The sequence below is a fragment of the Clinocottus analis genome, unplaced genomic scaffold (assembly GCF_023055335.1).
Source record: "Clinocottus analis isolate CAN_PGR_092001 unplaced genomic scaffold, fCliAna1.0.p SCAF_4, whole genome shotgun sequence".
In the NCBI taxonomy this organism is placed as follows: Eukaryota; Metazoa; Chordata; class Actinopteri; order Perciformes; family Cottidae; genus Clinocottus; species Clinocottus analis.
In genome coordinates, this window is record NW_027176153.1 from 3,724,947 (window position 1) to 3,788,371 (window position 63,425).

Here is a 63,425-nt window from a genome sequence, read left to right on the forward strand (position 1 = left end):
CGACTTCCTGTGAAACAGGAAGTAGCTCGTATGTCAAACTGTCCTCAAAGCGTCCTGCAGGGTTCAACCCGTCAGAGGACTCAAACCGGCGGACGCCTCATCCTCACACCAGGACACTCAGAAAACACGCCGGCCTCTTTGTCTCTTTGAACCAATGAGCAGTGAGGACTCAGCGAGGCCGGTGATGTCACACACCTGTCGTGGTCATGTGACCGAACGCCTTTCACGAGGTTTCTTAAAGAAGCAGAATGTCGCAGTGAAAACATTTTAATGACATATAAAGTAATATGATGTCTAATGTATGCAAATGAGAAAAGCTTTATTATTGAAACAATAATTTATATTATTTCACCTTCAGTTTCTGTTGATTATTTGTATCAGTAGTATTATTATCAATTGTATTAATAATAAGTATTAGTATCATCATAATTATCATGAACATGTATATTATCATAATTTATATTTATACTAGTAGTATTATTATTCAGTATGTTTCATTTATTATTCGTATTATCATATATATTATTTATTCTTTGTATTGTTATCAATATGTATTATTATTATTAGTAGTATGTATTATTATTGTTGTAGTATTGTTATTTATTATTTCCTTTTATTATTATTTGTATTATTATTATGTGTGCATCTATACTAACAATATACTTTATATGAATATTTTACCATTTTGCAGAACAGAGATGTTCTTTTGACAGAGAGCGAGCAGAACGTGGAGCTTCGTCCCTGAAGAAGACCGAGACGTGAAAGCTCCGGAAGAATTTTAAAAAAAGTGACCTTGAAGTCCAAAGATTGATTTTTCAGATCGAACACGGAATTTAACATTAAAATGCTTCTTCTGAAACCAATGTCACGTGACGGGTGAAACACTTTGAAGCGTTTCCTGCCTTCGTCCTCGCGGACGTGGACAAAATGTGAAGAACACTTATGAAATGAATGAATCGTGAAAGTTGAGCAGAAACAAAGTGCTTCTTACTTCTATGTCTCTCCTCGTACATCTCCGCTGCGTTTCTCTCTCAGCTGCTCCGAACGCCGACGGGCATCTTCATTTGTTCACTCTCTGATCACTCCGCTCACTCTCTGGTCACTCCGACCACTTTCATCCTCATCAGATGATTCTTCTGATTCACAAACACAGCGTTTCAGCTGCGATCATGTGAAATTACAATTAATCCACTTCTTCTTCTTCTTCTTCTTCTTCTGCTTCTTCTTCTTCTTCTTCTTCTTCTTCTTCTTCTCCTTCTTCTTCTCCTTCTTCTTCTTATCAATTCATCGATTTATCGATTTACATCCAAAAGAAAAAACGAGAGGAGAGAAAATAAATCCAGAGAAATCTGAGGAGAAAAATCCTGCTTCTTTTTTCAGCTTCGCTTCACTAATCTGACTCTGACTCTCTCTTCATCTATCTGTTCATCTCTCTCTCTCCCCCACATCCCCCTCATCCCTCTCTCTCTCTCTCTCTCTCTCTCTCTCTCTCTCTCTCTCTCTCTCTCTCTCTCTCTCTCTCTCTCTCTCTCTCTCTCTCTCTCTCTCTCTCTCTCTTCCTCCCAGTTGGGGATTAAACAGAGAAAGCTCAGCGTGTTAAAGGGGAGGGCAGCTGGAACATTAAAGGCACACAGAATAAAAATCAGGTTTTATTATTAAAACAAGCTTCAAATAAACAATGATGATGATGATGATGATGATGATGATGATAAAATTCTCGGTATCTAAATATAAATATACTGCTGTATATACATTTAGCTACTGCGTAAGACCTCCCGGTGGTGAACCTCACGCTCTCCTCGTCATTTACTACTGAGGAGCTTTGCACCGCCTCAACAACCTCCATCAGGGACGCAGTGGAGTCTTCATGAGTCTTCATGAGTCTTCACCAGTCTTTGGGAGTCTTCATGAGTCTTCATGAGTCTTCACCAGTCTTTGGGAGTCTTTATGAGTCTTCATGAGTCTTCACCAGTCTTTGGGAGTCTTCATGAGTCTTTGTGGGTCTTCCGGACAAGAGTCTTTATGGGTTTTTGTGAGTCTTTGTGAGTCTTCGTGGGTCTTTGGGAGTCTCTGTAAGTCTTTATGGGTCTTCAGGATTCTCCGTGGGTCTTCATGGGTCTTCATGGGTCATATTGAAGAGTCTTGTTAAGTCTTCATGAGTCTTCAGGAATCTTCAGGAGTCTTTAGAAATCTTCACAAGTCTTCAGGGCTCTTTGGAAGTCTTCAGGAGTCTTTCTGAGTCTTTCTGAGTCTTCCGTATTAGTCTTTGTGAGTCTCTGCCTCCTCTACAGACCTGGTGTTCGTTTGGGATCAGGAGCAATTTTTGTTTATTACAATGATTGTTTTTCGAAATGTCAGTAAATCCAACCTTAAAAGTAGCCACGTCTCTCTCTCTCTCTCTCTCTCTCTCTCTCTCTCTCTCTCTCTCTCTCTCTCTCTCTCTCTCTCTCTCTCTCTCTCTCTCTGTCTCTCTCTCTCTCTCTTTCATAAATAGTTGTTTACCTTTAGATGAATGAAAGAAATAAGACAGGAAATGAAGACCTTCCTAGATGAAGGAATAAGAATCTTTATGTCTTTATGAATCGAGTATTTGAGCATGTGGTTAAAAACATGAGTCTCTATTTGTTGGAGATTTCATCCTTTTATTGTCAGTTTGAGTTGTTTGTTCGTTTGTTGTCTTATTGACTTTGTCCTGTTGTTGATCCTTTAAGATGTCCTCAGATAAACCCTCCTCGTCAGCGCTGATGGAAAACCTGATTCCTCATGGACGTTTACAGTGACCTGAATTTGAATAAGGTAATATAATAAGTGTTGACTAGCGCTGGCTAGCGCTGGCTAGCGCTGGCTAGCGCTGGCTAGCGCTGGCTAGCGCTGGATAGTGCTGGCTAGCGCTGGCTAGCGCTGACTAGCGCTGGCTAGCGCTGGCTAGCGCTGGATAGTGCTGGCTAGTGCTGGATAACGTTAGTCACATGCCTCAGTGATGGCATAACATTTCATAGTTTCCTCGAGGAAGAGGAAACAAGGAGGAGGTGGAGGAGGAGAGATGAAGGTGAAGGAGGTGAAACATTTCAGTCCTTGACTTTGTGTTTAAATTGAACCTGAAGATTTTCATCAACCAGTAGATTAAACTATAAAACACATAATACACGTGTGTGTGTGTGTGTGTGTGTGTGTGTGTGTGTGTGTGTGTGTGTGTGTGTGTGTGTGTGTGTGTGTGTGTGTGACTTAAGTGAAGGTCATCATCAGAGTCTTTGATCTTTGTACCTTCCGGCAGGAGGAGGAAGAGGAGGAGGAGGAGGAAGAAGAGGAGGAGCAAGAGGAAATGTTTGCTGTTGATTATTAAAATTATTGATTTTGATGAAACTGTTATGAATGAATAACATGTGTCATTTGTTATTAATAAAAGAAAAAAGAATAAAAGCCATGTTTTTATTTCTTTCATATAGTTTACATATTTTAATATTAATTATTATCTTCTTTATTGAAGCAGCCTTTATGAGGTACTAATGTATTTCATCAGGTATGTGTGTGTGTGTGTGTGTGTCTCTGGACGTGTGCGATGTGTATGTGATGTGTATGTTCGTGTGTGTGCCAGTGTGTGTGTGTGTGTGTGCGTGTGTGTGTGTGTGTGTGTGTGTGTGTGTGCGTGTGTGCGTGTGTGCGTGCGTGTGTGCGTGTGTGTGTGTGTGTGCGTGTGTGCGTGTGTGTGTGTGTGTGTGTGTGTGTGTGTGTGTGTGTGTGTGTGTGTGTGTGTGTAAGCTTCTATATTAATCCGTTCATAATCCCGCTGGACTCTCAGAGAGGATTTACTTCTTTCTCTATTTTCTATCCGTCGTTTGTTGTTTCTGTCAAAATAAAATACAAAATAAAATTAAAAAAAGTTACAAAATAAAATATAAAAGTTGACTGTTTTCTGTCAAAAACCCTCTTTCTAGATAATAACAACATTATTATTATTATTGTTTTTTACATTTTAAATAAAAGATAAATAAATCAGCACATTCCCAAGTTAATTATATGAGAAAGCCAGCGGTTTAAAATTATTCATGAACAATACTATTTTTAAGATACTTTTGTTTTACCTCGTTCTGCTTCTTTCTACTTTTCACTGGATGACATTTATTCTAGATATAAAATATGTGATCAGTTTATGAAATATAATCCATTGATACAGATTTAAATTATTGTAATTTATTTTAACAAAATAAATAAAAAATATTGAAATTATTGCTTACACAAATAATGTATAATATATCAATAATAATGTCAAAAATCACAAACAGCAGCAGTATAATGAATATATAGATATGTATAGATTATATGTACATGTATATAGGAGATATGCATATATATATATAGACACACACACACACACACACACACACACACACACACATATATAGTTAAAAGTTATATACCTGTATATAAGTTATAAGGATAATAATTTGTGGTGGATTTGAACTGTTTTGTAAATCACATCTGTATAAAATAATTTGATAGTAATATTTTTGGCTGAATCATAAATCATCTTTCTGTCTTTGTGTCTGAATCTTTTTTTATAAATCTCCCATAATCCTCTCTGGATGATGTCATCATTCAGACTGTAAACAGACCTCTGCTGCCTCCTGCTGGAGGAAAGAGTCAAGAAGGAGAGAACAGGAGAAAAGAGAGAAGAAAAGAAGAGAGGAGGAGAAAAGGAAGAGGAAAGAGAGAGGAGAAGATGAAGAGAGAGCAGAAAAAGAGGGAGGGAAAAAGAGCGAGGAGAGAGGAGGAGGAGACAGAGGAGGAGAGAAGACATGAGAAGACAGAGGAGAGAGGAGGAGATAGAGGAGAGAAGACATGAGAAGACAAAGGAGAGAGGAGGAGACAGAGGAGAGAGGAGGAGACAGAGGAGGAGAGAAGGAGACAGAGGAGGAGACAGAGGAGGAGAGAAGGAGACAGAGGAGGAGAGAAGGAGACAGAGGAGGAGAGAAGGAGACAGAGAAGGAGAGAAGGAGACAGAGCAGGAGGGAAGACATTAGAAGACAGACAGGTGAGAGAGGACGAGAGGACGAGGTCTCAACCTGAGTAGTTAAGTTGTCTAACCCTAACTGAGTAGTTTAGTTTTCATAAATAATTTAGTTGTAAAATCCTAACTAAGGAGTTTGTTTATTTAAAGAAATGTTCAACTTGTTTATCTCCCTAGATATTTTTCTCCAATTGCAAATGGTTTGCATCCCCATATACAGAATATCTCCTCTAGCACGAGGGCCATGTGAATCATTTCAAAAGGTATAAGATACAGAAAACACTGGTGAGCCTACGGAGGTCCATAAAGCTGTTAATGGAGCCCGGAAAGCATTCACAGCGCCTCCCGAAGCACACAGCCAAGACAACAAAGGAGTGTTTCAGGACAACTCTGTGAATGTCCTTGAGCGGCCCAGACAGAGCCCGACTTCAACCCCATTGAATATCTCCTGAGAAAGCTGAAAATGTCTGTGCGCCGACGCTCTCCACCCGAGCTGATGGAACTTGAGAGGTTTTGCAAAGAAGAAAGGGAGAAACTGCCAAGAAGTAGGTTTGCCAAGCTTATAGCCTCATATTTAACAAGACTGTTGGCTGTAATTGCTGCCAAAGGTGCTTTAACAAAGTATTGAGCAAAGGCTGTGAATACTTATGTACATGCATTTTTTTTTATTTTTAATAGATTTGCAAATATTTGCAAAAAAAACTTTTTGCGCTTTATCTCTATGGGGTGTTGTGTGTAGAATGTTGTGGAAAAACATTAAATTAATCAATTTTGGAATGAGGCTGAAACAACAAAATGTGTAAAAAGTGAAGCGCTGTGAATACTTTGCGGATAAACAGTATATGAGTTAGTGGATCTAATAGTCGATGATAGAACACAGGAAACAAGAAAAAAAAGAGAAAAGAAATTCCAGGATATATTTTGTCTTTTTACTTATGCATATCTTTGCTTTTTTCTACTGTAAGATGTGTTAACAGTATCTCTGCAAAGATTGACTTTGATTAAGTGAAGATACATATTTTTAGTAGTTCATTAAGTGCACATTTCGTGAACTATAGGTTTAGGTCCGCTAAAAGGCAAAATGCCCTAACTTTCTTCCGGGATCTTGAACGCCTCTGGTTCATCAAACGCACCAATACATACCAGGCAAGTATCGTTTCATATGTCAGTTTTTTAGCTGGAATGTGGTTGATATCCTGCTGAGGCTTTGTCTGACGGTGGTTTTGGCGAAATTGGCGGCTTCCGTAGGTCGTACGCTTTCCAGAAAGGTGCTACAATCATGTGTGGCATCAAGCTAAAGATATGAACATGTATATTTTCATAACTTGAGGAGCTCTCTTGAGTCACTTTTGAGTCCTCTGGAGTCTTATTTATGGTTTATGTAAATATGTTTGGTTGAATTGTGTTGTAAATGGACTTACATGCTGTTGTAAACTCTAAGTTTTCTTTTGCTGTCACATCAGTGGCTCTGGTATCGCTTCATGGTGTACGAGGACATGGAGAGGGAGGAAGACCTCCGGATGAAGAATTCAGCCCCTATTTTTGGGGACGCTGGGGTTATTAAGGATGATCGATCCTGGATCTTTCGTCTTCGATTCGGTTCAATTTAAACTGCTACGTCTCCAATAATATGTATATATATATATATATATATATATATATATATATATATATATATATATATATATATATATATATATATATATATATATTACATATACATACTGAATATAATACATAGTATAATATATCAGATACAATATAAATACCTGTTAATAGAGGAAGGAAGATTCTGATGATGAGCAAACGTGAAACATTGATGACGATGGTCTCACGATACGCTGCTGTCGACACACACACACACACACACACACACACACACACACACACACACACACACACACACGCACGCACACACACACACGCACACGCACGAACACTCACGCTGATGTCAGCCTATTACCCTGAATACCCTCCTCATCACACAGACTCCTCCCTCAGAAGGAGGAGCTCTCTCTCTCACTTCCTTCCTTTTTTCTTCCTTTTTCCTTCCTGGTGCCCCGCCCCCCTCCACACAATCTCGCGCACACACATACACACACACACACACACACGCACACACACGCACACAACACACAGACACACACACTTCCTTTATCATCACTCTTTCTTCCTTATTGCTGCTGAGAGATTGAAAGAGAGAGAGAGAGAGAGAGAGAGAGAGAGAGAGAGAGAGAGAGAGAGAGAGAGAGACACTAGCTTCCTCTGTGTAGTAAAGCTCCATTAAGCTGCTGCACAGCTACCTGCAGGCATCACACGCACACGCACCGTACAGTACACACACACGCGTAGTGTGTGTGTGTGTGTGTGTGTGTATGTGTGTGTGCGTGTGTGTGTGTGTCAGTGTGTCTGTGTGTGTATATGTGTGATCTTCAACCTTTAAGCACTTTGCATTTTTACCTGCAGTGGACATCACGCACTGTCACACGTGCACGCGCTCGCCGCGCACGCTCACGCACGCACGCACGCACGCACGCAGCAGCAGCATCGAGGGAGCGATCAATACACTAAAAGCCCGGAGAGGATTTCCACCGGAGCGGAGAGGAGACGCGTCGCGCGGGAGAACCGGAGGACGACGGCGGGAACAATGAAGGTAACGTAGCGCCGGGTCCCGGTCCCGGTTGGTTTTCCCCGTTTCTGTGCACGAGGCACCGGGCGCGTTCCCGGTCGCGTTGACCGAGAAAACCCGGAGTGCTTGTGCTCCTGCAGGGACAAACGGCGCTGTCAGCACATTCACAGCCGTGACCGGCACTCGCTGCTGGCCACAGGAGCAGCGGGCTGCCGGTCTCCATCACCACCACCACCACCACCACCACCACCACCACGGCGTGTGCGTGCGTGCGTGCGCACCTGAAGGTCTCATCTGTCACCGTGTAAAACCACAACTGTAAACTACCAGCTGCTGTGGGATCCGTATGAGTGCACGGAGGTGACACCGTGTGTGTGTGTGTGTGTGTGTGTGGCCGCGCGTGTGTGTGTGTGTGTGTGGCCGCGCGTGCGTGCTTGAGTGCGTGTGTTTACATGCTGATCTGCGCTATAGGAGCCGCTCTTTGTCTGCTCTGACCGGTTATCATGAGGAGGAGGTGCGTGTTTCTCCTCCTGAGGAGCAGGCTGTGCACGAGGAGGTGCTATCAGAGTGATGAGGAGAGATGCTGCTGGACAGGAGGAGGTGCTGCTTCATGGAGGAGAGGAGAAGGTGCATTAACAGTGTTTCATACATGTGTGTTAGGAGGTAGAGAGCAGGAGGTATTCATGTATTGTACTATGTGTAGTACAGTATATAACATCTCATTGGATCAGTTGTATCATAACATAATATAAAGATGTAATAAACAGTTTACAAGCCGGACATGTTCAGTGTTTATTAATGTGTTTTAACACATTGTATGTTATTACAACTGTGTGTTCATAGAGGCAGTGTCACTACACACATGAATATCATTATATGGTGTTATGAGGAGGTGAACTATCAGGATGAGGTAAACTATCAGAGGAGGAGGTGAACTATCAGAGGAGGAGGTGAACTAATAGAGGAGGTGAACTATCAGAGGAGGAGGTGAACTATCAGAGGAGGAGGTGAACTATCAGAGGAGGAGGTGAACTATCAGAGGAGGTGAACTATCAGAGGAGGTGAACTATCAGAGGAGGAGGTGAACTATCAGAGGAGGAGGTGAACTATCAGAGAAGGTGAACTATCAGAGGAGGTGAACTATCAGAGAAGGTGAACTATCAGAGGAGGTGAACTATCAGAGGAGGTGAACTATCAGGAGGAGGTGAACTATCAGAGGAGGTGAACTATCAGAGAAGGTGAACTATCAGAGGAGGTGAACTATCAGAGGAGGTGAACTATCAGAGGAGGTGAACTATCAGAGGAGGTGAACTATCAGGAGGAGGTGAACTATCAGAGGAGGTAAACTATCAGGAGGAGGTGAACTATCAGAGGAGGTGAACTATCAGGAGGAGGTGAACTATCAGAGGAGGTGAACTATCAGAGGAGGTGAACTATCACAATGCACCTGGATCATGTCTTCCAAACTTTAAACTGAATGTATGTTCGACATCTAATGTGTGAGGAGATGTTGATGAACAGGAGGAAGAGGAGGAAAAAGAGGAGGACTAAAAGACCATCAGGAGGAAGAGAAGGAGCATAAGGAAAAGGAGGAAGGAGAGGAGCATGAGGAGGAGGAGCAGCTGGTTCCAGCATGAGTTGTCTTGTGATGCAGTAAAAGCACACAGTTTAAACCTAATGACATCACTGATGACATCATCACTAACTTTCTGTTTGAATGCAAAAACTTTAGATGATGATATAAAATTTGAGGACTTGAAGAAAGAAAAGAATGAGTCCACAAGACAAAGAATCAGCTCTCAGTCTTCCGGGTTTAGGTCTCATCTGGACCACAGCGATATAGAGTGACACCAGACCAGGTTAGGATCAGGTCTTAAAGGAACAATGAGCAGCGTTTGTTTGTAAATGTTCTCACTTGGCTCCGCCTCCACAGACTCACTTGGCTCCGCCTCCACAGACTCCCTTGGCTCCGCCTCCACAGACTCCCTTGGCTCCCCTTCCACACACTTAATTCATTACTACTTTTTTTTCTCGAGGTTAACCAAAACAAAAGAAACATTGGAGGCATTTTTATTTTGTTCATCTTTTTTCACAGTTAAAAAACATCTGTTGAAGCGACTGGATCAAATCAGAGAGTAACAACAGTTTGTTATTACTGTTATTACTGGTTGAATTACTGTTACTGCTGTTGTGAAAATAAACATTAGAATGTAAACGTGAAGGGCCGATTACATCATCGTAAGCTCTGATGTCATCACAACTGACAGCGACAGTCAGAGATACTCAGCGTCACCAGACAGGAAACCAGAGCTGCTCTTCCTCCTTCAGCATCCTCCTCATCCTCTTTATGACTCACAGCGGAAAAAAAATCACTGTTGGTTCTGAATCTCATACTTTATATTGTTATTAGTAGTACATGCTACAGCATATATATTTTTGCAACCAATGAACAGGAAGTGACCATATCTGGACTGAGGAGGAGTGACGTAGAGACCTGTCAATCACCTTGTAGCCCCGCCCCTGAAGCATCCCTTGCTGGTCCCCCTGGTGGTCAGGAGAGAGAATGCAGCTTAAACACATGAAGCATAGACTTTGCTATTGCTCCTGCTTAGCTCAATAAAGAAATAAACTGTTGATGTGCTTTGAAGAAGAGAAAATAGTTTACAAGTACATTTACTTTATGGACTGGGACCTCAAGAGACGAGGACCTCTAAGGATTGATATCTTTATGGACTGGCGGTCTGAACCAATCAGCAGCTGATGTTTCTCGCTGCAGTTCCTCTAATGCCCATTAGGGGGCAACTCCTCTCATTGTATAGAAGTATATACTTCATGTGTTGAAGCTGCATTCTCTCTCCTGACCACCAGGGGGCGACCAGGGGGTTGTATAGAAGTCTATGTGTTAAAGCTGCATTCTCTCTCCTGACCACTACATGATTGTATGTCGTAAATTTCGTCCGATTTACTGAGTTTCTTCTTCTACTGTCGGTCAGTAAGTCTCGCTTTTAAAACTGGAGTGTGATGGTGGAGATATCTGTTTGATATCCCGCCTTCTAATCCCGACTACCAACCTGCTGCTGATTGGCTGAAAGTGTAACGCTGCGGCTCGTTTAAACAGCCATTCAAGGCATCAGTGATGTCATCAGTGTGAGTCCATCGCACTCAGCCGTAGTGGTTTCTGTTTGCATGAGACTAACTCACATTCCTTCAAACAGAGAACACGAAGAGAGAAAAGACACACGCTCCTTAAACACACTGATGACATCACACGGTGGACTCTGACCCGACCAATCAGAGAGAGGGGGGAAGGAAACAGGAAGAGAGACAGAAACCAGCAGAAACACTGAGACATGAGAGCTGAACACACAACAACACAGGTACGACATACACGCACACACTAGCTCACAGACACACACGCGTACGACACCGACACAAACACATACAGGTACAAGACACACACACATACAGGTACGACACAGGTCGGACACACACAAACAGGTAGGACACACACATTTACTTCCTTGTTTCTTTCGGAAGTATCTTTATTTTCATGTCTCATGAGGAAGCATTTTTACTTCCTGTTTCCTTAGGAAGCGTCTGTACTTCCTATTTTCATCTTTACTTTCTGTTTCTCAAGGAAACATATTCACTTTCTGTTTCTCGAGAAAGCATCTTTATTTCCTCTTTCTCGAGGAAGCATCTTTACTTCCTCTTTCTCGAGGAAGCATCTTTACTTCCTCTTTCTCCAGGAAGTATATTTACTTCCTGTTTCCTCAGTGAAGTTTTACTTTAAAAGCCTCAGACTGTTTGAATTGCTGCTTGGGGACGTTTGTTTGTTTATTTGTTTGTTTTTCCCTGACTCCCACCTCCACATATGCTCATCCATAATTAACGTACGGCATCTAGGAGCATGTGTGTTTGTGAGTGTGTGTGTGTTTGTGTGTGGGTCTGAGTGTGTATAAATGAAATGGTGTCAGTGGCTGGTCTGCATGTATTTGTGTTTGTGTGTAAATTTGCATTTAGTGTTTGTGTGTTTGCATATAGTGTGTGTGTGGGGTTTTTGTGTGTGTGTGTGTACATAATGCGTGAGTGTGTGTGCGGCTCCCTGCGGTCGGCCACCATCTGCCGTTGTGTGAGCCTGAGAGACGATGAGTTGATGGAGGAGCGGATCCGAAACAGGAAGAGACGGTTCAACGTTGCATTTACAGACCAATTAAAACCACGGAATACAAACTCGGCTGAGAGCTGAGTCACGTCCTCCTTAGGGGCTGAGGAAGCTTCCTAGCGAGGAAGGAAGGAGGGAAATAAATGCCCTCGTTAGGGGGTGAGGAATCAAGGAGGTGAAGATGTGTTCTTGTTAAGGGGTGAGGAAGCTTCCTAGTGAGGAAGCAAGTAGGGAAATAATAGTGCTCGTTAGGGGGTGAGGAATCAAGGAGGTAAATAATAGTCCTCGTCAGGAAGGAGTTAAAGAAGACTCCGAGTTGGTCGGCAAGTTTTTCTTTGTCACCAAACAGAGTTTTAAACTGCTGTCTGATGAAATAACTAATAACTACTAACTAGAAAATTTCGCAAGAAATTTTGAAAGTGTGGCTACTACTGCCGTAAGACGTCGCAATATATAGCTTTTGTTTCTGACGCCCGTCTCTCCTCCAAAGCACTTGAGTTGGTTTGTGTGTTAAACTGATTGGCTGATATGAAGCACCTGTGTGCTGCCGTCGTCATGGTGACCAAGTGAGCGCCAGCAGACTGATTAGAGGCAGACTGGACTGTGGACTTAAGGAAATAAACTACTGAACGTCCTGAACACACACAAACGTATATGAAATATCATATGACCTTATTAATGATCACAGTGTTGACAACTACACAATATAAAACACACGTAAACGTCTTTGTGTGTGTCTGTGTGTGTGTGTGTATGTGTCTGTTTGTGTGTGTGTGTTTGTGTGTCTGTTTGTGTGTGTGTGTGTGTGTGTTTGTGTATGTGTTTGTTTGTTTGTGTGTGTGTCTGTGTGTGTGTCTGTGAGACAAACAGACAGAGAGACAGAAGTCATCTGTGTTGTGTGTGCGTGTGTAAGTGTCTGCGTGTCTGTTAAACTGCCCTAACGAGAACACCTGTGGGTCGTTAGATCAAAGGTTGCCATGGTGATGACTTCAAAGGGACTTCCTTACGCTGAGCTTAACAGACCTAAATACTGTGGAACTCCTTTCAAACTATTTTAAAAAATGGTACTTTAAAAGCCACTATTGCTTCGAACATAGTGAAATATTGTTGAATAAAGCTTAAAAAAGCTGAATATATTTGAAAACAACAAAACAGCTGAATATATATGGAAATAGTGGAATATATATATGAACAGATAGAGAAAGGGAGGGAGGGAGACAGAGAGAGAAGTCCTGTGTGTGTGTGCGTGTGTAAGTGTCTGTGTGTCTGTTGAACTGCCCTCATGTCAGAGGTTGCCATGGTGATGAATTCAAATATCGGCAGTTACAATTACTAACTGCCGATGATTACATGGAGTCAATGCTGGGAAACACCTATCCAAAAATCACCCAAAAAACATACTTAAAAAGCCCCGATTGCTTAGATATCGCATATGAAGCGTTAGGAAGACCTGATGAACAGATACTGTGACTGGCGAGTCTGTACGATAAAACATGTGTCTGTACGGGCGATTTACAAATCAGGTACGAGCTTCAGGGGAGACGTGGTTTTGGAGGGAGATTTAACATGGCGGCGGATGGCAGAGCGAGGTGGACTTGCTCTCACATTCAGTCCGATTTCAAGACGTCTGAGTCCGTTGGATTCCTATCGACCACAGTTTATGACAGAAGACAAGATTTCCAACGTTTCTATCCAACAATGGTGTATGAAGAGTGAACATTGTGGGAGTAATGACAAAATACGTTTTATTTTTTTAACAGTTTCTGTCGCTTCTTCTCACTCTGTTAATTGGTGCGCCACCCTCTACGAACATTTCGTGAAATTTTTTTTATGTTTTTTGCATTTTTCGGGAAAACGTACGGGCGAATCTCTTAGAAAAGTCATACCTCACGATTCCCGCGCAAACCGCACGTTTCGACGTATTTTTTACGCATGTGCTGGCAACGCTCTGGGAGGAGTAGTGGTTTGACTATAAGAAGAATAATAATAACTAGAAATTGCATTTCCTGTGGAAAATGCGTTGGAATGCAAAAAGCTGAAGCATAAAGCTGAAATATTTGAAAGAAATTGCTGAATGTAGCTGAAAATAGTGAAATAAAGTTGAATAAAGCTTAAAAAAAGCTTAAAGCTGAATATATATGAAAACAGCTGAATGTATATGAAAATACTGGAATATTTATCAAAACAGGTGAATATATGAAAATAGTGGAATATATATGAACATGTAAAGAAAACTACCTGATGAAAAGTGTTGAAGCCCAAAAGCATTAAACTGAACTGTTCAAAATCCTTGTTGTTTAAATGTATAATTGGAAAAGGTGAAAGGAAAACTGCATCATCTAAACACTGAACATAGTGAAATATTGTTGAATAAAGCTTAAAAAAGCTTTAAAAAAGCTGAATATATTTGAAAATAACAAAACAACTGAATAAAACACCTGAATATGTATGAAAATAGTGGAATATATATGAACATGTAAAGAAAACTACCTGATGAAAAGTGTTGAAGCCCAAAAGCATTAAACTGAACTGTTGAAAATCCTTCTTGTTTAAATGTATAATTGGAAAAGTTGAAAGGAAAAGTGCATCATCTAAATACTGAACATAGTGAAATATTGTTGAATAAAGCTTAAAAAAGCTGAATATATTTGAAAATAACAAAACAACTGAATATATATAAAAATAGTGGAATATATATGAACATGTAAAGAAAACTACCTGATGAAAAGTGTTGAAGCCCAAAAGCATTAAACTGAACTGTTGAAAATCCTTCTTGTTTAAATGTATAATTGGAAAAGTTGAAAGGAAAAGTGCATCATCTAAATACTGAACATAGTGAAATATTGTTGAATAAAGCTTAAAAAAGCTGAATATATTTGAAAATAACAAAACAACTGAATATATATAAAAATAGTGGAATATATATGAACATGTAAAGAAAACTAACTGATGAAAAGTGTTGAAGCCCAAAAGCATTAAACTGAACTGTTGAAAATCCTTCTTGTTTAAATGTATAATTGGAAAAGTTGAAAGGAAAAGTGCATCATCTAAACACTGAACATAGTAAAATATTGTTGAATAAAGCTTAAAAAAGCTGAATATATTTGAAAATAACAAAACAGCTGAATAGATATGAAAATAGTGGAATATATATATGAACAGATAGAGAAAGGGAGGGAGGGAGACAGAGAGAGAAGTCCTGTGTGTGTGTGCGTGTGTAAGTGTCTGTGTGTCTGTTGAACTGCCCTCATGTCAGAGGTTGCCATGGTGATGAATTCAAATATCGGCAGTTACAATTACTAACTGCCGATGATTATATGGAGTCAATGCTGGGAAACACCTATCCAAAAATCACCCAAAAAACATACTTAAAAAGCCCCGATTGCTTCAATATCGCATATGAAGCGTTAGGAAGACTTGATGAACAGATACTGTGACTGGTGAGTCTGTACGATAAAACATGTGTCTGTACGGGCGATTTACAAATCAGGTACGAGCTTCAGGGGAGACGTGGCTTTGGAGGGAGATTTAACATTGAAGCGGATGGCAGAGCGAGGTGGACTTGCTCTCACATTCAGTCCGATTACGAGACGTCTGAATGTGTTGGATTCCTATCGACCGCAGTTTATGACAGAAGACAAGATTTCCAACGTTTTGAGCTATAAATTATGCCCAAAGAGTACACGGTACGGAGTTTACGGCAAATTTAAAAAAAAAAATCTTCAAGATCTGACGTGGGTCTGCCCTCTAAGTATGACATCACGTGCACTGAGGTCCGCAACACACACTCATGCAAAAGAGAGAAAAGGCGGCAAAAAAACATAAAACTAAAACGCTGACAATTATGACAGTATAAAATATATCAATAAGTGGAGATATGCGGTAATAGCTGAAAGTTTTGGCAACATTTTAAACTTGGAATGGTGTCTCTAGCTGAAAGCATGGCAGAGCCTTAGGCTTTTGGAGCTGAAGAAGTTTTAAAACGTTTTTCATTGGAAACCATTCATTTTTATTTTTATAAAAAGTTTAATAATTTAAATATTTGAAAAAATATGAAAAATGTAAAAGCGTAGAATAATAGCTGAACGTTTTGTCAACATTTGAAATTTGAAATTGTGTCTCTAGCTGAACGTATGAAGAACCTGCAAACGTTTGAAGTTGAAGATGATTTGAAGATTTCCCCATTGGGTCCCATTTTAAAAAAAATCATAAAAAGTTTAATAATTTAAAAATTTGAAAAGTCTGAAATTTGAAAAGGAAGTTGCACACGTGTGCTTAAGAAGCTGAATATTTGAATAATTGAACTTTTTTCTGTAGCTGAAAATATGAAGGAGCTGAAGAGGTCCAAAATACGTACGGAAGAAATAGAATAATAATAAGTTTTTTAAAGATTCGAAGAACAATAGTTGGAATGCTCGAAGCATTCCAACTAATAATAATAATAAGCCCGCAGGAGAACATGAAGTGTGCTTCCAGCATGGGGTCTATGACCCCATGCGGCTGAAGCCACACTTAATAATATTTACAAAGGTGTGACCAGGTGTAGTGAAGTGTGTCTACGGGTGTTTACAGGTGTTTACAGGTGATCCACAGGTGTCCACAGGTAATAACAGGTGATTACAGGTTTTTACCTACCTTGTTTACAGGTGTCCACAGGTGTTTACAAGTGATTACATGTGTTTACCCGTGGTTCACAGGTGTTCACCTGCGGTTCACAGGTGTTCACAGGTGTCAACAGGTGTCCACAAGTGTCCACAGATGTTCACAGGTCACAGGTGCTCTCTTGTGATTACAGGTGTTTACCCGTAGTTCACAGGTGTCACAGGTGTTCAAAGGTGTTCACAGGTGTCCACATGTGATTACAGGTGTTTACAGGTGCTATTGAGTGCTCTCAGTTGCATTGTTTCTTTCTGTCTGCAGCTCGGCCGCCATGTCTAAAGCGACGGTGAAGAAGCTGCACTGGCGCTCGAAGGTAACGGCTCGCGTTTTCACACCTGAAGTACGGACCGCTTCCAGTCAGCTGACCGCTCGTCCTCTTTGCCCGTCTACAGGTGCAGGAGAGCTTCGTCCCGCTGGGCGGCGGCTCCGGAGAGCTGGGGCTGGCCATCGGGGGCGGGGCGGACTACGGCGAGTTCCCATTCGTCACCGCGGCTCACGGGGGCGGGGCCACTGTGGGCGACATCATTTTGGAGATTGGGGGGACGCCCGTGTTGGGGATGACCCTCGGTGATGTTAGAGGAGTCCTGAACTCCTGTCCTCATCCAATTAGAATCAAGACCGTCTCACCAGGTAAGAGCGCACGTCAGACATATCATCATCATCATACTCATCATCATCATCATCATCATCATAACCTCTGTAATGACATCACTATGACATCACGTCGTCTGTCCCTCAGGGTCGTCCCTCTGTAATGACATCACTATGACATCACGTCGTCTGTCCCTCAGGGTCGTCCCTCTGTAATGACATCACTATGACATCATGTCCTCTGTCCCTCAGGGTCGTCCCTCTGTAATGACATCACTATGACATCACGTCCTCTGTCCCTCAGGGTCGTCCCTCTGTAATGACATCACTATGACATCACGTCCTCTGTCCCTCAGGGTCATCCCTCTGTAATGACATCACTATGACATCATGTCCTCTGTCCCTCAGGGTCATCCCTCTGTAATGACATCACTATGACATCACGTCCTCTGTCCCTCAATGTCGTCCCTCTGTAATGACATCACTATGACATCACGTCCTCTGTCCCTCAGGGTCGTCTCTCTGTAAGGACCTCAGGTTGTACCTCAGTAAGTGTTTCACTCCCGGCTCCATGGACAGTCAGCTGCAGCAGCTCATCAGAGAGAACCTGTACCTGCGAGCTGTACCCTGTAAGACCTACACACACACACACACACACATACACACACAAACACACAGTCATACTCACACACACTCACTCACACGCCTGTGTACACACACTTGTGCACACAAAAACATACACACACGAAGTCCAGAAGGTTTCTGCACCTATATTTTTAAAGTCCACTGGGTCCCGGTCTACAGCGTCCCGTGTGATGTTCACATCTGCGGCCTTTTCCTTTAAATGAATGACCGACCTGAAGGTCAAAGTTCAATCTGAGCAGCTGCAGGTTTCTAAAGCGTCTGTCAATGATTCCAGGAAGTGGACTACACTTGTGTTAGAGGTAGGGTTGAAAAGGGGCGGAAAGTTTCTGGTAAATTCCCGGAAAGTTTCTGGAAAGTTTCCACGGGAATTTTGGCTCGGGAATTTTGAAAAAAAAATGTGGTAACGTTTTTTTGCAAAAGCATATACAGGGAACTTAAATGTAGTTGAGAACAAGACAATGCACGTCTAGCTCAGCTGGACCCTGAATGCAGCTGGTTGGGAACATTGTCTGCCAGAAACATAAACGTAAACATAAAACGTTCTGTTGTTTTTGTCTTCAGTGTTGCGTCTGAACGTTTCAGCCCGATGTCTGGCAAGTGTGAGAGCGTTAAGTTGCGTGGAAGCCAAGAGCGGTATTGCAGACAGATAGAGATTTCAATTATAGCTCGCAACATTTTGAAAAAAATAACTGAACTAGTTTATTTTTTGGAGCTGTGAACTTAGTTCAAATTTTTTAATTATGAACTATGAACTGAACTAGTCATGTAGGTCCAGGAAGAAAGCATTTAGACATGAAAGGATTCAGGGAAAAACACTAAAGAAAGAAATTTGTGTTGGGGGGTGGTGATCATACGGAATACACCTTTTCTTATTCAACGTTCATGTTTTCGTTGGTCGATGAAAGAATAAAGTTCGACTCACAAAATGTCAAAAAGGTCAAAAATGTCATTTTTAAAAGTTGTATTATCAATGTTTGCATGCATGTCTGCTTATGACAAGGTAAATACAGTCAAATTACCCCAAAATTTCCAGTTTATTCCTGTTAATTCCCATTAATTCCCGTTTATTCCCGTTTAATCCCGTTAATTCCCGTGGAAAGTTTCCAAATTTGAATATTCCCGGAATTTTGCAACCCCAGTTAGAGGTCGCGTTGTAGGCAACACACAGAGCGTATACGTTTTGGTCTGAGCAGAAACCATCAGAGTGAGGCCTCTATCGATCTAATTTTCATATATTTCCTGTCCCGCTCTGATGACATCACTGTGTCCGTCTCCACAGGTACGACCAGGCAGCCTCGGGACGGGGAGATCTCAGGTGTGGACTACAACTTTGTGTCTATCGAGGAGTTTTTCTCCCTGGAGGAATCCGGCGCTCTGCTGGAGAGCGGCAAGTTTAAAGGTGAGACGTCATCTTTTCTTACTGCTGCATAAAGATCTTGTTTAATACATATTTTTTAAAACACGTTTTTCACGTGCAGGCAAACGGATGTTTAATGTGTGAAAGTTCAAAGGTCAGCCGTGAACCTGTCTGTGATGAAGGATCCACGTTGAATATTTGATCCGTATTTGGAAAAGAGGCTCTGGTGTCTTTAATCCGTCCCCCTTCTCTCTCCCTTAATCTGAAGGATTAATGAGACAGAAATAGAAACTGAACTCGCACATAAATACCTTCGTATCTGTTGTACTAATACCTATATGCAACTACTTATATACTAATACATATATACTAATATCTATACTAATACTATACCTCAATCCTATACCAATATACTATACCTATATACTAATACCTATATACTATACCTATAGATACATGTACTAATAAAGACACAGTTATCATCACTTAGCTGGTTTTAAACCAGTAAAAAGAAGAACGAGTGCTCAGGTCGCTGGTTTCCAGTCAGAGGAAGTAGAAGCAGACAGGAAGAAGAAACAGACAGGAAAGCAAAAAAGTGAGGAAAGAGAAACAGACAAGGCTCAGTGGTTAGCATGCCCGTCTTTCAATCAGTGGTTCGAGCCCGGGTTCTGCTAGTCCTTGTCGCCGTGTCCTTGAGCAAGACACTTAACTCTGAATTGCTTCCTGTTGCTGTGTCTACGGTGTATAGAGCAAACATGTCAGTGGCTTTGGATAAAAGCGTCAGCTAAATGAAAGGTAAATGTAATGTAAAGAAACAAACAGGAAATAGAAGCAGACGAGAAGTAGAAACAGAGAGGAAAAAGAAGCAGACACCAATTACAATATTGTGTAACATTATTTATGATCTGCTATGTTATTATTATACATTGTATTATAACTTACCGTGTTTTTTACGGCGTCCAATCACAGGGAACTACTACGGGACGCCCCGCCCAGTCCACATCGGTCTGGAGAGTCCACCAATCACGTACCAGGAACACCGAAACCTGCTGAGGAACTTCAGGACGAGGAGCAAGTCTCTGAGTAACCTGGAGAAGGCAGTGGAGGAAGGAGACAACAGCGAGGAGGACAGCGGCCTGTCAGGTAGAGCCGCTGAGCAGAGATCCAGTGTGTGTGTGTGTGTGTGTGCGCGTGTGACAGTGTGTGTGCGCGTGTGTGTGTTTGTGTGTGCACACTCGTTAAAGACCCACACACACTCTCTATCAGGTTCGGCTGGAGTCCCGCCCACAATCCTGCCTCTCAGCCAATCGTGGGAGCTAGCGGTGGGAAATCGGGAGGGAACGGAGAATGGAGGAGGAAGAGGGGGAAGAGGAAGAGGAGTAGGGAGAGGAAGAGCAGGAGGTCCACTGCCTGATAACTGGGAGCTGGCGTTTAGTGACTCAGGAGAGCCGTACTACATCAAGTGAGACACGATGCTGATTATTGATCCATTACACACGTCAATCATCAGTTGAATTCCTACATTACCCAGGATTCATTCTGACAGTCGATGTGTTTGTATTAGACTAATAATGGGGATGATGATGATGATGATGATGATGATGATGATGTCACTCTTTCAGTCATCACTCAAAGACGACCAGCTGGCTGGATCCTCGAACTCAGTGCAAAGAGACGACTCCCTTTACAGAACGTAAGTCTGATTGATTCATTGATTCATTGATTAACGGTCAGCTTGGTTGATTAATTCTCAGTCTGTGCTGTTTGGCTGCTGCTTCATAGTTAGTTTGTTTAGAAAAAATGTTAAAACTTAGTATTTTCTATTTTTACTTATCTATTTTAATTTGTTTTATTATATTAATTTAAGTCTAATTTGAATAATATTAAGTAACTTAACAATCTGTCCTCACCTGTCCCCTTTGTCCTCACCTGTTCATTGGGTCCTCACCTGTCCCTTCTGTTCTCACCTGTCCCCTCTGTTCTCACCTGTCCCTTCTGTTCTCACCTGTCCCCTCTGTCCTCACCTGTCCCTTCTGTCCTCACCTGTCCCTTCTGTCCTCACCTGTCCCTTCTGTCCTCACCTGTCCCCTCTGTCCTCACCTGTACCTTCTGTCCTCACCTGTACCTTCTGTTCTCACCTGTCCCTTCTGTCCTCACCTGTCCCCTCTGTTTTCTCACCTGTCCCTTCTGTCCTCACCTGTCCCTTCTGTCCTCACCTGTCCCTTCTGTTCTCAACTGTCCCCTCTGTCCTCACCTGTACCTTCTGTCCTCACCTGTCCCTTCTGTCCTCACCTGTCCCCTCTGTCCTCACCTGTCCCCTCTGTCCTCACCTGTCCCCTCTGTTCTCACCTCTCCTCTCGGTTCCAGTCCCAGAGTTCAGCGAGCAGCCCGGCCAGCTGAAGGGTTACTCCATCCACACCCGGCTGTCTAAAGGTCCTCGAGGCTTTGGCTTCAACATAGTTGGAGGAAGTCGACCCAGAGAGTTCCTCCAGGTTTACAGTGTCACACCTGGAGGGCCCCCAGCTCTAAACACAGGTACTGATACTGTTTGTAGTACTGATACTACTGAGACTACTGCTACTACTACTGACTCTACTGCTAATACTACTGACTCTACTCCTAATACTACTAGTACTACTATTACTACTGACTACTACAAATACTACTGACTCTACTTCTATTGACTCTATACTAATTCTACTGACTCGACTAATACTACTAGTACAAGACCTGCACACATACAAGACCTGGTCTTCAGAGACAAGGGTTTTTAGGACCTCATAGCTGTACATGCTGTATTTTAAACACCATGAGTTATGGACCTGAGTCTCCTGATCTGAGGATTCATATCAGCAACATTTAGGGGAGGCGTCGCGCCGCAGTCCTGTTAAACACCTGCAGACCCCTTAAGGCACCTTAAAGAGACAAGACAGGACCATGTTGTGGAGTAAGCCAGGGCTTTGAAGTTCTCTTGTATAGTTGGAGCGCGTACTTTAGTCCGGTACACCAGCACATTACTTCGGCAGCAGACTGACTGCGTGTCCTGGTCTGTGGTTCTCCAGCGGACATCCTGGTCTACATCAACGACAGCTGTGTGCTGGGTCACTCTCACAAAGAGGTGGTGGAGATGCTGAAGGCGGTGCCAATGGGCCAGAGTGTGGACGTGGTGCTGAGGAGAGGGTACCCGATGCTTTACAACCCGGATGGGTGTCCCAAGCAGAGCCTGGAGACGGTGCGGTATTTATTGTGTATTCAACAGTGACCTCCGTGGATACCACCAGCCTCGTGTCTGACTTGTCAACCTCTTCAACAGCCGCAGACTCCCAGTGAGCTCCCCTACCCTCCCAACGATAACCGTGGGCCGACACACCTCACCTTTAGCCGAACGATGGACGCCGATAGCAGCACGCCAGGTCAGAAAGACGAGGCTTCACTTTAGAGGATTTAACATTAGTATCTGGAAATCCATTACACATCCTGTCAATCAGATGCTGCAGGTCTCGTTATTCAGGTTCCTGCTTTGTTTTGTGTCTACAGAGAATAAAACGCATCCGTTTATACCCCCAATCAGCTTTAATTTCCCGCTGGGGATCATTGATCAGTTGTCTGTCTGATAAGTAATAATTCCTTCACTCTGAAAAAATCTAGGACCAAGCCGAACTCCGCCTTCCTATGCCGCTCAGCCAATGACAAACGGGCTGACGGGCCCGCCAACACCCACTTCCTCTGACCCTCCATTGGGTCCACCACCCCCACCAGAGAGGACGGCAGCCATCAATCACAGTGACTCTGATGGCGGTCTGTCAAACACGTCAACACGCAGGTGGGAGAAGCTTCTGTGTTAGCATTAGCCATGTTAGCAACAATTAGTGGTTTGTAAAGGAGGTCAATCTCCCGCCAAAGCTTTAATGATGACGACTGATTGCAGGTTGACAGTGACAGTTTTTTTTTATGTATCAAGGATAATTTATCTCTAATTGGTTAAATAACAGAAGCTCTATTTGTTTCCCTACTACGGTATCAATAGTAGCCTAAGTAGCATAAGTGTGAAATGGTAAATGAACATTTTAATTGTATAAAACATCTGTTTTCTGCCCTCCTCCCTACAGGTCTTCTCTGATTCGCTATAACAGCAGCACCCTTCCCGCCTACTCCTCCTCCTCCCTCCTCAACCTTCAGAGCTCCAAGTCTTCAGAAAGCGACCTTTCTACATCGACGCTCCCCATATCCTCCTCCACACTCCCCATCAGCTCCGCATCCTCCCACACGCTGTTTAAACTGGCCGTCTCTCAGCCAGAGACGGGTCTCCTCCAAAACTCCACCGGCCCCACTGCCGCGAACAAGCCCACTTCCTCCTCACCTTCTGGCGCTCCTGTGCATCGACCACCGATGCCCCAGACGTCCCTCGCCCCGACCCTGCCCAGAGACGTCCCATCCTGTGGCTTCAACGGCTGTCCGGCCAATCACCAAGCGCCCTCTCTAGCCTGTAGAGGAAACCCCGGGCTGGTGCTCCCCCTCGGGGCCGGGCCGCCAGGAGGAGATCCTCCCGGAGAGCTGGTACCGGTGGCCCTCGGGCGCAGCGAGAGCGGGGGGCTGGGGTTCAGCGTAATGGCAGGGGGTCAAGGAGGTCAGCTGGCAGTGGTGAGGCGGGTCTGGGATCGAAGGCATTGCCCCTCGCTGCAGACGGGTGACACCATAGTGAAGATCAACGGGGCAGACGTACAGAGCCTCAGCCTCTCTCAGGTAAGACATTGTTCTTTACTCAACAGCCAGCCAGTCGGCATCAACGTAGCCTCAGGATGCTCCGCTCTCGTTGGCTATCCAGAGATTCAAACACAAGAGATGCTCCTTGTTTCTGGACGGATTTGTCTGAAGGCCTTCAGATAAATGAGAAGATACTAGTCCTTCAACCGGATCTGAGGTCTAGGCCTCTATCTCCATGCCACTTCCTCCCTGATTCTCTATTTAGTTACAACGCCATGAATCCTATGAATGTGGACGAATGTGAATCCTTGTCTGTGGTCCTCGTGCGGACATTCAAGTCTACATCAGAGACATCGTGTGTTGGGTCGCTCTCCTAAAGAGGCGTGGAGATGCTGAAGTCGATGAAAATCTGAACCTCTTTAAACTTCTCTGGGTTGAACTGTTGAGTTGTAGAGAATGTTTGATGGCTCATTATCAGGCGTCTGGTGTTACAAAAATAGTCTTTTTCCTGATCCTGTTTCTGGAGACTCCTCACTTTTATGCCAGGATGGAAAATCTTCTGAACAGGTTTTACCGTTGGGGGATACCTTTTGCATTGGACTTTCTTTACATAACCATTGACGCATTTCGGTCCTTAGGTCCAGAGAGTCCTGCAAGAACACACCAAACAGGGAGAGGTGGTACTTCTGGTCTACAGAGGAGGTAAAGGAAGTGTAAACCCTCTAACTCTGATCCATTCATTGACAATTATCAGTTCTTGTTCTTGTATTAAATCACTTTGAAGACAGGGCACAAAAAAGAGCTTGAGTCGTGTTTCATGTGAACACGCGATCATAATGTATCTCCAACAGGTCCCATGTGTTCCCCAGTTGTCACTCCAAACCTCTACAAGCTCCTTCCCTCCCCACACGGCCAGGCCCCTCCCTCTTCCTCCCACCCTCCGCCTTCAGCCGACTTGCCTTCCCCGTCCACGGGTGCCTTGCTGGGGGGCGTCCCCCCACTGACCCAGGCTGGCTTGGTCCTGGAGAGTCCCCAGGATGGGCACCTACCAGCTCCAGGGACCCACCAAGGTAACTGCCCTGATTGAGTTCTTCTTGTGTCTCCACCTTGTCCTCCTGTCTCTATCAGTCTGACTCCTCCTTGTTGTTCCAGGAGCCCCTCCTGCCCAGACTCCAAACGGTCCCCCAGCCTCGGCCCTCATCCAGAGCACCAGCTTCCTGGACTCTGTTCCTGTGACGCTGACCTTGGAGCCACGTGATCTGCTGGGAGTCGAGGAGAGTGCCGGTGGGCCTCCTCCCGTCAGAGGGGGAGTTGGGGGAGGAGCACTGGGAGCAATAGCCAAAGACGGAAGAGGAGGAGCAAAGACGGTGGAGGTGGATCTGAGGAGGCGGGCGGGAGAAGGTTTTGGATTTGTCATCGCCTCTCAGGAAGTGACAAATGGGGGTGAGTCCCAGTGACTGTCTTCATTTTATGTACAGCCCCTCAGAAACACTGTGTAAACGCTGAACTCTACATGTTCCAGTCAAAAACTCTGAGTAGTACTCAGAGTTTTGACTCTGAGTACTACTTTTGATTTAAAATGCTTCCATTAAGTTGAAAAAAGACTTGTCGACTTTTTAGGAGTATGTGGACAGGTGGCAGACCTGGGTCGTTGGCCTGGTTCTGTAATCCTTCTAACGCCTGTTTTGTTTTAAAATAGCATCTGAAAGATCTCAAAGTATTTAGAGGTGTTGAAACACAGTAAAAGCTCCAGATTCAATGGTAGAGGGTCTCAGAGGATCAAAAGGTAGTTCAGAGGATGATTCTTCCTCCCCGGGACCTTTTCACAACCTACGTTAAAATCAATGGAGTACCTGGTTAGATTTCAGTCATACTCCGAATACCACATTGGCACATTATGAGTGTGTATCCGTAACGACCGAACTTGAAGTACAGCTTTGTCATGCAGCTGTAATGCACGCTGCAGCCTGTGGGGGGCGCTGACGTTTCTGTGTTGTGATGCACTCTGCAGCCTGTAGGGGGCGCTGATGGTTCTGTGTTGTGATGCACTCTACAGCCTGTAGGGGGTGCTGACATCTCTGTGTTGTGATGTACTCTGCAGCCTGTAGGGGGCGCTGACATCTCTGTGTTGTGATGTACTCTGCAGCCTGTAGGGGGCGCTGACGTTTCTGTGTTGTGATGCACTCTGCAGCCTGTGGGGGGCGCTGACGTTTCTGTGTTGTGATGCACTCTGCAGCCTGTAGGGGGCGCTGATGGTTCTGTGTTGTGATGCACTCTACAGCCTGTAGGGGGCGCTGACATCTCTGTGTTGTGATGTACTCTGCAGCCTGTAGGGGGCGCTGACATCTCTGTGTTGTGATGTACTCTGCAGCCTGTAGGGGGCGCTGACATCTCTGTGTTGTGATGTACTCTGCAGCCTGTAGGGGGCGCTGACGTCTCTGTGGTGTGATGCACTCTGCAGCCTGTAGGAGGCGCTGACATATCTGTGGTGTGATGCACTCTGCAGCCTGTAGGGGGCGCTGACATCTCTGCGTTGTGATGCACTATGCAGCCTGTAGGGGGCGCTGACATCTCTGCGTTGTGATGCACTATGCAGCCTGGAGGGGGCGCTGACGTTTCTGCGTTGTGATGCACTCTGCAGCCTGTAGGGGGCGCTGACATCTCTGCGTTGTGATGCACTCTGCAGCTGAGCTTCTATGTTTGTTCCACTGATTTAACTGCGTTCAGCCGGAAGGAACGACCTGGTTTACAGAACAGTCAAAGAGACCTCAAACGCATCGCCTCCTCTAAAACATGAACAATAATCTCTTCTGTTAGTGTGTGTGGGTGTGTATGTGTATGTGTGTGTGTGTGTGTGTGTGTGTGTGTGTGTGTGTTATCTGCTTTAGTGGCCACGCCCCCTACCTCCCAGCTGTCTCTCTTCTCCTGCAGCTCACACTCGTAGTCTAGTCTCACTCGTCCGCTTCCAGAGGCAAGACCTGTCTCACACACAGGCAGAGAGGCAGAAAGACAGACAGTTTTTTTTTATTTTTTGTTTGCTTGTTTCTGGTCTGTTTATCATGTTGGAGCGACTGCAGTCAGCTTTGAAAAGTGTGAAGGACTCCAAACGTAAGTTGCTCTGTGTGTGTGTGTGTGTGTGTGTGTGTGTGTGTGTGTGTGTGTGTGTGTGTGTGTGTGTGTGTGTGTCTGTCTGTCTGTCTGCGTACAGGGGTTTAAAAGAAACCTGATATATAAATGGGTGGTGGGTGATGTTTCCTGCTCTCCGTACCGACTGTGATTGGATCTCTCCATTTTATTTTACTCTGTTGAAGCGTTTGTGGTCTAGAGGGAAAGCAGGGATTTAGAAACACACAGGTCCTGTGTGCCTGGTTTCACATTATTCCACCGATGGACAGTTGAAGGCGCTAGACAAGCCGAATAATGTTGACCACAAAGACAGGGAGGAAGGACACAGGTGTACGGCGTCAGCGTCTCCACTGGTTTTCTGGATTGTTGCACCTCAAAGAGTCACATGACGGAAGATCTCACCTCCTCTCCATGAGGAACACTAAAACCTGCTGCCTACGTTACCCACAGTGCACCTCTTCTTCTGAGAGATTGGGACCTGTTATGCCAATGAAGCATAGATGAACAGTGAGATACACAAGATACAAGACACTAAATACTTTGTACTACTATAAACACCTGGAGACGTCAATACTTTATACTACTATAAAACAGTACTTTTACTTCAATATTAACAGGATATTTCTACCACAGTACTTCTTTCCTACCTGCTCGGATCGTAGTTAACATTAAGTTTTTATCTTCAGTGTGGAAAGTAATGTATTCCCTTTTCTCTTATCTTCCTCCCCTCTCCTCCTCCTCCTCTCAGGAATGTCTGCCTAGCTTTTCCTCCTCGAAACTAATACAGTAGTATTGATGTGAGCAGAGCAGTAGTTTTTTCACTGTCCTTCAGTCTTATTGACTCTGGGTACAAGGTTAAGGATTAAAGGGATATAGAGTTAAGGGGTTAAAGGGATATAGAGTTAATTATATGGGGTTAAAGGGCAGGGTTATATGGTTAAAGGGATATAGGGTTAAAGGGCAGGGTTGAAGATTTAGCCCTTTAAAGGGTTCCTGTGTTAAAGGGCTAAAGGGTTGAAAAGGTTCCAGGACTAACGGGTTAAAGGGCTGGAACCCTTTAACCCGGTTTTAACCGTTTAGCATTGAAACCCTTTTTGAAAGGTTGAAGGGTTTCGGTGTTAAAGGGTTTTGGTGTCAAAGAGTTAAAGGGTTGAACGGTTCCAGGGTTAAAGGGTTTCAGGGTTAATCGATTGGCTGAGTAAATATGTGATGTAGCACATCAGGTGTTCCATGTACTTTCCAGTGTATCGGGACATTCTAAGTAGTATTTTAGTTTATTGGAACACAACTCCATCTCAGTCAGCTGAAGTCAATCGTTATGCAGAAACTGTGAAACGTTCTAATAATAGTCCATATAATCCATAATTCAACCAGGTGTGTGTGTGTTTGTGTGTGCTTGACAAACTGGAGCGCGGGTGAGTCTCAGCTTATTGTACTGTGAAATTGAGAAACACACATACACACTCACACATGCATACACGCTCACACGCACATAGCACAGTATGTATACCGTTATATATACCGGTGTGTGTTTATACACACACACATACATATATACCATACGTACAGAAGGTACTTTGTTATTTAAGGTACTGCTGTCGTAGAGTCTCAGACGAGGAAGGTCAACAACAACAACAACAGATTCTCAAAGAACCAATCATACCATCTTCTTCATTTTCTTCATCATCTTCATCATGGTTTAAATGCCTCTTTTGGCATCAGAGTTTCTGTCTGGAGAACATCAGCAGCTTCGTGTTGTTGACCTCATAGCTTATCAGCTCATGTTTCTCCATAGTTTACACACTTTACACACTTTACTCAGTGTAAACACACACACACACACACTTTGACTCTTTGATTCTGAACACTAAAAGTTCTGCTGTTCTTTCCTGTTTCAGTCGGTTCTTGATGGATCAGATTTACTTCTCTGAACTTCCTCACAAGGAAAATAACAAACACTTCACTTTATGAACCCGTCTGTCTTTTCTGTGTTTCTCGAATTTCTAAATGGTTCTAAAGTGTTTCTGAAAGCAGAGAGTACGCCCTCTTGACCTGTAAAGTACTTACAGAAGTGTTGCTTCTTATCAGCAGAAGAATCTCTGCTTTCTAAAACAGATCATAACTTTATCACGGAAACAGAACAAGAAGTACTGAAGAATCCAAAGTCACGTGTTTCTGTCTCTGACACCAACGTAAATGACTCGTTATGACTCAATAATAAATACCACTCTGCTGTTGTCCATCATGTGTAATACTAAACCCTGCTCTTATTTTGGTAGTTCATCACCAATATATAATAAAACACACTGCTCTTATTTTGGTAGGTTTATCACGAGTATATGGTACTGCTTGCTGCTCTTATTTTGGTAGGTTTATCACCAGTATATACATGCTGCTCTTATTTTGGTAGTGTATCTTCAGTATCTACCTCCTGCTCTTATTTTGGTAGTTTATCACCATTATATAATAATACACACTGCTCTTATTTTGGTAGGTTTATCACGAGTATATGGTACTGCTTGCTGCTCTTATTTTGGTAGGTTTATCACCAGTATATACACGCTGCTCTTATTTTGGTAGTGTATCATCAGTATCTACCTCCTGCTCTTATTTTGGTAGTTTTATCACCAGTATTTAATACTACCTGATGCTCTTATTTTGGTATTGTACCACCAGTATATAAGTATATAATACTTCCCCCCCAGCCCCTTCCCTGATGTCCCACCGGTTCATGACGGTGCGGCGTGGCAGCCCGGCGGCTCGCAGCGGGCAGATCCAGCCTGGAGACCAGCTGGATGCCATCGAGGGTCGAGGGGTCGGAGGTCTGCAGCACCGAGACCTGGCCCAGATCCTGAGGAGGGCCGGGAACACCTTGAGACTGAGCATCACACCCCGGCACCGTACGCACACACACACACGCGCGCACACACACACACACACACACACACACACACACACACACACACACACACACATACACACACAAATGTGTATAACATATACAATATTATAATTCTGTATTGGATCCTGTTTGTCTCCTCAGACTCGTCCTCTCTGTCGGGAGCCGACCAGGACATTAAGACATCCAGAGTGAGGTCAAAGGTCAGTCCTGGTACTAGTATTGATACTAGTACTAAAGTGTGTCCTGATACTAGTACCAGGACACACTTTAGTACTGGTGTCAGTACATACTGTAGTACAGTACACACTTTAGTGCGAGTATCAGGACACACTTTAGTACTAGTATGAGTACACACTTCAGTACTAGTTTAGGGACACACTTTAGTACTAGTATCAGTACACACTTTAGTGCTAGTGTCAGTACACACTTTAGCACTAGTGTCAGGATACACTTTAGTACGAGTAATAGTACACACTTTAGTACTTGTATCAGTATACACTTTAGTACAAGTATCAGTACACACTTTAATGCTAGTACAGTACACACTTTGGAACTAGTATCAGTACACTTTAGTACTAGTATGAGTACACACTTCAGTACTAGTTTAGGGACACACTTTAGTACTAGTATCAGTACACACTTTAGTGCTAGTGTCAGTACACACTTTAGTACTAGTATTAGGATACACTTTAGTACGAGTAATAGTACACACTTTAGTACTTGTATCAGTATACACTTTAGTACAAGTATCAGTACACACTTTAATGCTAGTACAGTACACACTTTAGAACTAGTATCAGTACACACTTTAATACTAGTACAGTACACACTAGTTCAGAGGGATTCTTCAGTATTAACTATAGTAGCAGTACTTAGTTTAGTGAGATAAGTAGTAGTGGTACTAACACAAGTATCAGCAGTAATTTTATCATCTGTCTGTCTGTCTGTCAGGAGGAGTCCAGGTTCTACAATGTGGATCTGGATCGAGGTCCTACAGGGTTTGGGTTCTCTTTGAGGGGGGGCAGCGAGTACAACATGGGGCTCTATGTACTGGGACTGATGGAGGGGGGGCCGGCCCAGCGCAGCAACAAGATCCAGGTACACACACACACACACACTAACACACACACTAACACCCCCCAATTCTTAACAATATTAAAGTTCTCCAGCTAATTCAGACTTGGGGCATCAAACATTCAGCTGCTCCTCTGGGTGTGTCCTTAAATATTCCAAAGAAGAGCTCTCCATGAGATGGAAAGGGTGACATCATCAGCACCTTCTCTAGAACCCCGCCCACCAGGCATGAGATGAACACCTGGCTCACCTGTCTCGTGTCTCTCGGTCCATCAGCAGAACCACGTGGTCGTTCAGACGTATTGTTGTGTCCCTCTGCAGCGTTTGTGATGTATAACTAAGGTTTACCTGGTGTACCTGTTCCTCAGGTGTCGGACCAGCTGGTTGAGATAAATGGAGACAGTACATCAGGGATGACTCACAGTCAGGCTGTGGAGCAGATACGGAGAGGAGGCCACCGGATCCACCTGGTCCTCAAGAAGGGAAACGGATACGTGCCCGACTACGGTGAGACACCGGACAGGTGACCCGACTCTGTAATGTTACACCTGACCACACAGGTAACCTGTTACACTTGACTGCACAGGTGACCTGTAACACCTGACCACACAACAACCTGTAACACCTAACCACACAGGTGAACTGTAACACCTAACCTCACAACAACCTGTAACACCTAACCACACAGGTGACCTGTAACACCTGACCACACAGATAAGCATTAACACCTGACCACACAGGTAACATGTTATACCTGACTAAATAGGTAACCTGTTACACTTGACTACACAATAACCTGTAACACCAGACCACATAGCTGACATGTTACACCTGACCACACAGGTGACCTGTAACACCTGACTACACAGGTGACCTGTGTCGACTATTACACTTTGGAGCTGGTAATAATGGAGAGACAATAGAGGTTAAAATCCTCTCTGAACCTGAATCATCCAATCACAGCTCTGGGATTCTCTTGACTTCTATCTACTCTTCCTCCTTCCTCCTGTACTTCCTGTGCTGCTCTTCGACTTCTTCCTCTTCCTCAGTAGAGTTGTCCAGCCTGTCTCTCTGTATGACCAACTCTAAGCAGGGTGAACCCTGCTTCTACGTGATTGGACGTACTGAAAACTCGCGGTTGGTAACTTCCTGTTCTTTGTCTTCCACCTTTCCATCTCATCTCTTCGTCTTCACGTCTTCATCTGCAGCGCTTTTCCTTTCATTAATGCGATTCATGTCACGTAAGAACATTTTAACAAGAAGTTACTGTTAAAATGTCATGTAATGTGGTCGACATGGTAGTTATGTGTTATTATACAGTATTTACGTTTATTAACATGTCATTAACACGTTATTAACTGTAACAGTATATATATATATATGTGTGTGTGTATATATATATATATATATATATATATATATATATATATATATATATATATATATATATATATATATATATATATATATATATATACACACACAGCTCCCGCTGGTGGACATCCAATGAAATCCATCTTAACATCTTTATTTCTGTTTGTCTCTCAGACCCTGAGGATAGAGTCCTCCCCACCTCCTTCTCTTCACCCGCAGAGAAGGAAGAGGAGGAGAGATTAACCATTACAACCGCCTCCCTCGGTCTGCAGCGGGGAGGAGGAGGTCATACAGGAGGAGGAGGAGGAGGAGAAGGAGGAGGAGGAGGAGAGAAGAGGAGTATAAGGAGAGAGGGAGAAACTCAACAAAGAACAGGAGGACGAAAGGGAGAAGGAGGAGGGCCTCCTGATCTGGACCTAGACGTGGTGGAGGAAGAGGCACGAGAGGAAGATGAAGAAGAAGAGGAGAGGAGGAGGAGGCGGAGAAGTGAGACCGTGAGGCAGAGGGAAAAGCTAGACAACCAGAGGGAGCAGGGAAGGAGGAGTAGGAGCTTACCCAGGATCAGTGCTCAATCCTGGAACGCGTTGCCACCGCATAAGGGCTTGGAGGAGTCTGGAGGAAGAGTGAAGGAGCGGAGGAGGAGAAGGAGGGTGACAGAGGCCGACAGAGAGGACGAGCAGTTGGAGAGGGGAGAGAGGAGAGATGACATCACCTCCCGCCACGCAAAGCATTCTGGGAGCTCAGGTGCAGCGGCTCAGAAGGCGGCATTCTCCTTCCTCATGCCGATAGACGACGGCGACGAGCGTCGGCGTCCGTCTGACAGCGAATCAGCAACCGGCTTCTCGGAGGTCGGCCAATCGACAGGCAGCATCGCTGAGGCCGGGTGGAGGGAGGGTTCTGATTGGAGGAGCGCCAGGTGGCAACAAGACGACGCCCCGGGCCCCTGGCTGAAGCCGAACCCGCAGAGGCTAACGAACGTCCTGATTGACAGTCGGCTCAGTGGGCGGAGCTTGCTCTCTCTCTGATTGGCTGACGCCAAGAACATCTCCTTTTTCATTCACAGATATTTTTAGGCTACTTATAAGGGCTTTTTTCGATTGGCCTGTGGAGAGAAGACCTGCCTTTTCCTGCGTCTTATTGGATGACAGCAGATGGTCTGTTTCTGATTGGACGATGAGAAGAAAGAAGACAAAGGACTTGATTTTGATTGGCCCGTAGGCAGGTTTTTATTGGCCTGATTGGCCAATGACATAACAGCTTCTCACACAGCCGACGAATTAACTAACAATCAGATTTTTATTTTAACCATCATCCCTCAGTGCATCCTGAGACCTGTATCACAGAGCCAGATCAGCGATATCCTGCTAACTTTGGGGTTAACTCTGGTATCACGGCGCTGGTTAACGAACCAATCAGATCACTGAAGAGGACCCATAATGAAGAGCAGTCAATATTTGTATTGGTCGTTAGAATCAAGATAAAATAATGTTTAAAACAGATTACAGCTACATATTGATTATGTAATTTAATAAAAAATAACCTTTTATTAACACACTGATTGCACATAAAAGAACCACTGTCACCTTTAATTCACTATTTTTAATGGATAATAAAATCATAAAATGAGGATGTGTTTAAACTGTATTTTTGGTCCAGTTGGTCCTGGACCATTGACAGCTTCCATCTCTTGTGACTCACGTGGCGTCATGACGTCATGAGGAAGGACGAACATCAACAAACAGCTGTTTCAGTTTCATCTGCAGGAAAAAAACATTTTTCACATGAAGTTAAAAAAACACAACTATATATATATATTTATATATACATATATATATATATATATATATATATATATATATATATATATATATGTATATATATATATATATGTGTATATATATATATATATATATATATATATATATGTATATATATATATATATATGTGTATATATATATATATATATATATATATATATATATATATATATATATATATATATATTATAATTGTGCTGAAGTCAGAAGAAAAAACCTTCTAGTTTCTCTTTGATAACTTTTTACTGAACAAACTGTCAGAAGACGTAAAGAGACCAACAGGTTAGCTAGAGAGGCCAGCAGGTTAGCTCTGGTGGCTAACAGGTTAGCTAGAGGGCTAGCTGGTTAAGTTGGGTAGCTTACAGGTTACTTCTGGAGGCAAACAGGTTAGCTAGAGAGGCTAGCATGTTAGCTCTGGAAGCTAGCAGGTTAGTCAGTCACTCAGCCGAAAAAGTTATTTCTTCTCGGTGCAGTCAGGCGTCACATGATTATTGATTAGCAGCCTCGTGATACCACTGATCGGGATCGTCCTCGTGATCCAGGCCTCGCGTCCATCACCTTCATCCTCCTCCTCATCATGAACTTTATAATTGTATGCAAACGACATGAGAAGCTTCCAGCCGCCCGGCTGAAGCTGCTGTTCTGTGATTCTGTAATCTGAGCATGTGAATATCACTGGAATGATTTTTTTATTTTTATAAAGCTCTAGAGGCTCAACGCCGTTATTATTAATATTATAACTGTTAGAAATTAACACAGATGATCCGATTTGCCTGCTTGCTTGTAAAAAAAAATATACTAAAAACTTTGCCCTGATAATGCAACAGAGCCATAATACACACACACACACACGTGCACGCACACACACACATGCACATACCACACACACGTGCACAGACACACACGGTTCAGGTCCAGCTGTGGTCAGGACCCTCAGACCTGCTGCTCTGGATCATAACAAGTGCCTCATTTTATTTCAGCCTTCGCCCTGCAGACGACCACCACGTCACAGCTCGCCACTTCCTGTTCACACACCGCCACTTCCTGTTCAGGCAGCTCGCCACTTCCTGTCCCACTCTCAACCCCATCGTTTCTATTTTTTCATTATTATATATTGAATATAGTTAAAGGCTGAAGTTTGGAATTATTTTAATTGTCCCATTAACTCAATCTCTCTCTTTCATTTAATTCACTTAAATGAAATGTAGCATGTCAATTTGAAATCTTGACTTAAAAGACACATTATGAATATTCATGATGAAATAGTTTGTTTAATGCACGTTTACATGCTGTTTTTTTTTTTATCCCTTCTGTTTGTCTGTCTCTGTCTGTGTTTGTCTGTCTGCATGCCTTCTGCAGTTACACTACAACTCCCGCACACCATTGCGATGCCCTTTAGCCCCTCAGCCTGCTCTCTCTGAAGGGTATTTGGGTGATCTTTCTTCTTCTATGCATTTTTTTAAAGACTGTGATCTGAGAATCACATGGCCTGGACTCGACCGCTTTTAATGATGGGTCTGAATATTCAGGTTTCGGTCCAAAGAAGACCAGCAAGAATAAAACACGCACATCATCAAATATCAGATCAGTTGTAGAATCTATAACCTCGACTATGACTCTGAATTATCAGTAAGTTATAAAATCTATAACTTTGACCATTTCTACTTGGAGGAACTAAAGTCTAGTTCCTCCAGTTCTAAAAGAACAAGTCGCCTCTTGTATATCATTCTCGTTCGCTCCAGTCTGAGCTGGGCTCACATTAGCTAACTGATTGATGGCTAGCTATCCAGCAGCCTCATTTAACAAACAAGCTGTTGTTAAACTCTACATTTATTAATTTTGTAACAAGATGACCAGTTCTGATGTCAGTGTAGCTGTTAGCTTAGCTTAGCTTAGACTTGCATCATTGGGAAGCAGCTAGTGTGGCTTTATCCAGAGGTCAACGCATCAGTGAGCAATATGAACACACACATGTAAATAATGTGTACTGGAACTGTTTGTTGTGCTTGCTGTTTCCCCCTGCTTCGAGTCTTTATGCAAGTTAGGCTAAACACATGCTGACTCCAGTTCTTTACAAAAAACTGTTGAACTGTTCCTTCGATATGCTAACGCTAGGCTTAGCTAGTGGTGAGTTGAGACTTTTCTGTTAAAAACACAGTTCCACAGTTAAAGACTTCACTGAACTTACTCATGAATTAAACTGAAGTCACGTAACTTTACAGGAGTTCAGTGTTTGAATTTTGGCATCATCCGTTCAACTAAAAACGGCTGCATTTTATTTTGAAGCCAACTATTCTGTTATTTCTCAATCAAGTACAAATGTCCGGTATTTTCTCCTTTGATTGTGTTTATGGTGTGTTTTTAAAGCCGCAGACAAACAGATAGACCGACAGACATGTCAATCCAGTGTTACAGCTTTAGTCTCTAATTTACAACCTCAAGCCTTCATAATAAAAGCCAGGGTCCATTTAAAAAGCGGCTTCAGTCACAAACAACCTTTAAATGCACGATGAACTATTTTTTTTAAAGCAACTCACATGTTGAATGAGAATCTGCTTTATATTGATGTCAGAGTGCTCGTAAGCATCAGTTTTTTGGTCTGTTCTCTCGCTTCAGTTTAAAAAATAAGTATTTTATTTTGAAAAGCTCAGAGAACAGATGTATTCTTTTTCTTGCTTTTCGAAACTTTAATGATGTCACGTCTTGTTGGACTGTTAAGAAAGAAACACAATCAGCTTTCAGACACCCACACACCTCTTTTTTCCACAGTAATGGACTACATTTCCCATCAGCCCCGGTGCTCCCACTTCTTCTACTCGACACTAGAAGCTGCTAGGTTCTAAACATATAATATCTCAGATGTATTAGTTAGAAATTGAAGATTTAACTTTGGTTAAAAGTTAGATTTATGAGGTATGAGGTCAATAAAATGACTTTTTAAGTCAGAAATTATGAATAATGGAACAATAATACAACTCTAGTTTTAAAAGTACAAAAATTAGGCCTCAAGGTCCAAATCACAGAAGCACCTGGTCCATCTGTCCAACTGGTCTACCTGGTCCACCTGGTCTACCATGTCCATCAGATATACCTGGTCCATATGTTCAAGTGGTCCACAAAGACTATTAGGTCCACCTGGTCCACCCAGTCTAGCATATCCAACTGGTCCAGCTGGTCTACCTGGTCCCCCTGAGACCTGTGTGTCTCTGCCTGCTGGTTGTGGTTCAGGTTTTTGTTGAAAAGCATCAGGACAGTGAAGCTGCAGAAACAGGAAGTTCAGACTTTTATGTTTCTGCCTTTTTCACCATTTTTCTCAGAAATATAAAATATTGCACAGAAATAAAAATCATCTTGGACGCAAAAAAAAAACTAAGGTCTAAATATTTAAAACATGACAGTTTTCAGCCAATCAGGACGCAGCCAGTCAATCAACCTGTCAGCCAATCAGTCCAATCACATGGTGGTCAGTGCCAACAGATGCAGGTCAGGTTCAGGTCTGCTTCAGTCTGGTTCAGGTCCGGTTCAGGTCTGGTTCAGCCTGGTTCAGGTCCTTTTTAGGTCTGGTTCAGGTCCGGTTCAGGTGTTCGGCTGCAGATGTCAAAATAAAAGTATCAGAAGTTGTTTTTGGATATTTTGTGTTTTGAACTTCATCACGTTTTATTTCTTTATTTCAGAAACATCAGAATTGTGTTCTTGCTGTTGATACAAAATGAAAATCTTGACAAAAAAATGCATCTAAGCTGATAAAATATATGCTTTAATAGGAATGTGATTTTTTTTCCGACTATTATAGCTTGAATTATAATACTAAGAGTAATGAATGATGCTGCCCCCTGGAGGCCACCACGAGAACTACAAGCATAACTTCTGACAAAGAATTTAAATATTTTGACTAAAATTCAGTTTGACTTGTCGTGTTTGCATGAAATTAACGATCTAAAACGGTGTGTGTGTGTGTGTGTGTGTGTGTGTGTGTGTGTGTGTGTGTGTGTGCGTGTGTTTGTGTGCGTCTCTGATACAGCTATTGTGTAGCTCAGCGACAGACAGTAAGTCGCTCCTCCTGACGTGTACAGATTTATAAAGGACGTTCTGCTTCGCAGCTGACAGAGAATTTATTAAATTTGCTGTTGTTATTATTCTGAGACAATTCAAAAGTTCAGTTATTATCGGATGTCAATAAAAGGGATTTTATTCAACTCCTGTTTCGTGTTTTTATTCTTACATCAGCTCTTCTTTAGTTTAAAATGTTATCTGTTAACCTGCTAGCCACCCAAATTAATCTGCTAGCCACCCAAGCTAACCTACTAGCCTCTAGCTAACCTATTAGCCTATGGTGCGTCCACACCGTCACAGCGTCAACAAATTTCTCGATGCGCGTCGATATTTTTTTCGACGCACGTGGAAAAAAAGTGTGTTCACACCAAAAGCAGCAAGACCAATCGCGGCGACACAAAGGGGGCGTGGCTTATCTCAGCCGCTTCTTTCCTTGAAAAGAGCGATCTTTTCCGTTATAGACTATGGATGAAATAACCACTAGATCTGCTTTATACTTGTTGTGGAAGTCACAAAAACGTCTTAACATCAAACTCCATGGTGTCTGGGTTCATAATAGTATCCGTAGTCCCACAACAGCGCCTGAATGAAGCCGCTATCAGCGCACCTTCCGAGTGACGGGCAGCAGTTTGATTCAGCAACGGCAGGACGTTGGTGACGAGCCGACCATCTCAACGCTGATTGGCTGACGCAGCTGTGCATTGACTTTGCATGTAATCTCAACGCGCGTCGAAATCTTGACGCGTTCGGTGTGAACACAGCAAAAAGTGTATATATATATATATATATATATATATATATATATATATATATATATATATATATATATATATATATATATATATATATATAAATATATATATATATATTCTGTAGATATATAATTTACTATATCTTATGTATATTTAAATGTATATGAGATATATTACAATATAGATTTGATAGATTTCAATATATATATATATTACATATGTGATATATCTTACTATATATGTGATGTACATTATATGTAATATATGTGATATTTCCATATTCATGTAATATTTATTTTATGGTACATATATGGTATTTATTTTAATATTTTTTTCATAGAATGAGTCTTATATGTCACGCATTTGTAGAACATATTTAGTGTTGCTGATTGACATTAAACCACCGAGATAAAGTATGAAAAACAACCAGGAATCAGAATCGTTTAATTGCCAAGTAAGTTGTACAAACGAGGAATTTGTCATGGAGGAAGGTGCATCATAACAGTGACTATAACAATAACAACAACAGCAACAACAAAGAAAATTTAACTATACAAAGTGAAAGTATACAAATTTAGATAAAAATGTACATAAAAACAAGTGATAAGTAAATAAGTAAGGATGCAGTAAATATAAGTTTAAAATAAAAAAATAAAATACAACGATCAATAATTATAATAATAAAAATAAGTAAAGTACAGTAAAGTAAAGTAAAGTACAGTCAATGTCAAGCTGCAGTTGTTTAATTAATGGCTCAAGCTGCTCTCGTGGGACTCGAACCTCAGAGATCATTTTAGATGTATTCGTTTTTAAATGCGATTGGTCGGTCCGTCGTTGTTCAGAGGCGGAGGGCATGTCCCCGTAGCAGTGCGGGGTCTACCACGCTGTTCTGCAGGGGTAGGTCTACGGAGAAGTCGGTAGGTGGAGCTTGCAGCCGCTGGCGGTGGGGTCTACCTCCCCTCTGAGGAATGGGAAGCTCCGAGTGGTGAGCAGGAAGAGGAGAGGAGAAGAAGAAGGGATGCAGGAGAGCCTGCAGAGAAGAGGGGACAGACCAATACATCAATCAATACATTGATCAATACATATATCAATACTTATATCAATACATTAAATAATACATCAATCAATACATTGATCAATATATCTATTAAAACATCGATAATTATATTGATAAATACATTGATCACTGCATCAAACAATACATCCTTCCATCAATCAATTAATATCAACACACATATAAGATAATGTGATGGATACATAAAAGGTGCAACCACAAAAGGAAAAGGGTCCTCAGGTAGAACCCTGAGGAACTCCACTTCCTGTTTCCCACCTGTCTGGCAGAGCAGCGCTGATTGGACGGATAAACCAGGAACTTGTAGAGCAGGTCGATGGCCTGAGGGGGCGTGTCCGGGACGATCTCCTCTAATGGAATTGCTGGATTCTCCTTAAAGGTGATTTTATTGTAATCTGGCAACTCGACGATCTCCTGGAGAGGAGTAGAACCGATGTACTTATACAACTGGTGTACCTCTATGTACATATGTACATCTTCTGTATACATATATAAACTTCTATAGGAGGAGAAGAAGTAGAAGCAGAAACTGTAGGAGTAGTATTATAACTAGTAGTATAACTACTAGTATAACCAGTAGTATAACTACCAGTATAATGGGTAGTATAACTAGTAGTATACTGGTAGAAGAAGCAGATGAAGTCACAGTATAACTACTAGTAGTATAACTGTTTGTATAACCAGTAGTATAATTGGTAGTACAGTATAACGGGTAGAAGACCAGCCTATTACTAGTTGTACTGGATGAATTTCTGCAACTTCTTCTTATAGAAGAAGTCACAGAAGTAGTATAACTGGTAGTATAGCTAGTAGTATTACTAGTAGTATAACTGGTAGAAAAAGCAGTAGATGTTACAGTAACTACTAGTAGTACAACTAGTAGTATAACTGGTAGTATAACCAGTAGAGCAGTGAACAAAGTGTCCATCCTGGTAGTATAACTAAGCATAACTGGTATTATAACTAGTCTCACGGGCCAGCTGTCCTGCGTCGGCGTCCCCAGCACCCGAAGGACACAGCAGAGCTGCTCGATGTCGTTCTCTCCAGGAAACAGAGGGGACGAGTTCAGCAGCTCCCCGAAGATACAGCCCACCGCCCTAAAACACACTCAGGGCTTTTATTCTGAAGGGCGACAGGAAGTCAGACTGTAGGTTAAGTCGAAGTCAAGATGTCATGGTGTCAACATCAGTAGTAGTAGTACTAGTGGTAGTAGTATTAGTGGTGATAGTGGTAGTGGTCGTAGTGGTGATAGTAGTAGTACTCTGAGTGTTAAAGGAGCCCGTCCTCCAGCTGGGCTACTGAGGTGCCTCTTTCTCCGGTTTAGTTTGGCTGACGCGCCACTGTTCTGCCTCGATCACGTCACGTTCCCTTACTTGGGTTAAGGATCTACGGACAGGTGGTGCGGTATAAAATGTGTTTATTGTCTGCGGTGGTACGACACGATATAGTCCATTGATGCCCACCATGAATCTAACGCTGCTTGAGCGGTCAAAAACCTGTGCCCTTTCCAGGGTCTGACAACCGCTGTCAATCCTGTTCTAATTACCTATATAGTAGAACAGAACAGCACCACCTAGTGTACACATCTAGTAACCATGCGCTCCCATTTGGCTCCTACACTGAGTATTTCCAGTATTAAGATGATTAGTTGTAGTTTTCTCACCACAGGTCGACTCCTTCGTCATACTTTCTGGCTCCGTACAGCAGCTCAGGTGCTCTGTACCACCTGAACACACAATACATTATATAATAATAATAATAATAATAATAATAATAATAATAATAATAATAATAATATTATAGAATAATCATAGAATAAATTGAATAAATTATAGAGTAAATAATAGAATGGTAATGTAAGTAATAATAGAGTAATAATATGCTAAATAATAGACTAAATAAGTCATAATAGAGTATTAATAGATATATTTAAAGAGCAATAATAGAAAAAGTAGACAATAGACAAAAAGATATAGTAATAATTGAGGAAATAATAGAGTAGTAATAGAGTATTAATACAGTTAATACTGTATAAATTATAGAGTAAATAATAGAATGGTAATGTAAGTAATAATAGAGTAATAATATGCTAAATAATAGACTAAATAAGTCATAATAGAGTATTAATAGATATATTTAAAGAGCAATAATAGAAAAAGTAGACAATAGACAAAAAGATATAGTAATAATTGAGAAAATAATAGAGTAGTAATAGAGTATTAATACAGTTAATACTGTATAAATTATAGAGTAAATAATAGAATGGTAATGTAAGTAATAATAGAGTAATAATATGCTAAATAATAGACTAAATAAGTCATAATAGAGTATTAATAGATATATTTAAAGAGCAATAATAGAAAAAGTAGACAATAGACAAAAAGATATAGTAATAATTGAGGAAATAATAGAGTAGTAATAGAGTATTAATACAGTAATAACCGTATGTGTGCGCTACCTGGTGGCCACCTGGTGGCTGTACAGTCTGTCTTCTTGCTCACTGAACAATCTGGCCAAACCGAAGTCTGCGATCTTCAGATGACCTGAAGAGCTGATGAGGAGGTTGGCTGGCTTCAGGTCCTACACACACACACACACACACACACACACACACACACACACACACACACATGCACACACACACACACACACACACATACACACACACACACACACACACACACACACTAAGGGCTCTTAGTCTGAAGGGCTGCAAGAGTCAGAATGAAGGTGAAATATTGCTCACTCTGTGCATGATGTCGTTGTGATGCAGGAAGGCCAAGCCCTTCAGCAGCATCATCATGTAACCTTTGACCTGAGCCGGGGTCAAAGGTCGCTGGGAGTTCCTGATGACCTCAGAAAGGTCGGAGAGCATGAAGTCAAACACCAGGACGAACCCAGTCCCATGAGGGAAGACGTCCTTCAGCTTCACCACCTGAAGAGGAGGAGGAGATCTGAGATCGACCACTGACCCCTGACTTCTGAACCCTGACCCTTAACACTCACATGCTGGTTGTCCTCGATTTCCTGCAGGGCCTTGATCTCCCTGAGAGCCTGGTTGGGGATGCCGTCCTCTAGTCGCCTCAGAGCCACTTTCTTCAGAGCCACCGTCTCTCCTGTCTGTCAGACATCAATACTGATATTATTGATAAGCCAAGGAACTGATGTAGGTACTGTTTTTATGTGTATTTATATCTATTATATGTGTCATATGTGTATTATATGTGTATTGCATGTGTAATTTATGTGTATTTATATTAGTATTATGTGTGTATTTATATGTGTATTATGTGTGTATGAATATGTGTATTATATATGTATGCATTTATGAGTATTATGTTTATTATGTGTATCGTATGTGCATTATGTGTTTTTACAAAGCCCTTCAGAATAAAAGTTCTGTGTTGTTGAACGCTGAAATGCAGCTTGAGTTACCTCGATGTGTTTGGCCTTAAAGACGATGCCGTGAGCTCCTTCTCCAATACGACCCAGAATACTGTACTGATCCATGTCCATCAAGGAGTCTGGATCCTGGACTACAGATCTGAGTCTGGATTCTGGACTACAGGTCAGAGTCTTTGCTGGATCTTTGCTGTAATTTTCAGTGAACTGGAACAAAAAAACGAACTCTCTTTATAAATCAATCCATTCAATGATAATGCGCAGATATGGTCAATAATACAAAAAGGTACTGAACAAAATATAAATATTTCACAACCTACATGAATGTACTTTGATTCGGCGTGCAAGAATATCGCAAATAAATAAAATATTGTATGGAAACGCAGACTTTTAGAAAAGAAAGGCACTGAACTGAGCTAAGAGTTAGCAACGTTGCCTTGGTAACCTACTAGCTAAACTATCGAATCAGCTGCTAGTGTCGCAACAAACGTGTCCCATGAGAACCAAAGAGACGCAAGAGTTCCTGCTATGAAACGCACATTTGTTGACGTGCAGCTAGGTTTTATGTGTTTTAAAACATTTATAAATAAATATGTTGAACTAAACGAGCTGGCAGCTGTCCGCCATGTTTGTTTACAGTGACGTCACAGCGCGTGTCCCAGTACAGAACCAGTGCAGCTAGAAGAAACTCGGTTGGTTAACAGTGTGTTTTAGTCACTTTAAAAAGGCAATGTAGAGTTCAGTTTGATGTCGTGTGACCACACAGTTTATTATTGTGTTATTTTAGCATTTTGTTTGATTTAACAAAAATGAATAATTGCATGTAATTACACGTTTGTGTAATTAATATTCATTAAGATGGTGGAACGTAATTAAGTACATTTACATTTAAGTACAACTTCAAGGTACTTCAGTCTTAATTAATAGTATTTTTATTTGAATGCAGCTTTCTTTTACTCTAACAGTATTAATAGTTTCTGAGGTAAATGTTGTGCTTTTACTATATTAGTTTAACATCTGACTTTGAACGTCGCATTAAAAACAAAATATATGATAAGTGTGTAAAATATGATACTGTATTCAATACGCATTAAACTATGCAACATAATAAATACAAATAGTGAAAACAATGTTTCTTCTATTTAATCCAACTCTGTGGCTCGGTTTGCTGCTTTTATTTTGAGACCGGAAGTGAGTATTAATTCACGTCCGGTGGAGATCATTGTTTACATGAGGCGTCAGTTTGCTAATCGGCTAACCGTACAGTCGATAATAATAAGTCAGAGCCGGTAACGAGAGCTGCAGCCAGACGTTCAGTTGACTACCGGAAAAGTCATTATTTCTCTGAGAACCGGAAATTCATCTCTCTCACAGAACTGGAAGTTGGCATTTTATGAAAAATAGGGACGAAGATGTCTGTTGATGCCAATGCTAGTGCTCATGCTAACTTGGACCAAAAGGTTCTGCAATATGAAAACTTCATCAACGAAGTTCTGAGGAACGATTTACAGTAAGGCTTATACAAATATACATATAAAAACACATAATATACATATAAATACACATAATATACATATTAGTACACGTATACATACACATAAGACACATAGAACACATAAATACACACATACATATAAATACACTATAGGTATTATTTTGATGATTGTTATTACACAGGAAGCTGTTGTTATTATTATTAATAATATGATTGTTATAACACAGGAAGCTGTTCTTGTTATTATTATTTATAATATGATTGTTATTACATAGAAAGGTGTTGCAGCAGAGAGATTCTGTTTTTGAGAAAATCTCTCAGTATCTCCAGCTGAAGAACTCCATTGAGAGTCTGCAGGTACGTGGATGATGATTTATAACAAATAATTCACTCAAATTAATACAATAAACTTCTGACTTTTCCGTCAAATTAAAGTAAAACTTCTGTTAAATACAACTTATATGTGTGCATATATGTACATACCTGTGTGTGTGTATATATCTCTGTGTGTGCGTGTATTAATGTGTGTATATATTTATAAGTCTGTGTGTGTATATGTGTGCGTATATATTTATAAGTATGTGTATATATGTGTGTATTAATAAGTGTGTGTGTGTGTGTATATATTAATATGTTTGTGTGTGTGTGTGTGTGTGTGTGTGTGTGTGTGTGTGTGTGTGTGTGTGTTCCTGCAGGACTCCCCCTCCCTTCTGAAGACAGACGTAGACCTTGGCTGCAGCTTCTTCGTTCAGGCTGAAGTGTGAGCTTCCGATCACTGATCAATAAATGAATCAATCAATAACTGAGACGACGGACCGACAGAAGTCTGACTTCTGTCGCTCACTTCCTCTTTGTGAACAATGTTGGATAACTATGAAGCATCTTAAAAGCTGAAGAATGACCCAGAATCCTTTGCTCCTCTTCTTCCATCAGGGAGGACTCGTCCAGGATCTTCGTTGCTGTCGGTTACGGTTTCTTCGTGGAGATGAACCACGACGAAGCTCTGAGGTTCATCGACAAGAAGACGAGTCAGCTGACAACGTCGGTTCTTCTTCTTCTTCTTCTTCTGTGGTTTGACCTGCTGTGTTAGCTCGATGCTAGCTGTGCCTATTGTTGTAAATGAGAGATGCTGACTGTGCTAACGTTGTGTTTCAGCTTCACAGAGCAGCTCAGTAAAGACTCTGCTGAGATCAAAGCTAACATTCGCATGGTGATCGAGGTCAGTGATTTTATCATCATCTTCCTCTTCATCCTCCTCTTAATCCTCCTCTCTGTGACAATCAATACTCGTCACAATGTCAAAATTAAATCATCATAAATTCTTGATTTAAGCACATCAGTTTTAATCATCAATAAAGTGTCTTTAAACACATAACTCTAAATAATTAATTAATAAATAATGTTTAAATACTAGACACTACCTTTTCTGATATTTTATAATTCTGTTAATATTTTATTGATATTTTCAGATTATTTTTTTTTGGCGTCTTTTGATTTTTCATATTTTTTCATATTATTCATATTTGTATTTTATTTTGGGGTATTTTTTTCTGGTATTTTATTTAATATCTTTCTCTTACTTTGCTTATTTTTATATTTTATATTTACAACAGTTAATCAGATCGATCCTCAAACAGGAATGTATTAATAATTATTTCTCATCCTCCTCTTTTTCCTCCTGCTCTTCCTCCTTCTCCTTTCATTCTTCTTCCTCCTCCTCCTGATCCTCCTCTTCCTCCCCCTCCTCAGGGTCTGAGGGAACTTCAGGGTCTATCGGATCTTCCAGAGAGCGAAAGAAGAGAGGTCTTCTAGATCCTGCCATCGTTTAGGAAGGCGGTCACCATGGCAATGTGACATTATGGTCTGTAGCAGACAATCAGAGGACGAAGACGAAGAGAGCCTGAACTCATGTTGAGATCAATGACTCTGTGAACTGTTCCTTTAACGAACAGGAATTATCTGTAGACCTTAAAAATAAAGTGTTCTTCATAAAACATAATTATAGACAATGTTTTGTCATTTACATTATTGTTTTCGTTATTATATATATATATATATATATATATATATATATATATATATCTATATATATATATATATATATATGAAATGAAATGAAAAGTACTTTATTAATCTCCAAGGAGAAATTTTTTATATATATATATGTATATATATATATATATATATATATATATATATATATATATAAATATATATATATGTGTGCGTGTGTGTATATATATATGTATATATATATATATATGTATGTGTATATATATATATATATATATATATATATATATATATATATATATATATATATATGTATGTATATATATATATATATATATATATATATTATTATATTATTTATTATTATTTCTATGTACAACTAGTGGTAAAATGAGACAACAAGAGGAAACAAAATATAAATAAGATGCATTGTCAACAACACAGAGCCTGTTGCCATGGAGACTAGATCATGCACAGACACACAAATACACACACAGAGTGTTCTGCTTTCATTGTGTCGAAGTCTAAAAGCGATCCGTCAGTTTGTAACGAAGCGTTCAAACTACTTTTATTTTGAAAAACGACTTTGTTCGGCTGCCTTGCTCAGCGGCTCCTCGGAAGAGACAAACCACTGCAGAGACACAGGCTTTATACACCGGAACTCAGGCAACCATCCTTCAAAATAAAAGCACCAGCTTTCTCGTCTACCCTGATATTTGATGATCTTCATGTTAAACGGTAGAAATATCTGCAGAATATGGCATCGCTTCTCTTAAATACTTTGCAAAACTGAACTTTTCAGGTGCGATGGACCACCTCTTTGGTTGTGGAGTGCCTGCCAGGATCCATTAAGGAATTGCTTTTACTTTCACTCCTTTTACTACATTTATATACTTTTCCTTTATTAGTCCCTCTGCGGGGACATTTGCAAAGTAAGTATGAATGTAAGTTAGTAAAAAGGTAATCAAGAAAGTAAATATGACGATACATACATTGGTAAGAAGGTAATCATGACAGAAAGTAATAATGAAAGTAGGCAAGTATGCAAGTAGGTAAATATGAAAGTAACTAAGCACATTAGTAAGTAGGTAAGTATGAAAGTAAGTAAGTAAGTACGTTAGTAAGTTGGTAAGTATGTTAGTAAGTAAATAAGTATGCAAGTATAAAAGTAAGTAAGAATGAAAGTGCATAAGTAAGTAAATATAATAAAGTAAATACAAGAATATGTTTTATTTTGAAATCTCTGTCCGGAAGTTAGATTGTTATGGTGAAGGTACTAAGGAGGAGTTTCATCCAAACAGGAAGAAACTGAAGAAACGAAGTCAAACGACGAACTGACAACAGACTTTCCTCCGGAGGGTTCCGGTGAACTCCGGTCCGCAGGGAGCAACTGGTTGAGGGAGGAGGAGGAGGAGAGGAAGAGGGGGTGCGAGGAGGAGAGAAGGAGAGGAAGAAGAGGCGTGAGGAGGTGGGGGCGTCACAGCAGCACGCTAAGCTAGCTGTTAGCACGCTAGGCTAGCAGCTTCATATCGTTAGTTTAGCTGATTATCTCCGTCTGTTCGCGGGGCTGACGCCCGGAAGTAACGTAACGGGAGGAACGCACGGTAACGGGAGGAATGTAACCAAGCACTTTACCAGTTCGTTAACTCAAAGTTAACAGAGTTTTTATTATAATTAGCATATTAATTAGCTGCCAAAGGCTGTGGACGCGGCTGTGGAGGTCAGTCAACGTGTCGGTGAGAAGCAGTGTGTCGGTCAACGTGTCGGTGAGCAGCAGGTTGTCGGTAACATGGAGGCTCGGCAGCCTGGCAACGGCAGCAGCAGCTCGGAGCGGTTACATAACGCCAGCAGGTCGCGGGAGAAGCTGCTGAACGTCGCCTGCTCAGCCTCCTCATAACCCCCAGCGGACAGACAGGTAGACGGACAGACAGGTAGACGGACAGACAGACATACAGGTTGACAGGCAGGCAGGCAGACAGACAGGTTGACAGAAAGACAACACGGCAGCATGGATGATGTCTGAGCTGCACGAACACAACATGGATTCAAACCCGCTGATAAACGGTAAGAGACGCTGCTGATGGAGCTGTGTTTACGTGTGTGTGCGTGTTTGTGTGCGCGTGTGTGTGTGTGCGCGCGCGTGTGCATTTTGGAGGGAAGCAGAAGCAGCACCGTCGCAACAGGTGTGTGTGTGTGGAAGCTGCTTGCTGAGTCCTGCAGAAAGGGTGTGTGTGTGTGTGTGTGTGTGTGTGTGTGTGTGTGTGTGTGTGTGTGTGATAGATCATGAATGGCATGCTGGTTTGTTTTCGTGTCGCGTGCAGAGACTCGCTCCTCGTCCTCACCTGAACCAGGTCTATGAAAAGGGCAGTGACGTCACGATCAGACACCAAAAGTACTGTTGTCACATAAAGCAGTGGAGTGATCAATGGCTGTTTGTGATGTCGACTGGTTAGATGATCGATTCATTTGTCATCACAATAGTGGAAGAATGATTAGTGTCATTCTCGTCTATGTGTGTTTGTGTGTGTGTGTATGTTTATGTGTGTGTATTTATATATATATATATATATATATATATATATATATATATATATATATATATATATATATATATATAAACATAAACAAACTGGTGGAGAAAGTGATTTGATTTTTCCTCTCAGAGAAGAAGAGTATGGTTTCCTCACCACTTCCTGTTCGACAGTGGGCTCTCTGCTTCCTGACAGTCGTCTGTCAGGCGATTAAATCTCAACCAGAGCCTGAAGACCCTAAAGTCTCTAATACTACTGTAATACTTGTAAAAGTACTGCTGTAATACTACTGTAATACGAGTGAAAGTACTGCTGCAATACTACTGAAAGTACTGCTGTAATTCTACTGTAATCCTAGTAAGAGTGTTGATGTAATACTATTGTAATACTAGTGAAAGTAATGCGGTAATACTACTGAAAGTACTGCTGTAATACCACTGTAATTCTAGAGAAATTACTGCTGTAATACTACTGTATGTACTGTCGTAATACTGCTGTAATACTAGTTCATGTGCCGCTGTAATACTGCTGAAACTAAAGTACTGCTTTTTTACTAGTGAAAATACTGCTTTAATACTCAGATCAGATCTCACAAATCAACACTCACGTCAGAGTGCGTCAGTGTTGCCGTGACAACGTGTGAGTTTTACACCATCGTCTCCTCAGCATCATGTCTGTGATAAGGCTCTGATTGCTGTATTGATCGCTGTATTGATTAATCAGATTCAAAGCTTCTATTACGATTTAAATCTATGCTTCATGTGTTAAAGCTGCATTCTCTCTACTGACCACCAGAGGGCAACTCCTTTGGTTGTATAGAAGTCTACGCTTCATGTGTTAAAGCTGCATTCTCTCTTGACCACCAGGGGGCAACTGCTTTGGTTGTATAGAAGTATATGCTTCATGGGTTAAAGCTGCATTCTCTCTTTCTCTCTCTCCCTCGGAGCCATGGACCCGTCCATCACGCTGTGGCAGTTCTTGCTCCACCTGCTGGAAGACCAGCGTCAGCGTCACCTGATCTCTTGGACCGGTGAGGACGGAGAGTTCAAGCTGCTGGACGCCGAGGAAGTGGCTCGTCTGTGGGGCCTCCGCAAGAACAAGAACAACATGAACTACGACAAGCTGAGCCGGGCGCTGAGATACTACTACGACAAGGTACTACTGTAGTACTAATACCACAAGCTAGTGCAGTGTTTCCCCTAGGTTTACAGCTTCGGGGGGGACCTCAACTACACCGACGACACCGACAATCAATGACACAAACACCAAAAGCATTACTATTTCTGTAAGTAACATCATTTTGTGACTCCATCTGTGCTTTTATAAATAACAAAATAAAGGACAATAAAAATAACTTTCAATTTAACCAAATTGCCCCATCAGACCACAAAAAAGAAAAAAAAATTGCAATCACTTAGAAGAATGAAAATAAAGTTCTATCTGTGCAAAAAATACATTATATGTACTTACTACTAAATAGCTCATTTTGGAAAACTAAAAGCAAATTGCAGAACAAAACAGAACGAGTGCAGATATGTGAGCATCAGGTTGTATCAGTGTTAGTGCCGCGGTGAGCTGCTTTCCTCTACGCATATTTTTGAAATGTGGTTGTAGACTTAATACGGACGCTCTCAGTTCATGCTCCATGATAAAATGAGATCTTTTTCCGGTTTTGAGAGACAGAACAGCACTAAAGACGACTTCACGGAGACTTTGTAGAGACTTTGTGGAGATTGGCTTTTGGCAAAACGCCCAAAATCGCCAAATCTCGCATGCGCAGCGTAATCTGTTAACTGTGAACATTTACCCGAACGTACAGGCATTTCTCTATATATTTATTAATGACTTAGTTTTATGTCCGTGTACTTTGTAACGTGTGAAGCCAGCAGCTCATTGTCGGTACAAGACACGAGCGCTTTGGCTCGTTTCACTTGGAGCAGGAGAGCTGCTCTGGTTCAGAGAGCTGCTCCGGTGCTCATTGCAGGAGGGCCTCTCTTGTCATCTTCTACTTCTATCTGAGAGCGTTTAAAACGCAGATATTGTTGTCTGCTTTTCACGCCACATATTTTTCTATGCTCTCTGCTCACTGCTTGGTGCTCAGCGCTCACCTGTGTGCGCGCACTTGTCTCTGCACATCGGTACGCAACAACGCCGTGCGCGATACAGAGAGTAGCACAGAGGAGAAGTGTTCGTGCGTGACCACGAAAAGACAGAAATGACAAGCTGTCGTGTAGATCCCGTAAATAAAATACGGCGGTTTTAACAGAACAAGGTACCTTAAATGACGTATTGTGATTTGGCGCTATAGAGAAAATTATAGAGGGGCGGAGGGTTTCTTCAGGGTGGCGCCCCGCCCCCCTAATATAATGGGAGGGGAAACACTATAGTGGTGCTGATACTGCTAGTGTTCGTACTACTAAGACGAGCTGTAGCTCGAAGTACACTAGTAGCAGCCGGTCCTACAATTACAGAGAAACGCACAACATTAACTGTGTGACAAGACTGTGTTGATAGTAGGACACGGTAGTACTCTTCAGAAGCACCAGCAGTATTATGTATTTGTATTACTTACGCATGTATTTGTGTGTTTCAGAACATCATAAAGAAGGTGAGCGGTCAGAAGTTTGTGTACAGGTTTGTGAGTCAGCCTGACACCTCGCTGCCTGATGGGACACGGGACGGAGACGAGGGTCAGAGGAGAGACGCCGCTGACCCCAACGGCCAATCAAAGGGCCCGGGGGGCGTGGCCTCCACCTGTCTGTCAAAGGGCTTACCTCAGGTACACTTTGTATTTTCTGCACGTGCAGGACTCACTATTGATTCCGTATCAATATCATTTATTGGTTGATTTCTGTGTTGGACCAGCGCTCGTCGCCCGGCGGCTCCCAGAAAAGCTCCCGAAACGACTACATGAAGTCCGGCCTGTACTCCACCTTCACCATCCAATCACTGCAGGCCTCGCCCGGCCCGCGGCCAATCAAAACAGAACTGCTGCTGCAGCAGGACGCCGCCGCCTTCAAGGCCGATCACACAGCAAGAGAGGTGAGATGGCTGAGAGAGAGGTGAGAGTGGAAAGGGGTGAGAGAGAGGTGATAAAAGTGTGTGTTCTATTTGTTCTCCTTCCCTCCTACCTTTCACAATAAAAGCCCCAGACATCTGTGCCGTGTCCCCTCGCTCCTCAGGTGTGTGTACTAGCGGAGTCCCCCCCGTCAGGTGGAGGATCCTTTGAGTCCTCCCTCCAGGTGATCGTGACTCACCCGTCTCCCTGCGTGACTCCGACTCTCAGCCCCCAGATTCCAGCCAGCGCCGCCAGCTGTCAATCACAGGTGAGCGTGAGGCCCCGCCCCTCTTGCTCGGTCACCGAGTTCCTAACTAGCGGTAAATTGGTATCTCCTCCTCTCCCAGAATCCTCCTCTGAACGAGCCTCCTCAGATTTACCTCACCAGCGTAGGAGACCCGTCCTCCCTCACCCCCCTCACCTCCCTGGGCCTTGTCGGTCCTGCCGGGGGGTCGGTGAGTCCCGCCCCCCCTCTCCACATGTCGCTGGGCCCCCAAGTGCCACAGCAGGACGACCGCGGGGGCTTCCCCCCTCCTCAGCCCCAAAATGCACCTCACCCGCCCGTCTTCGTCATCATCAACCCTCCTCCCGACTTGCAGCAGGTGTCCACGGCCCCTCCCCCGCCCATCGTCATCAAGGAGGAGGAGCTTCTGGTGGACCTTCTGCAGGACAGACGGGTGGGGGAGGGGAGCGAAGGGGAGTCGCGGTCCAGACCGCCGCCTCCTCAGCTGGTCTGCGGCTTAGCAGGACCAGAGCCCCCGCTCACCATCGCAGAGAGCCCGCCCCCGCCCTGCATGGAGCCTGAGGAAGAGGACACACCCACAGGTGAGCTTTACCGAGACGCTATTTTAGATCGTTTCAGTCAGACGCTTTTAATGTTTAGTTTTAAGAAAACAGAGTTTGTTAACCGTTTATTGACATTAGTTAACATGTATTCATGTTTATTAGCCATTAGTTCACGTTTAACAACTATTAACCGTGTATTGACGCTTATTAACGTTAAACCATTTCTTAACATGTTTATTAGCCGTTAGCTAACGTTTCTTATTAACCTTTTTTATATCGTCCTTTAAACGCACCATCGCTACACTTGTGGCCTGAAGATAAACGTATTTTATTATCATAATATAATAAATACATGTCAGAATTAGGTTTATCTGGATCAGGATCAGGACGTCCCTTCCTAAAAACAGTCCTGAGTTCAGATCCGTACAGTTTTAACACTGCTTCCTGTCTCTGTGTCAGACCGCCCCGCCCCCCCAGGCATTCCCTCGTCCTCCTCCTCGGCGGTGACTCCTCCGGTGACCTCGGACGCCGTTCCTCCCAAACCGAAGAAGCCCCGCGGCCTAGAGCTGCCCTCCTCCCCCTCCCTCCCCCCCGGCCTCTCCCTGGATAAGGTCTGCGCTGAACCGTTGAATGATCATTAAAGAATGAGCTGCAGCAGGTGTGACATCACTTCCTGTTTCCTCTGCAGGTGAATGCAGCTGTTAACAGTCTGCTGGCTCCTGGATCAGCAACCAACACCCTGACCCCGACCGTCATCACCTCCCACTCTCTGGTACACGCCCCCCAGAGAGAGAGAGATTTAACACATGAAGCATATACTTCTATACAACCAAAGGACCCCTGGTGGTCAGGAGACTGACTCACTGCGTGTGTGTGTGTGTGTGTGTTTCAGACTCCGGTCCTGCTGACTCCCAGTCCTCTTCCCTCCACCATCCACTTCTGGAGCACCCTGAGCCCCATCGCTCCTCGCTCACCAGCCAAACTCTCCTTCCAGGTAATAGACCAAGCCCACAGCAGCCAGATGATTGCTAACCTCATAAGTTTATACACGTTAGTTATTACAGATTAACAAATATAGGTTAGTTAATACAGGTTAGTATACAGGTTAACAAATGTAGTTTGTTCGTTCACTTTAGTTTAGTTCACACAGATTAGTTAATACAAGTTAGTTAATGATTTAGTTAACACAGGTTAGTTAATACAGGTTAAAAAATAACAATAGTGGACCGAGTGTGACTGATGAGCTGTGTGACCTCGCACTTAAAAGCTGAGAATATTTTAACTTTTATGCGCACCTAAAAAACGCTGGAAAAACGCAAAGCGCGCATGAAAGGCCGGACTAAAGGAAAACAATGGTTTTGTTAGCGACGTGTTTTTGTGATCTTAACTTATCTGGAAAATATTCAGAAAGAGATCCAGTTGATCTTTATTTTGGCACATTAATACATGTGATACAGTAATACACACACACACACACACAGTAATACACACGCACACACAGACACTCACTCGCACACACATAGAAATACATACGCATAGCAATTCACACACACACACACTGTGCACTGCAAGTCCCTGGACCTGATCCAGGACACACTCACACACTCATACACACACACTCACAGGGTTCTGGCTCCGTTTGGTCTCCATCTGTTTTCTGGTGTCACGTAACTGGAGGTTGAGTTCTCTGCTGATTTGAATATTTAGCTGATTTAAAAGCAGAACAATCGATCAATAGTTATTGATCCTCTGCAGTGTTTTCCCTAGGTTTACAGCTTCGGGGAGTGGAGGGGGGCTCGACGACACCGACACAAACACCAAAAGCATTTTTTTTTCTGTAAATATCATTATCTTGTGACTCCATCTGTGCTTTTATAAATAACAAAATAAAATAAACCAGATTGCCTCATCAGACCAAAAAAATATCACTTAGAACAATGAAAATAAAGTTTGATCTGTGCAACAAATAAATAATATGTAGTTACTACTAAATAGCTCATCTTGGAAAACGAAAAAGCAAATTGCAAAACAAAACAGAAGTAAGAAGAGAGTGCAGATGTGTGAGCATCAGGTTGTATCAGCGTTAGTGCAGCAGTGAGCTGCTGTCCTCTCCACATATTTTTGAAACGGGCTCGTAGACTTGATACTCTCAGTTCACCCTCCATGATGAGATGAGAAAATCGCCGAGTTGCACATGCGCAGTGTGACCTGTTATCAGCGTATCGTAAGCATTTACCCGAAAGTATTTCTCCATGTATTTATTAATGACTTAGTTTCATGTCCGTGTACTTTGTAATGTGTGAAGGCAGCAGCAGGAGAGCTGCTCTGGCCGTTTAGTTTGTTTAATAACAGAACAAGGTGTAGACCTGTTCTATAGGAAAGAGAACCTTAAATGACTTCATGTGATCTGGCGCTATAGAGAACATTACAGGGGGTCGGGGGTTTCTTTATGGGGGCGCCCCGCCCGCCTAATATAACGGTAGAGGAAACACTGCTCTTGGTGCAGAAAGCGAACGATGTGTTTATTGTTGTGGCACTTTGTCGCCTCCTTCTGGTTCAGATGAGAAATTCACTCAGATCATCAGTTTATATTTAAATACTGATGAAAAGAAATTAATCAAACTCTGATTCATTCATTTATTAATTTACGAACTAATTTATTTATTTACTTATTTACTAATTATTTACTTACTCACTTATTTATTTACTTACTCATTTTATTACGTTTGTATGCATTTCACTTGTGTGTGTGTGTGTGTGTGTGTGTATATATATATATATATATATATATATATATATATATATATATATATATATATATATATATATATATATATAAACGTGTATATTTCTATACACATATGTGATGGGTTCTGTTTTTAAAGACTTTATGAAACAGATTAAAACAAGATTATATTCTGACCTCTGAACTGCATCATTGTAACATTTAGAAGGATTAGAACTGCTTTTATGTATCTGCATATTTATTTATATCTTCATATTTATGAATTTACGCCGTCTGTCAACAAACACAGCTGCCAACACTCACACTGACGATAAATTCAGTTCTGATTCACTGATTTTAACTTTTTAATATTAATGGCCCAATCTTTAAAAGTAGTTTTCCATCTTTTGACCTTTTGATCTTTTGACCTTTTGTCTCATCTTTTGTTTATTTTCATGTTTTCATGGAACATCTTTCTCTTCTGTATTCACCTTGTTAGTATTGTTTCTCTGTTTATTGATACAGATAATTGACCTGATAATAAACATCAAACGTCTGTGAACGTTAACAATCTGTTTATCAGCCAGAACAACTGTTATTATCTTTTGATTTTCATCTTTCCGACAGTCCTTAAACACATCCTGAGTGTCAAACTCAAACAAAAGAGAAGAAACATGTTAGAAGTAAACATGTGTCATATATTTAAACACTTGACACATGCTAGTCCTGATGCTTCTGCTTTCAGAGAGGAACAGGACTTTTATTTTCAAAATCAATGTTGCTGTTACAAAGGGATGACGATATGTTCAGGCGTCGTCAGGAACTCTTAATGCCGCCTGTAATCTGATCACAATGTGTTCAAGTGTCATCAGGAACTCTTATTGCCGCCTGTAAAGTGATGACGACGTGTTTGTGTGCTTCTCTCTCTAGTTTCCCACCAACGGCAGTCATCAGATCCACATCCCGGCTCTGAGTGTAGACGGTCTCTCGACCCCCGTGGTTCTGTCCCCCGGCCCCCAGAAGCCCTGAACGCACCACGTCAGAGTTCAACTCAATCTGGACCAACTCTGGAGTCTCCACTCAAAGCAGGATGCTTGTCTTCCTGCTCGAGGATCTTCATGCCGAGGAATTGTGAAAAATTCTCCTTGAACTTGAACGCACCATGAGCTGGATGGGTGTTTTTTTTAAAAGGATAACTGGATTATTGATCAGCGATCACGATTATTGACCTCCTGACATTTGACCTAAGCCTTGTTAATATTCACGAGGGAACTTCTTTTTGGGTTTTGTTTGCTCGTTGTCTGTTTTTATAAAGAATTGTTATTTATTTCTGTTTCCAGTTTCCAGCTGCAGATGTTTGAACGCGGCTCGGTATTGTGGCTCTTGATTGGTCTAGACTTTTATTCATGTTGGAACGCTCCGGAACTTTTTTAGGACGGTTTAAAGTTTTTTGCTTCGCTCTCATTGGCCGCTTTTTTAAAGGCCACACTTTTCTCCCGTTATGCATGGCCTGCTATTGGACTGAAGTCCTCAGCATCGTTTTTGAACCGACCAATCAGAAGGAGGGAGACGAGAGATTCTGTGTGACAGATTGTATATTTTCTAAAAGAGATTTTATCACATTCCTGGATCGTTGGAGATGTAGTTTTATTGATTATTGATGAATGACTTTCAATCATTTCCTTCTTTCTGTCGCTCCTGAACGCCGTTGGTCCTCTGCAGGGACGTTGCCACAAGTTTAATGAGATGGTCCCCCTTTCATCTGGAGACCTGAAGACTAGGAGACCTAGATACCTGGAGACCTAGAGACATATAGACTTAAGAGACCTAGAGACCTGGAGACCTAGATACCTGGAGACCTAGAGACATATAGACTTAGAGACCTGGAGACTTGGAGACCTAGATACCTGGAGACCTAGAGACATATAGACTTAGAGACCTGGAGACTTGGAGACCTAGATCCCTGGAGACCTAGAGACTTGGAGACCTTGAGACCTGGAAACCTAGAGACTTAGAGACCTTGAGACTTGCAGATCTAGATACCTAGAGACTTGGAGACCGAGAGACTTGGAGACCTGGAGACCTAGACACTTGAAGACCCAGAGACTTGGAGACCTAGAGACTTGGAGACCCAGAGACTTGGAGACCCAGAGACTTGTAGACCTAGAGACTTGTAGACCAAGAGACATGGAGACCCGGAGACCTCCTCCTTCAGTTCACCACTAGATGGCACTAAGTCGAGCCGCTGCTCCTTCAGTAACTTTAGTACCTTTTAGTCTCTTCAAGCTCTCACAGCTTCATTCAGAGCGGCCTGCTCGGAGGAAGACCACCAGCTGTGATTGAAAGATGGAGCAGCAACAAGTAGGCGGGGCTTAACTTCCTTAACATGCCGACAGCTGATTGAAGCGTCTCCGCCCGCCGTCTTCTTTTTTTTATTTTTTAAACTTGTGGAAAACAAACTAAACGTCGGCTGCACTTTTCTACCAAACGCAACGTTTCTGGGAGGCGTAATCTTCTACAGACTGTTGTTCTTTTGTTGTTTCTGATGCTGGCTAAGCTCTGTGGTTGCCACGGTAACCTAACCCGACTGTTGTTGCTGACCTGCAGGTTGTTGTTGTTGTTGTTGTTGTTGTTGCTGCTGCTGCTGCGGAGCATCTGAAGCTCCTCCCCTTGATGACGCTGTTAACGTGTTGCTACGCTTCTGTGTGTGACCACGAGGCTGCAGACACACACACACACACACACAAACATATATGTATATGCATAAATATACATATATATATATATATATATATATATATATATATATACACACACACACACACACACACACACACGATCAGGAACTGAGTGAAGCTGATTATCAGTTCTTTAGAAGACGTTCTCACTAAAATGTTCAAAGAGACAAAGAAGAAAATACATCTTCATCATTGTTCAAAGAAACAGGAAGCTTAGATTCAAACAGGAACAACTTCCTGTCTGAGTTTCACAATAAAAACATCATAGAATGAGTTGGAGTTGAACTTCAGACTTCACAGTTGAAACAGAAGGTGATCAGCTGATCTAATCACAGATGAAACCTCTTCAATCAATATTTACTGATCAATAATAAGACTCATTCTAGCTGCTAGCTAGCTATCGCATCTTCTTCTCTTCTACTTATTCCTCGACAGATTAGAGCAACTTTATTAAAGTAATAATATAAATGTTCACATTTTATTTTATTGTCCATAATTATCATAAAGAGACAATGCTCAGCCTCAGATCAGTTCCTGGTGGTGAGATTTCGCAGCCTCGACGGTGCCGTGAACGCAGCGCCATCGTGTCCGACTGTTCTCTCCTTTTACAGCATGACTCTATATTTCTACCAGAGAAACGTGTTTTTATTGAGACGAAGCCTTAAAGAGTTGTTAAGAGACTGTTGGAGGACAACGATGATGACGATGAAGAAGAAAAACAAGCCATTTATTGAGAAAAGCTGAACTTTGGACTGAGGTTTCAAATCTGACGTCTTTTAACGTCAAGCTCCTGTTTATCTACGACGATGTGTTGCATTCAGAGGGAAAACGAGATTAAAGTCGTACATTTACAAGAAGAAAAAAAGCAAAATGTTTTGTTGGTTAACTTTAAATGTTTTGTCACTTCCTGTTTGAGCCGTCTGTCATGTGACGACGGCGTCTGTCATGTAACGACGGCGTCTGTCATGTAATGTGACGACGGCGTCTGTCATGTGAAGGCGTCTTTCATGTGACGCTGTCTGTCATGTCAGGACACGTCTGTCATGTCAGGACACGTCTGTCATGTGATGTCGTCTGTCGTGACGACGCCGTCTGTCATGTGATGGCCCTGAAGTCGTCATGAGGTTCTTTTTTTTTATCATGTCAAAGATTATTTAGATTATTTCGGTGTCTCTGATTTGCAGTCGTGTTTCTGTCACCAGCACAACATGAAGAATGTTTTTATATTGATCAGGACAGCGTTGCATTCGGGGTCGTGTTTAACACATTTAATGGAAATACACTGTAAAAAATAATGTGCCACTTTAATATAGAAACTTTATTATAATAACGTTTTATATGAGAGGAAACAAGAACGTACAAATACATCAGTGTAGTTGTACTCGTACTCTATAACTGCAGTACTAGTGTGAATACCACAGTCTAGTAGTACTCTATCACTGCAGTACTAGTACTAATACCACAGTGTAGTAGTACTCTGTTAAAGTGGCACATAGTTTTGCTTGTTGAAGTTTCTCAGTGAGATGATCTCATGTTGTTGTTGTTCTGTCTGATCAGCTGATCAGATAAAGCTCTCTGATTGGACAATCACCTGGGACTTACAGTTATGGCCAAAGATATGTGGACACGCCTTTAAAAGCAATCATCATAGAAGAGGAAATATTTAGTTTTATCATTATTATAAAAGAAACAATATTTTGTTTTATCATCATTATAAAAGAGACAATATTTTGTTTTATTATGATAAAAGAGACAATATTTTGTTTTATCATCATTATAAAAGAGACAATATCCTGTTTTATATTTGTTACAAAAAAGACAATATTTAGTTTTTATTTTCTTAATAAAGGAGAAAATATTCTGTTTCATTTGTTGTTGTTGAACCAGTGAAAGAGTGTAAACAGAAAACAGACTCATATTTACTTCACAGAACTTATTGATCCGTTTACTCATTGCTGGTCCGACCACATATTTTTGGCCTTGTGTTGTATCTTTGTCCCATGATCCTTTGCAGCAGGATGAGGAGGTCCTGATAAGAGCTATATCTTCTTACTCTTTTTCTATCGGATGTTTCTGTACATTAATTCTAGATATAATCTTTATTATGCTGTTGGGCTGATGAGTCTTAATGACGTCTTGTTTCTGTGGCCTATCGTCACTGTCCGATCCTGCTTGGCCCCGCCTCTCCTCGGCTATGATTGGCTGAGGAGTTTATTGATGTAAAGGGGCGGGGCCTGCGTTTATTTTTCTGAGACAGTTCTACGTGTTCCACATGTCATTTACTGAAAAATATTAAAAGATATTTTTTATGGAAAAGACTACAGTTATTCAAAAGGGTCTGTGTGCAGGTAAAAGTACAAGAATACACTAATGTACATATATACAAACACCCATTGTAGCCAGAGCATTATTTAGGAATTACCGTACACTCTGCAGCCAATCACAATCGACTATTTACCCATCCCATGGTATGAGAAACTACTCGTTCATGTGTTGAGTATAATTGTTTTGTATTGATATATTTATTTTTATCATCTTTGAAATCAGATTTTTGTCCTCAAAGGTTATGAAATAAAAGGAAATTTAAATTAAAACAAAAGCAAGTGATGCAGGAGTCAACACAAAGGTAAATATATAAAGAAGAAAATTACAATATTTAAAGACTACTGCAGTTGAGCTGTGATTGGTCAACAGCTCGTGTGTAGTTCAGGGTCCCTGGGAGCACAGAGAGAGAGACGTCAAATTCCGACAAATTAAAATTATCCCACAATGCAGCATTTTTGTGTGTGTCTGTGATGTCACTGTCCGTCCTTTCCACACACACACACACACACACACACACACACACACGCATACACTCCTTCTCTTTCTATCTCTCTCTCTCTCTCTCTCTCTCTCTCTCTCTCTCTCTCTCTCTCTCTCTCTCTCTCTCTCTCTCTCTCTCTCTCTCTCTCTCTCTTCTCTCTCTCCTGATGGACATTAATGTTTACTTCAGTTTTAATCCAAACTAAGCTGGCTTTTAGAAACAGGATTGTTTTTACTCAGCAGAAGTTCAGAAGCCACAAATATATAATATCCTTGTTTGTGGCTTCTGAACTATATATATATATATATATATATATATATATATATATATATATATATATATATATATATATATATATATCACTGCTGTCAGGTGTATATATATACATATATATACACATATATACGTATATATATATGTATATATAGACATATATATGTATACTGTATATATAAAATATACTGTATGTCGATGTATATATTATCCATATAATAAATCTATATAATATGCATTATTATATTCCACATATATATATATATATATATATATATATATATTATATACAATATATATTATATATTATATAAATTATGTATAATATATATAAATTATGTATAATATATATATATATATATATATATATATATATATATATATATATATATATATATATATATATATATATATATATATATACATATATATAAAATATATATTCCAACTCCACTCCTCTCCTCTTCTTCTCGTTACCTTCTCACCCCTCGCCTCTTCCTCCTCCTCAATCCTCTCCTTCCATTGATCGTCAGGACCCCTCAGGTGACTCTGGTGGCCCTCTGTAGGGGCCTGATCCTCATGTTGAGACCCTCTGGACTGAACCATCTGACACCATCAAGTAGCTCCACCAACAGATCTTCATCTTCATCGTCCTCACGCTGATGACCTCAGTGCAGCCATCCTTGTCTTCATCATACAGAAGCGCTCACTCAGACTGATGACATCACAGTGACATCACTGATGAGGTCACAGCTGCTCTCCGTTTCTTCCTCTCTCGTTACAATTAAAGGTTATGGAAACAGCCCCACGTTCAAAGTTTAACAACTCGTCCTCGTACATGTAAATGTTTTTTGTTGTTTAAGGACGTTTAGTTTTATATTTTACATATTTAGTTTGTATAGTTTTATATTTTACAGGTTTAGTTTGTATAATTTTATAGTTTACAGGTTTCCTTTGTTTAGTTTTGTATGTTACAGGTTTAGTTTGTTTAGTTTTATATTTTACAAGTTTAGTTTGTGTAATGTTATATTTTACAGGTTTAGTTTAGTTTTATGTTTTACAAGTTTAGTTTGTGTAGTGTTATATTTTACAGGTTATTTTAGTTTTATGTTTTACAGGTTTAGTTTGTGTTGTTTTACAATGAGACATGAGAGAGAAATAAAGTAGAAAGAAAGAAACGCAGACTCAGAGAGAGTCATCAGGAGAATCTGGAGCATTACGTCATGTTAGACCCCCCCCCCCCCCCCCTTGTACCTCTGTGCAGCATCCGCGCTCTGATTGGTCCGTCGCCCAGTGGCCTATAAAGCACATTGGCTGATCCCGAGTCATGCTGCGGACCTGACAGAGGACAGGGGAGGGAGGGGGATGCTTTAGATAAAAGCGGCGGCAGCGGGACTCATCTGGATCCACGAGACCCGAATCAACCGGAGACCCTCGCGCTTTCTACCGGACTCTGTTCGCCTCTACTGGATCCGTTCGTCTCTGGCGGACTCTACCGGACTCAGTCGGACTTTACTGGACTCGGTGCGACCCCGCCCGGCCCGTGGTCTCGGAGCGGAGGAGCAGGAGGCGCTGCAGGCGGAGGAGCAAGGTGAGGACATGGGCGTCTGTCCTGCAGAACGACTGGCGGGGCTCTGCAGGAGGACTATTATTATTAATATTATTAATA

At 41.9% G+C, this 63,425-nt stretch overlaps 5 protein-coding genes across 7 annotated transcripts in view; 4 read left to right on the plus strand and 1 right to left on the minus strand.

Annotated features, from left to right (window-relative positions):
* Nucleotides 1-7,325: 7,325 nt before the first annotated feature.
* Nucleotides 7,326-34,024, plus strand: LOC137800847 (membrane-associated guanylate kinase, WW and PDZ domain-containing protein 3-like). Of its 3 annotated transcripts, none has more exons than XM_068598205.1 (21): nt 7,326-7,661; nt 16,723-16,774; nt 16,854-17,091; nt 17,565-17,681; nt 18,977-19,096; nt 20,024-20,197; nt 20,321-20,516; nt 20,677-20,747; nt 21,422-21,589; nt 22,117-22,286; nt 22,368-22,467; nt 22,703-22,877; nt 23,164-23,797; nt 24,397-24,460; nt 24,610-24,828; nt 24,911-25,201; nt 29,590-29,784; nt 29,928-29,986; nt 30,738-30,884; nt 31,229-31,367; nt 31,913-32,230. In XM_068598205.1, exons 2-21 carry the CDS (start codon nt 16,733-16,735, stop codon nt 32,131-32,133), a joined length of 3,540 nt encoding a protein of 1,179 aa, XP_068454306.1. In that variant the 5' UTR covers nt 7,326-7,661; nt 16,723-16,732; the 3' UTR covers nt 32,134-32,230. The 3 variants fall into 3 exon arrangements, with proteins under 3 accessions (XP_068454306.1, XP_068454305.1, XP_068454304.1); XM_068598204.1 differs by lacking the exon at nt 31,913-32,230 and adding an exon at nt 32,409-34,024 and having other exon boundaries at nt 7,328-7,661; nt 24,628-24,828; XM_068598203.1 differs by lacking the exon at nt 31,913-32,230 and adding an exon at nt 32,409-34,024 and having other exon boundaries at nt 7,330-7,661.
* Nucleotides 34,025-39,290: 5,266 nt separating this feature from the next.
* On the minus strand, nt 39,291-43,945 carry cdk20 (cyclin dependent kinase 20). Its single transcript, XM_068598452.1, has 9 exons — nt 43,652-43,945; nt 43,365-43,538; nt 42,936-43,049; nt 42,676-42,864; nt 42,388-42,509; nt 41,593-41,655; nt 40,903-41,026; nt 40,188-40,343; nt 39,291-39,887 (listed from the first exon to the last, which is right to left on the minus strand). The coding sequence occupies exons 2-9, from the start codon at nt 43,443-43,445 to the stop codon at nt 39,696-39,698; spliced, it is 1,041 nt and encodes a 346-aa protein (XP_068454553.1). The 5' UTR covers nt 43,446-43,538; nt 43,652-43,945; the 3' UTR covers nt 39,291-39,695.
* On the plus strand, nt 43,352-46,825 carry uxt (ubiquitously-expressed, prefoldin-like chaperone). Its single transcript, XM_068598453.1, has 7 exons — nt 43,352-43,497; nt 44,706-44,841; nt 45,102-45,183; nt 45,522-45,586; nt 45,760-45,867; nt 45,982-46,045; nt 46,576-46,825. The coding sequence occupies exons 2-7, from the start codon at nt 44,744-44,746 to the stop codon at nt 46,636-46,638; spliced, it is 480 nt and encodes a 159-aa protein (XP_068454554.1). The 5' UTR covers nt 43,352-43,497; nt 44,706-44,743; the 3' UTR covers nt 46,639-46,825.
* Nucleotides 46,826-48,124: 1,299 nt separating this feature from the next.
* On the plus strand, nt 48,125-58,149 carry elk1 (ETS transcription factor ELK1). The gene is made up of 10 exons (XM_068596867.1): nt 48,125-48,903; nt 50,317-50,525; nt 51,964-52,149; nt 52,236-52,412; nt 52,553-52,696; nt 52,776-53,253; nt 53,674-53,825; nt 53,903-53,986; nt 54,107-54,208; nt 56,870-58,149. Exons 1-10 carry the CDS (start codon nt 48,852-48,854, stop codon nt 56,966-56,968), a joined length of 1,683 nt encoding a protein of 560 aa, XP_068452968.1. The 5' UTR covers nt 48,125-48,851; the 3' UTR covers nt 56,969-58,149.
* A 5,022-nt stretch (nt 58,150-63,171) lies between these two features.
* Nucleotides 63,172-63,425, plus strand: part of si:ch211-180f4.1 (uncharacterized protein LOC100144405 homolog) — a 12,462-nt gene continuing 12,208 nt past the window's right edge. The window contains exon 1 of the mRNA XM_068596866.1: nt 63,172-63,347. The gene's annotated coding sequence lies outside the window, so the exon portion shown is untranslated. The remainder of the gene's footprint in view (nt 63,348-63,425) is intronic.

What these genes read in the sequence shown, in the direction of transcription:
- cdk20 (XM_068598452.1), bottom strand. Translation starts at nt 43,445, where the DNA reads ATGGACATGGATCAGTACAGTATTCTGGGTCGTATTGGAGAAGGAGCT. An exon ending in GACGAAGGAGTCGACCTGTG is followed by an intron (nt 41,027 to 41,592) that starts GTGAGAAAACTA and finishes AGTGTGTTTTAG; the next exon opens with GGCGGTGGGCTGTATCTTCG. An exon ending in CGACGCAGGACAGCTGGCCC is followed by an intron (nt 40,344 to 40,902) that starts GTGAGACTAGTT and finishes ACTCCTCTCCAG; the next exon opens with GAGATCGTCGAGTTGCCAGA.
- LOC137800847 (XM_068598203.1), top strand. Translation starts at nt 16,733, where the DNA reads ATGTCTAAAGCGACGGTGAAGAAGCTGCACTGGCGCTCGAAG. An exon ending in AGCTGCACTGGCGCTCGAAG is followed by an intron (nt 16,775 to 16,853) that starts GTAACGGCTCGC and finishes GCCCGTCTACAG; the next exon opens with GTGCAGGAGAGCTTCGTCCC. An exon ending in GGAGAGCGGCAAGTTTAAAG is followed by an intron (nt 19,097 to 20,023) that starts GTGAGACGTCAT and finishes GTCCAATCACAG; the next exon opens with GGAACTACTACGGGACGCCC.
- elk1 (XM_068596867.1), top strand. Translation starts at nt 48,852, where the DNA reads ATGATGTCTGAGCTGCACGAACACAACATGGATTCAAACCCGCTGATA. An exon ending in TGAGATACTACTACGACAAG is followed by an intron (nt 50,526 to 51,963) that starts GTACTACTGTAG and finishes TGTGTGTTTCAG; the next exon opens with AACATCATAAAGAAGGTGAG. An exon ending in TGTCAAAGGGCTTACCTCAG is followed by an intron (nt 52,150 to 52,235) that starts GTACACTTTGTA and finishes GTGTTGGACCAG; the next exon opens with CGCTCGTCGCCCGGCGGCTC.
- uxt (XM_068598453.1), top strand. Translation starts at nt 44,744, where the DNA reads ATGTCTGTTGATGCCAATGCTAGTGCTCATGCTAACTTGGACCAAAAG. An exon ending in ACTCCATTGAGAGTCTGCAG is followed by an intron (nt 45,184 to 45,521) that starts GTACGTGGATGA and finishes GTGTTCCTGCAG; the next exon opens with GACTCCCCCTCCCTTCTGAA. An exon ending in TTCTTCGTTCAGGCTGAAGT is followed by an intron (nt 45,587 to 45,759) that starts GTGAGCTTCCGA and finishes TTCTTCCATCAG; the next exon opens with GGAGGACTCGTCCAGGATCT.